General features: G+C 37.3%; 1 protein-coding gene across 1 annotated transcript; it reads right to left on the bottom strand.

Moving 5' to 3' along the window:
- Positions 1 to 11,519: 11,519 nt before the first annotated feature.
- LOC122809227 (hyaluronan synthase 1-like) lies at positions 11,520 to 33,527 on the bottom strand. The gene is made up of 5 exons (XM_044080543.1): positions 33,423 to 33,527; positions 26,487 to 27,205; positions 24,492 to 24,717; positions 18,610 to 18,742; positions 11,520 to 15,832 (listed from the first exon to the last, which is right to left on the bottom strand). The coding sequence occupies exons 2-5, from the start codon at positions 27,201 to 27,203 to the stop codon at positions 15,148 to 15,150; spliced, it is 1,761 nt and encodes a 586-aa protein (XP_043936478.1). The 5' UTR covers positions 27,204 to 27,205; positions 33,423 to 33,527; the 3' UTR covers positions 11,520 to 15,147.
- Between the last annotated feature and the right edge of the window lie 38,562 nt (positions 33,528 to 72,089).

Raw genomic sequence — 72,089 nt, 5'->3', positions numbered from 1 at the left:
TAATTGTAGGCTATATACATATATATAAATACATTCCTTATTATGAACATTTAATAACATCAATCATATGGCTAAGTATATTCATCTCAAATAAGTTAAACCCGACATCCAATTGCTCTAATGTCATCTTCTTTTCCCCTTCTCTCTCTCCCTTATGTATATGAACAATTTGCAAAGACACAAACATGTATTTTATATACTATTTTCATTGCACCATTCACAGTGACTGATATCAACTATAGAATAATTTCTGAATCTGATGTGATTATAGATTTTCTATATATGTACATGACAGAACTATTAACATAGTAATATATGCATCAAATGTTGAAGTTAATCATCTAATAGTAGATTATAGATAAAATCTTTTCCAAATACATATTGATTATAATGAAATCTATTATACATAAATACATTAAGATTTAAAAATAAAATTCATTGAATGGTATATGCTTGTAAATTTCTCATGAATCAAGAAATTGTATTACATACACAGTTGTGATATTGGTTTACTAAAAAAAAAAGTATATAATTTTTGTTAGTGCAAACATATGGTAAGCTCTGCAAACTAGTTATTGTTCAAGATAATGTAATACTCATAGATTACTTATTATATCCAATGTTTCTTTGACTATTTGGTTATATACTTGAAGCCCTAGTTTATAATGCATATTAGAGTCTTACAATGTTTAGTATTCTTTTGCCTCTTCATATAATCCATAAGTTTAATACATATATTTTACTACAGGTTAAAGAAATATTTTATAAACTTTTTATATATACGACCCATCTCGCTTATTCATTCAAATATAACAGTTTTAACTTTCTGTCAACAAAAACTATTGAACCAACTATATTTTTATTTAGGATAAGCTTACTGATTAAAAAATATCAGACTCAGAATGCCCAATGAAGTACCTTGTATTATTACCTTTGTTGTGCAGCTTAGCTATGGTGCAGTAAATGAGTTTCTATGCATGACAAAAAGTAAATTAAGTTTCTAAATAAAAGATACAATCATAACTAGAATCAGTTAAAAATGATATGTCTGTATTTGCACATGTGCACATTGTCAAATCTAGCCATGTAGATGATAAACATATTTGTGTATTGTCACTGTTTTGTGCTCATTTCTGTGCTTATATACATGTTTGTAGATTAACACATACAGGCTCATATTTTCATGTTTGAGATTTGTAGAATAAATCACTTACTATGTTTCTCTAATTCTTACAGAGTTATTATACAGTGTTTTCCTGAACTGAGTAGACTTATTTCTTCCTATTGTTTAGCCTTGTCTTATCATTACTTTTATTATAAACTACTTCAGATTTATTCCAACTAAATATTCTCAATCTATCCAAGAGCTTTACAATATACAAGTCAATTCTCCTTTTGAAATACAATCTATTAAAGAGTTAAACATCAATCTAAGAGAGATTTTCAGCATGTTTATGATTGGCAGCAGACTGCTGTTATGCCTGTCACTAACTGTACATAATGTAGCCTACTTTTCTATGTCAGTGCTGTGGACAATTAAAATTGTATCTGTTGTCAGTTGTAAAATATCATGTCACTGCATTTTACAGATTAACTGTCCATCAGTATTTTAAAATTTCTGGAATTTGATGTTTAAATACACTCAACTGATTAACCATATATCCTTTGAATGTGCTATGCTAGGTGTACTGAAAGTCATAATGAGACAATAAAGTGGTATAACAGCCCAATACACACTATAGAGCTTTGATGTATATATTTTAAATACTTGTGCCAAAAATGAATATGCATTACAGGAACAAATTGGCTAGCAGGCATTAACTGGTATGTATGACACACTGCTGTCTATTACATTACAGGATATCCCTGTCCAGTAAACAACAGTTAGAACTGGATTGCATTTGGTCTTTAACATATAATTATACATTGTGCTAGTCAACCAACTATTTCATGTAAGCACATGCTAGAAGGGTGACATCTTACAGAATTATCATTTATTTTGGAATTAGCAAATACCTCATACACTAAAAAAAAAATCTGTTAATGGTCAGTCATCTGTCCTGTACTATTTTTTTAACAAAGACAAACATGTACCCACAAACCCACACACACACACACACACACACACACACACACACACACACACACACACACACACATGCACACACACACACACACACGCACACACACACAGACACACACACACACACACACACACACACACACACACACACACACACTACATACACACAGGCATGTAAATATTTTTAATTAAAACAATGTTAAAATCTGTCACAGGGGGGGTTATAAGCAGTACAACAGCTACAGTCAAGAAGGTGCAAATATAGCTTTGAAATCAGAAGCTTTTGGAAGATAAAATAAATTCTGTACATAAAATTCGAAACATTTTCCTGACCATTTCCTGAATGTTTTGGACATTAATCATCAGCATGTTATCAGGACTATATTAGAGGGTGCTTGTCACTTTAAGACTAACAGGAAGTGTACAGCTGTATTGACGTGAAAACTCTTGGTATCTTGACTAACAGTTTATACACTGAATCGCTGCCACTCACCACTCTGTAAAAGTAACTGTTCTTATTTATATTTCTATTTTAGTGATTTAGTTTGTGTACTAGTATAGTGGGCTTTTTTCACATTGAATTTTATAATTGTTGCAGTCCGATAAAGCTGAATGTGTTCATACTATTTTTTTCCTTTTTCTTACTCTCTCTCTAGTAAGACTATACTGTATTCTGTCCTCTTTCTCTCTCTTTTACATCATCGTATCCTTGTAGAGTGTGAGTGCAAGCTATTAGTGTTACTGTGGTGTTGAATGATTACAAGGACGCTATTCATGTGTTCACGAGTGTGTTTGACTGTGAAATGAGCTTGCGGCTTCTTGTAAACAGCCGTTATTTATTCATATCCTCGTCAGACAGTTTGTGTAAAGAAAAAAAAAGACAGATGATGCTTTTAAACTGTAACAATGGAGTGTTCAACACCGATCAGTTATATAACTACTATATTTATATTTTTTTACCGATACCTACTGCTTTTTGCTTAATATCTTGTAGCCACATGAAACCCGATGGTTACAAACCATCTATATGAGCTGCATGTCAGTATTTCTTAACGGAGACACCCAGATCATTCACTGCTCTTCTCCTTCCTCTCCCCACCTCATGTTCTCAATTCTATCCCATCAAGACATCCTATTTAGTTATTAAAATGAGCTTTTTGAAAGAAACAATCCCTACAATATTACACATTTAAATTTGATTTTTATTATTTACATTTGTTGACCGGGCTAGTCCAACTGGATACATGTCCATTTTCAGTAGAGGCCCGAGGAGTTAAGCTCCAAAGCTAGGACAAAGCAATTAACACAACATCTTAGGATACATGAGATAGATAAAAACTATTTACAGTATGTATAACAGGTTATCACCGTAAAATTTACAGCGCAGAATACAGGCATAATAAAGGATGCAAGTACAATCAAGGTATTCAAGAACTAATTAATAACATAGTTTAATAAGGAAGGAGTTGCTTTTAATGTGTTAATGGGTTTGGAAGATCAGAGTATATAAAAGACAGTTAGACTAATCAGGTTTAGAGCATGGGCACATTGATATGAGTGTCGTTGTGCTAACCACTTGACACAAGCAGCCTCATCCTGTAGCAAGTAGAGTTGAAGCATCACTGTATTAAAAAAGAAAAACAGAAGGATTATAAACAATATTATGCATATTGAGACAACTAAAAAAAGTAAATGTACATACGTTTTGATTTCAGTTTCCTTTAGTATATATTTCACTTTTTAGTAGAATCTTTGAGAGTATTTAAACTTGTTATGTTTTTTATTTCAGTTCTTTGTTTCTTCTTCTTTACATCAGTCCAGGAATTTTTTTTCTTGGGATCGTTTCAATGAGTTAGATGTTGACCAGTCCATTTCTTCTGGAATTGTAATTATATTATTGTTCTTGATAAAAGAGGCTGCCTCATCTATGTTGTCGAAGGTTCTCATTTCATTTGAGTAAAGAATCTTGATTTTTGCAGGGTATGCAAGTTGAGCTTTGATTTTGTTTTGTTTCAGGAATTTTACAAGTGGCCATGCTTTCTTCCTTAAACCTAGAACTCTAGTTGAATAGTCATTATCAAATCTTATTTGGTATTTATACTTTAAAGGACTTTTCCTCCATGCTGACCTTAGTATAAGTTCTTTATCAAGGTATGATAAAAACTTTATTACAATGGATCTAGGAGAAGTATTAGGAGATGATGATACAGGTTTTCCTATGGCTCGATGAGCCTTTTCTATGCCATTTGACAGTCCTTCTTTTAGGTCTAAGAATTCCGGCAACCAGGAATTTAAAAATAAAATAATGTCCTCACCCTCAGCTTTCTCCGGAAGACCAAATATTCTAATATTTGTGCGCCTTTCTCTGTTTTCTAAATCATCTGTCTTGTTGATTAACCAGTTATTTTGTTGTAAGAGAAATTCACTTTGGTTCTCTTCTTCCGTCAACCTTCCATCTATATCAGAGAGAGATGTTTCAATGTCCATTATTTTTGTTTGTTGCTGCTGTAATAATTATTTAAAGACATCTGTTTGTTTTTGGCAGTTCTCTTTTAGATTTTCAAGGTTGTCCTTAAAATTATCCATTTTCAATGACAGCTCCTGCAGTACAGAGGACGTCAATTGGATTTCCTTTTTCAAGGCTGTTTCAGAGTGTGAGTTCTTTGAGTTACTCATTTCCAAGTGGCTATAGTAATCTCCAGATTAATTTGACAGGAAAATATTGACAAAAAGCTTTCAAAGTTAGTACACTATTAGTTCATAAGTTTATCAATAATAGTTGGATATTTTTGTTCGATGAAATTAATTATTTTCCTGTTATTTGAACTAGTTTTGTGGAGCTCTAAAAAAATGCTAATACCAGTTAGCCATTCAGGCTCCACCCCATGTTTTGGGTTTTGATGTCTAAATCCTCAGTATAAAGCCTTATAAAGGGCACATCAATGTGTGCTGATGGCATGACCTGGTTTATTAATTTTCATATGGTAATTTGTTACATAGTAGTTATTTTTTTATGAAAAAGGTTGTAACTGCGTTTATTTTTCTGTGATGTTTTATCGTCTCCATTGATGCCTTGTTGCTGCACTCAGTATGATGCACTGATGCAGCATTTATTAAAGCGTAGCTACCTTTGACAGTATGTCATGATAAATGGTTATATTCAGCACTTTGTGTGTTTTGTTCATATTTCATCCCCTGCTTTGTTTTCACACTTCCTGACTTTCAAGGCAGTAATGATCTTTCTTTAGAGTAAATGAATTTTGATCAGTCTACCACTCATCATTTGTTTTCTTAAATACTGAACCATTTTATTCACTACTGCCATTCTCTCTTGGCCAAATTATATGCTTCTTACTATATTTGACTTCTGCATGGGTTGGCTGTAGGAATTAGCCAGCTTTTGTTATTCAGAAAGTTTTTTTCTGCATTTTAATGTGAAAGAGCAACAGAAGAAAGCTGCAGTAGATATTTGGTTGATGACCCCGTCTTTTGTTGGGATGGATTAAGCTATACTAACCATGATGAAGCTAAGGCAGTAGTTTCTCTCTTGGTGTAGGTGTGATCAAAGTACAACTGGACTAGAAAAATCTGATGTGGAAGTAGTTGGAACTAACTGTTCTCCAGGTTTTCCATTCCTCTTCTTCTTTGGTGCAAGAAGGTTTTCCTACATTTCATTTCATCTTCAAAAAAAAATAAAAAAAAAAAAAAAGAAAGAAAGAAAATCTGTCCCTGAATTTCCTGCACCAGAAGTCCCATTGCCCTATCTAAAAACATATATTTATAAGTAAGTTTATTGGTTAAGAGATATTTAGGCAGACATATTCTTGATTATTACTTCATGATCAATTTGGTCCACTTTATTATGGTTTTATATCTTGGCCTAATGCTGAAATAGTCACCATTTAGGCTCTCAGGAATCTATGATGACTTAAAATCAAAAAGCATTGTCCTCCTTGACCTCACAGCCAGATTTGTCACTGTAGGTCACATGACCCCGACTGTATTTATTTCCTGGAGTTGTATTTGATTGGTTTCCTTCTTACCTCTTGCGCTAATCCCACAAGGGTTTGTCATGATTAAATTCCTTAGGAATATGGGTTCCTCTCCCTGTGTCTTGAGACTATTATTTTTCAAAATGTATTTGCTCCTACTAAGAGGGATTTATAGAGTGAGAGGTATTTCCTATCAGGCTTATGCTGATGAAATTAATCTTTGCCTCTTCTTCCTTTGGGACTCTTTAATACATTTTATACCTTTAAAAGACTGTTTGCAGTCAGTTCCTGCTTGGTTGTCTAATAGTACTTTGAAACAAAGATTTATGCAATACCAACTCATACCATAACACTTCTGCCTCATTTTCCTCTCCTCCACATATTATTACAAGGGGAATTGGACATAATTTGTGTTGTTCTTGATGACAGAGTGATACTGAAAAGCCACATGTTGACTGTCATCAAGACATCATTTTTCCATCTGAAAAAATATATCATAGATCTTTTACTTTATTCCATTTATGGACCTTAGATTATTGCAGTTCTATCTACCTAGGGATCGTGGATGGTTACCTAGGGTGACTTTATAGGATGTGCGTCAGGGCTGGCAAATCGGCATGTAAAAATCTACTGCCAATCATTAGCGGACCGGAGTTCCGCTGTGGCAACCCCTAACCGGGAAAAGCCAAAAGACACAACAACAACAACAACAACAACAACATTTCTGCAGTAAATTTGCTGCCATATAACTCCTGCCCTGATAGATTTTTTTTGCTGCTGGAAGAGCAGTTTTTAAATGCTGCTATCACATAAAGCAGTTCATGTTCTCAGTGTTCTCATTCCTGCCTGTGTTAAGAATTTGTGGGTACTCTGTTTCTGCCTTGTTCCTGTAATCATCAGGGGAGTACCTGCTGTTTCTACCAATGGCTCTGCATGAATGCTCTGTACGTTTTGTCTTTTGCTTATTCAACATCAGTCCTTTCGAATTAGCTACCTTCTCTGTTTACAGCTCACAAATCAGAGACCTCTTTTAGAAGGTGCCTAGAATTGCACCTGTTCAGAAGAGTTTATCTGAAAGCATGTAGATGTGATATCTTGAATTATGACAGCCTTTTTAATAGTAGGCTTTTATTATATCTGGGCTTTGCATTTTTACATATCCATAAATGAGAAGGCCTTCCACTTATGATGTCTGGCCTCACAACATCTCTGGCTGGTATGTTATTTCCATGTAATGCAAACCCTGTTGGGCATTATTGCTTCTTATGGGATCAATTCAATTATTTAATAATGTATATTCTACTAAAATGACTTAATTTGTGCTGAGAAATCAGTAACTCTAGGAGAAGTAAAGTGAAATCTGAGATCACTAAACACGGTGGTATGTATGAATCACACCAGATGACAGTTATGGCTCCCAGCCCACAGTTGTCCTTCTATAAGCAGCTATCTGGTTGATTCTGTCTTGTATAAGCCCCTCCTGCCAATCATACCTGACCAGATTCATCAGTGCCTGTGCTAATTAAACTTAGGTCTTCTTGGGCATAGTCAAAGCTAAAATGTCCAAGCTCTAGAGTTAATGAGCTCTTCATTTAAATTCACATTCTGGCTTAGAGTGCCCTATATTTATAAACATAAACATGTTTTTTAATGTTTTAATGAATTCTGCATCAGCAGGCCCTACCATAAATTTATTTAATGACTGACGTATTCTATTTTTGCAAAAATATTTGCCTTTTGATGAATGTACTCCAGTAGTAAGTCACATACCAGGATGTAAACTTCCAGAGTCTTATTTTGTCTTGTAAATTGTATGTTTTTTTACCTGGCAGCCCTAACCTCTCTTTTTGATCCACAGCCCTTTATTAATTTCTATTCAGTTCATTTATTCCATTATAAGGTAATTTTTAGTTAGGGTGTTCTATGGTCAAACAGGTGATTATTCCTTATAGAATAGTAAAACAGCAAAATGAAATACATCAAAATAATGAGAGATACCAAACCTAAAAGAAAAAATGGAAAAGTATTTTACAATGCAGTCATATCCCTCCCATTTGTCAGACAACATGTAGCAAAACTGTAAAAACATAAAGAGCATTTTAGATTGGAGTCATGCCCACTGCAGGATGTACACCTCCAATACCACCTATTTTTTTTAACTGCAAGAATATGATACCTTGGACTATAGAAAAAGATTAAGATCCTACAGCTGTGAGGATGAACAACTTTGAAGTTAATATAAACAGGGAGAATCATACAACCACGTTCAGAGAAATCTGTATTCAGAAAAAATCTATTTTATAAGATCTTTGTCACTGAGCTACATTTCAACAAAGTCATTAAACATCTTTGTGCCCCATAAATACAACACCTAGGATGTACACGTGCTGGCTTATTCTGCAATCAATCAGATCTTGCTTGTGTGGGGACTGCACTTAATGGCACTGGAGCCTGGTCTCCCAGCTACACTGATGGTGTCCTTCTAACTTCCCTCTTCAGTTCTGCAATTCCTTTGGTTTCCACCAGTGCCATTAATGGAACACTACCTGGGCTTCTCATTCTTGTCTCTCTCCCACAAATGGAAGGTGCTGTTTCTGTACATTACAACTGTCTAATTATCATGCTGCTGCTAATCAAACCAAGGTCACCGCTGATGAAGACAGGTACCCTACTGCCCTTTATTGGGTCAAAGATGGGTCATTACTAATAAAGTCAGGGAGCTCCCTGGTCACTTGATATGGGTTCCTTTTCTCCCCTTATAATTTATTTTGAAGCAAAATGCTGTTTTCCCTGTCTTGGAATGCATTCATCTTGTGTGTGTTCCTAATGAAATTAAATCTTTAAACTTTGGAAGCTGTCTGCAACCGATATATAACATTACAGGAAACAAGACATGCTTCTGACATTCTAAACCTCTTCAAACAGCTTGGCATTATCTTAATCATCTCTGTCCAATAACTCCCAGTCTATATCATCAAAGTAGGGTACTGACATATGGAGAATAATGAAACACTTCAGACAAATTTCATAAAAATAAATTTATTTTGAAATTGTATAATGTTACATACAACTCACTGATGTACAGACCTGTGCAAGAGAAAGGAATATATAGATACTGTTTGTACAAAAGTATCCTTCATATACATTACCAATTCAAATTCATGTAATCAAAGAATAAATAAAATTATTGCACAACTTAATTTATAGCAATCATGCAGATTTCAGTACTCTGCTAATTAACCATGCACTTGTCAGTTATCAGTGCTAGTGCAAAATTTGTACAGTGCCATGTTTTTGTGGAGTTGTGATAATTTTGATATTTCATATACCCAAGTACACAGAGACAAATGCTGATGAAGCCAGTTAGGTGACACTTGATTTGACTGACCTTCTCCAATCTGTGGGTGTCTTCCTAATACTAGATGACCTGCACCATTTATGGGGGTCATTGTGACCCCAGGTAAAATGCTATGTTTTTTGGCAACTATTAATGTTCCATTACAGTCTATACATTGTAAAGCTCATCTGGATAATATGCTGCAGTTTATGCAGAATTCTTTCCTTTTCTCATAGTTTGCAGTTTTGGGCAGCTAATTGGAAAATGATTATTTTCAATAGTTTGGAGATGATACCTTAAATTGTACTGTGTGATTTGAAACACCAGAAGCCAGGAATTGAGATCTTGGCAATGAAAATTAAGATATACTGTTATGTTTTATTTCCTGAGTACAGAATAATATGTCGATAAGACACAATACATTACCTTTAGTGAAATGTCTCATGGTATGAGTTTGGCAGAATACTTCTAAAACAAATGGTTAAACAATACAAATATCAGAAAAGGTTTAACAACTACATTGTTAAACTAGATGGCCCATTTTCCAGTACTTGTGCATTTTATTACAGAATGTATTTATTGAAGCCAATTCTAATGAGGCTGGGCATGAATATGTTTTACATATGTATGTATGCAGATGAATAAAATACCTATTGTGACTTACTTGTGGTATTAGCAATTGTTCTGTAGCCTGGCTCAAATACAATTGTTCTTAAAGTACTAGGTTGTTGTCAAAAATATATATATAGGAATTTTTACCATCGTCTGAGGCAGATGAGTCCTTTCATTTAAAAACTACTCACTTGTTTCTGTTTGCAGAAGATATTGCATATAATCAGTCCTAATATTGAACAAGTCTAAAATCTGCATTTTTGTAAGGTATGCAGCACAGACTGTTTTCACTGTTAGGTAGAATACACCTGACCATGCATTAAATCTACATCCTCAAATTAAATTTAACTTTAACCTTTTTCTACTCAATTGGCATTATTTTACAAGGAAACTGCTAACAGCTTAGTCGAATACTTATTGCCAGTTTGTTCTCTTAACAGCACATCTCAGAAGTGGATCTACTATGTAACAACTGAACAGCAAAATCAAGAGGCTCAGAGACATTGACATCCATCTAATAATTTTTCAAAATACTGAAGGTTGCCAAAGTTAACTGCAGATTTTTTTTGCAGGAGAGTAAGCACCCTGAACCACACAAACACCCACATTTATATACAACAAGTGTACAGCCACACCAGCTCAAAGAAGGAAAGAAGAAGCTCCCCCCCAAAAAGTTAGTCATTGCCAACACACACTTAAAATCACACCACAATGATTTCCTATGGGAAACCAACAATCAGCATTGTGTTACATCATGTGATGTGCTTCAGCAATTCATGCCTGGGGAATCTCAACTTGGCCACCTGTAAATATCCCCTCAGTATGGGATTTAATGACATTGAATGCAGCTCTTGATTTCCTACAAGATCAATTAACTACTCTTGCAGAATATTTGACTCTTAATACTTAAACTCTATAGTATATTAAGATAATCTGCATTTTTCCTCAGATATGTTTGATGTGTTACACAGCTGCATGTATGCTAAGGTGAGCCTGTAGATAACTTTAGTTCAAGTGTAATTATTAAACCTGATGGCTTATTAAATTCCATGAGGGTTAGACTGTAGAACTCTTACCAGACCTTTCTATGCATGTCCCCTGTGGCATACTTCCCTAACATTAGTTGTTGAGGCAAATCATTACTTCAAGAGTATAAAAACATAACATAGCTTCCCTGTAGTTTCTATTTAGTCTTGTGAATGCTTGAATGTGCACAGAAAAAGCTGCAGTTATGTATTAGTAATATTTTTTTGTGGAAGTATATTTCTTTCTGTGTTACTTATGCAACTGTGCATTATAAAAGGTTCATAGACATAAAATAATATCACTCCAGTGTTAGGTCAAAATTTAAGAAATGCCAGATGTCCTGGCTGCTCCAGAACAATTAAACTGTTTTAATTGCTGTATACATTGTTTTCTCATGTATGTTGTTATGTATGTTGTTATACCTGCTGTTATATATATATATATATATATATATATATATATATATATATTTGCTCAGGTTGAAGTGAATTTATTTTTTGTGTTTTATCATCTCCATGACTGTGTCTCAGTTTCCATCAATTGCCATTGGGTCACATGAAAAGACTATAGTGTTGTGTATATATATATATATATATATATATATATATATATATATATATATATATATATATAAGGGTCCCTATCATAAGATCAAAGTTTTAAAATTTCGAATCATGAAAGGTCATGCCCTAATGATCAAAGTTTTAAAACCTTGAATCTTAGAACGGAGATCGCCATATAGCACGGAAAGGGAAGATTTCCTTTTTCTGCAATGTAGTGCGATCTCGGAGTTGGTATAGTTAAGTAGCTGGGGGTGTGGGGTGTGCTGGGTGGCCTGCCCTTCTTCTTAGAGCATTTTTTTGTTTGTTTGTTTAACTTTTTTTTATTTTATTTTTGAAGTTCCAAGACTTTGAACATTAAAGTTCAATCTTTAATGATTCGAAGTTCTGGAACTTCAATCTTATGATAGTGACCCATATATATATATATATATATATATATATATATATATATATATATATATATATATATATATATGTGTCAAAAATAACACTTACCCTAAACCAAAATGGTCATTTGCTCAGGTTATATTATTTTTCCTTCTCTGTTCCGTAATAGAAGCAAATGTAAAACACAAATTGTATGCAAATGTTATTTAAAGAATAGCATTTTCTCTGTCAGGTCAGTTGTACTTTATATGTAATGCTTTATCAAAGTATCGGTTCTTTACCAATCACAGTTGAACCATTGTGAACAATATTTGTATATGTGTACTTACAATTAACCTGTTTTTCATGTCTGTATTACCTCTGTCATAACTACTTTACTATATGTTAATTGTGGAGCTTTTCTCCCCGGGCATCCACTGAAAATGGACCTGGTCCAGCTGGATTTTCCCGGTTAACAAATGTAAAATAAAATAAAAAAAATAAATAAATATATATATACCATTTTCAGAAAGAACCTTTGAAACAAGAAAAAGGCAATGTGTGTGAACAGCTTAAAGTCGCCAGTCAACCATCATCTTTTAGTTTCATGGATTAAAATGAAAAAAGAAGAGTATAGCACTATCATTTTTTAGTTTGTAGCTAGAGATTTGGATTGTTGTACCTTTTTCTGTTGTGCAGTTATGCATTTCTTTCTTTTTTGGTATTATTGATTTAATTTTTAAAATTTGTTTTCTTGTCTTCCTGTATTGCTTTGTACTTTAATATTTTGAAATGGTGTTTATGTAAGCTATTGTATTTTTTCTGTCATGAATATACACTTACCTATATTTTGTATTCCTTCTGATATCATGTAACTGCATTTTTCTATATGTCAAAAGTGATGTTAAATACAAAGCTTTTCTCCCTGTGCCTATTCTGAAAAAGGGCTTTAACCCAGTTGGAATTTCCTGATAAACAAAGATAAATAAATAAATTAATAAATAATTTATATTTTGTGTGTAACAGCTGAAAATAGTCTTTAGCTAACAGATTAATAAAAGAAAGAGATTTATAGAGTGTAGAATAAAACAAGCTATGTATCTCTTAAGATTACCAGTTCCTAATAAAAAGTAAAATACAGCAATGCAGAAATATGTACGAACATAAAGTTATTGGCTTTGCTTAACACTAATACTGGAATTTTGGGCAAAGGAGTGAAAGTTCTGTCCAAGTCTTTGGCCAGCATTGCTTTTAACAGAAATTGAAATATTTAGTTGTAAACTACAAGCTCTGTGTACTCAGGACAATGATTGATTTCAACAGCATTTATAATCCACAGGTATTTAGAAGATATGATCCCATTCCAGTATTCATTGTAATATCAATATCAACCAGACACATTTGTTTAAAAATGGAAAGTCCTTCGAGCACTGTTAACAATATAAAATACAAGTGCAAACAACATGTACAATCAATGTGGAACAAATGAAGCATAGGAATTGTTATCATTTCATGAAAATATTTATCCATGAAGCACCACAGTTATTTAGTCTTGCTTTGCAAATATTTTGTTTTATAACGAAAAAAGTGCTAAAGTAACTGGCTTTCCAGAAATCTCCTGAATGTGCTGTTGTATTATCCAGCACGCTGTCAACATCCAAGCTATATCTACTTATATTGTATTTTTGCTCTTTGATTTTGCTATTTTTTTAAGTATGACAGGCATGCTCTTCATGCATGATTAAACAGAATAAATAAATACATTAATAAATAAACAATTTTTTCTTACAAATAAATTAAAAACAGTCATTAAAACTCAAACTGTACATATCTGAAAGGAAACATTCCAGAATGTATTACATACCCCCAACTTCAAATTAAGGAAAGGACAAAAATGCAGAATGGGAAATATTTAATTCCTGACCAGGTTATGCTGAACTTGTTTGTTACCTAATGGAAGTATGCAGGTATACTGCTGAGTAGTGGAAATAAGAAATCAAACAAGTCACTATTAGTCATTAATAGGAACTCTTGGATGTTGCATTTAAGGATGGAGGATTGCACTTGTTTCCAGCTTCTCTGTTTCTAAGTGTTCTGCTGAGGTTTGATGATATAACAGAGCAGGTAGTTCATGAATCATTCTCTATTGTTTCTGTAACAGAAGCACTTGACCTTTGATCTTGTGCTTTGTGGCATATATTGCCTGAGGACATCTAAACAGAGATTATGGCAGAACTGATTATCGTGTTTTCATTTTTATTTAGAGTTTTGCCTTTTCTTTCACTTGTTTTGAAGCAGGCTGACACACCATGGACAGCTGCTGATAGTGCAGCTTGCAGTAGAATGCCTAGCTCTCCCTACATGGTGACAGTGTCATCACATAGGCAATGTACAATGAGTCATCATTAGATGACATGCTCTGCCTCCATAGTGACAGGTTTCTCAGATGCCTGCCCCCAATTCCTGAGATGTTGGCCATCCCAGTCAGTCATTCAACCCAACCTTTACTTGGTATTGTTATGCCTCACATGAATGGCAGCATGCCCCCCACCCGAAGAAGGTGAGCAGGCTATGCATCTTCATTTCTATATCTTCTGTAGTCAGCTCTTCTGGCATCGGATCCACTAACTGAACCTGGAATGCTTGGGTTGTGTCCCTACAACAAACAACTTGCTTCTCTCCTGACGTTTTTCAAAACATGCCTATTTATGTATTCACTGATTTATTATGTTAGATAACAGATACAGTGAAGTGATCTTAAATGGGGCAATTTCAGTCAAAGTTTGTGGATTATATCTGACACAAAATGTATACTCGTGGTGACATTGCACTGTAAAATCCATAAAGGTCAAAAGTCTTTATACAGTGCAAAAATGCACACCACATTGTATTGCCCTACCAAGTGCAATGCCCTATAATCCAGTGAAACTGCTATAGTATAGTGCAGTGAGCTAGCCTGGATTCTTCCTCTGATGACTTATTTTACTGCTAAACTCTGACTGGTTGAGGTGAATACACCAGTCTACCTACGCATGATTCACTAACACAAAATTGTTGTGCTTTTTCTCTGGGCTCTGATGTAGCCCATGGAATATAGGAATCTCCCTGGTATGTATTCACTTAAAGGAAAATTTTCATATACGGGCCAGGTAATCTAATCACAATAATCTATACCTGGACATTATAAAATCCTGATCTTTTCCTGCAGCACCGTTTGATCCATACCCAGTACAAACCAACCATAAACAGCCAGTAGTAAACATATGCAACACAACCATATATCAGGTAAGTTACCTCTGCCTGCTTTACTATGTCATTCCACCCCAACAGTCCAATGTCAACTTCTTTGTAGATTGTGTAACATAAACCTGCAAGTAAGATGGCAGCCCACACTGAGAGAGGAAGTAGAGGGATGTAGTTGCCAACGATCTTCTTTCTTCCTGAAGTGCCCCAGCTACTCTTGTTCATCGTTAGGATGGCAAAGTACTTAGTGGGTAGAAGGCTAGTCATGTATAGCACCGAATAGAGTGACATGAACAGCATGACCAGGCTTCCCCTTAAATAACAAGCATATAGTGATTTACAGAGGCCTATTATCTGGATACAGAGCAGAACCCATAAAATGTCCCATAAGCTTCCACTGTAAAACAATTTAATGACTGTAGCTGTAACAAAAAAGGGGAAGACGCCAGCCACGATGGACTCATAGGTCATCCAAAGATGATGCTTGTGCCACCATAAAGCATTGTAGAGCCACTCTCGGAAGTAAGACTTGGTCCAGCGAGTCTGTTGATTCAGCCACCTCAGATATTGGCCTGGGGTCTCTGAGTAGCATCTTGACTTTGCAGTATACCTGAAGCATACAAATAAGGGGTTGAATAAATGGGTTTGAATAACAGAACATGCAACTGATTTATACCCCACACAATACCACACTGGCCAGCACAGTGAATTTTCATGCTGCTCAGTTTTTAAACAGAAACAGAAACAGTAAAAGCTGCAGCTTCAACTAAAGTTACTAATGAAATGTAAACATAGCTCTTCCTCAGTCTTAATGTCCTTCATTTTGCAAGGAGGTTTAGGACTCCTGTAAAGGGAAGTGGAGTGTTTTCTATGCCCTCCTCTCTCTATCTGTCTCTTGAGTTTTGAATCTTTTACACACTGTCGGGACTGACTAGTTAGTTCATCTAGTTGCATTGTTACAATTTTGACAAATCCCTACTCCACTGTGATGACATGCAGAAAGTAGTCGATCTCAATAGTATGCCTGCAGTGTTGTGCTGTAAAGCCACCTGTAGCTAAAGGAATAAATGGAGGCAGCATGGCTTATTAAGAAAGGTCCACCTGTGACCCCTTGAAGCACAGCAAGTCATCTGACAGCATGTGTTTTTGCTGTTGCAATATTTAAACCATCTGTATTTTGGATTGGCAAATTTTGTTCTTCTATTAAAAGAAAGACAGGCATCATTAAGTAGACAAGAATGTCTTATGAGTAATGATGAGGCATGGTGAACAACTGGTGCCAATAGTACTAGTGTTCTGGGGAGTGGCCACCCATATTATCTAACCACTCCAGCTTAATAAGTCCATTTAATGATAAAAAGTGCGACATGCCAACCTCTTGGAGCAAGAAATAGCATAACATTTCTGAAGAGTATGAAATCTGAAACTCAAATGGCTGTCATTATTTTCTAACTTCCACCCTCAATGATTCTGCAATGATTTACCAGAAAACCAAAAGTTTATGAGGAACAGACCAAAAATATAAGACAAAAATCTGGGCATTCTGCAAAAATCTGGACAATTGAGAGGTATGCATGCCAAAACCCTCTTAGAAATGCAATCATACTATAGAAGACCAAATGTACAGTATAGTCACACCTTATTAATAACGAGCGTCACATTTCAGATATGCAATTTAGCATGCATGATAAGTATGCTATGAATTTGCCAGATTTGAATCACATTGGTCCCTAGCATGTGACATGCTAGTTAATGCTGCAGATCATTCACTCTTCTTTGAGTGGCTGACCGTGTCAAAACATTCAACTTGTAGACATTGAAAATAGGAGTAAAGGCCCTTGGAAAGTAGAAACATCCATGTAAAAATCTTGCCATCTTGTCCAGCATAATATCTGAATATTGGATAGCACAAAACTCTTCCTACTTCCAGCAGGAATGTGTGATACTGCATAGAAGCACATGTTTAAAAATGTAGTGATCAAAATGATGGAATAATATAAGCACATTATAAAAGAGACAGTGTAAACTCTCTATACATGCATTGCAAAATTCTACCGTACAAGGTCATTTATGTTTGCTTTGGAAAAAAGGGAGATGTAAAATGTTTGTCCTTTTTATTTATATCATTGTTGATACTAGCATATTTATTATAAAGTGTAGTTTTCTGTATATTACACAACTTCAAAAATCACATGTAATGAAGAGTATTCAGAAATTTTTTGCGAAGGGGTATATCGAACCTGAAAATACAGACATACCTCCAGAAACTGGGACATCATGCTGAAGTGAATCAGGCCTGAAAATTTGAATGTTCTTATAAAATAAGTATAATTGAAAGGTCTAGTCCTTGTCCCTGGATGGTAAGATGTGGAGAGGAGCCTAGCAGATTTATATGAAAGAAACATATAGAAATATAAGGTTCAGCTGTGGCCTATAACAGAAATATAAGTTACAGCTATGGACTATGATTTCATGTCGGATGTGTACCTTACATTTAAGAAATTAGCTAAAGATAAGATAACAAATGTATGTATTATGGTGGGGGGTGGAAAAATGCAGCTATCTTACTAGCCCTGTACTTTGCAGAATGTGAATAAACAAAAATAGTATCAGGTGGATAAACATCACAGAAGAAACTTTTATAATAAAGTTAATTATTAAAACAAAGCAAGCAAACCAATTGAACAAACTATTTAGTTGTATCCAAATAAATATGTTAAGCAAAAGCAACTAAGGAAAACAAAAACACAAAATATTGTTTATTCCGCAGAACATAGGTGCTTTTGTCTCTAAGATTTCATCAGATAAAGATAAAACCCATTCAAACCATTCTTATGTGATTGGATAGCATGATTACAAGAACCAATCAAAAATCAATGGCTCAAATGTGTTGTTCTTAGATAAATTTTAAAATGTTCTTTATCATTTAGCTCCGAGTTGTTACATGCATTCAATCTAAGAGGCCAGCACAAATGTTTTTATTATGGGAGGATGAAAGAATGCAGCTGTCTGACTTGTCCTGAACTTTGCAGAATGCTAATAAATAAAAATAAGAACAGGTGGATAAACATCACAGAAGATGCTTTAATATTAAAGTAAATGCTTAAAACAACACAATAGTATTGACTGGCATTGTTTATTTATTCAATTTAATATTAAAGTGACATCTGTGATATGTATCCATCTGTTCTTTTTCTTTACTCAGTAGTTACTGGCTGTGGCTGCCTTATTACTTGCATTTTAGAGGAGTAATATATATTTGTCTTTATTTGTTATTTGTTTTGGTAAAGTTGTCCAGCCTTTCCAGTTGTCTACATCATTTCAGTATGTACTGTCATTGTAAAATTGGAACAATTACTTTAATTTAACAGTCAGAAATGGACTTACTTTGTACCATATCCTATGCTCAGCATCCGATTTGTGAGGTGCCTGTCATCCCCAAAGGTGCAGTGAGTCCCTAGAAATTTCTGATTGTACCAAGACTCAAGAAACTGCTGCAGAAGGTCATTTCTGTATAGACCTGAAAATAAAACCAAACGTTTACTAATGAATAGAGTTAACGTATGTATATTACTAATTAGTGCATTTTTTACTTCTACATATTCCTCATTTCATAAATACAATTATAATATAGAGCAGTGAATATAACATAAAATATTACTGGCTGATAAAAATAATTTTATTCTTTAGAAATACACTCTTTATTGTACTCTTAAGACAGTATCCATCCAGTGAAGGTTTACATGTTGCATAATACCTCTCAAATATCACTGTTTAAAAAAAAAAACTCCAATTCAGCCAGAAAAAAATATTGTTTTGTCCATCATGAATGGTTTTATTTTGGTAAATAATAGTAATGATTAAGTCACTAAATATACTGGTAGAATGTTATATACAAACATCAAATTTGGAAAATGTACATTAGTGTAAGTAAATTTTTTTTCTGTTTAATTTTTAAATAAGTTGTAAGGACATCAAAACAGTTCCCAAAGTTTTTTGGCCTTTTCCACTAATAGTCTTGACTTTTCCCTCATTCTTAAAAATGTTTGAATCTGTGTTTCATTCTTTGGACACGTTAAAGGGCCTGCAGGATTTATTATTTAAAGCATTGGTCTAATTCATGATTCCAGGAGAGCATGTTAGATAATTATTGGTTTATCTGTGAAATGCTTTGAGATACAGCCATTACTAAAATAATTCTGACTCCAAAAACGATCATATGCAAAATTTCTAGACATATTTTTATACTTTTAGCAGTAATGAAACTGATTAATCTTCATAAGTGTCACTTTATCCCTCATTGTGAGTTACTTTTGTTGCTTTACATAAGTAAGCGGTGGGGGAAGGTATGAGTACTTCATCCTTGACCATCCAAGGCACAACATTCTGCTGAGATTTGACCAAATAGAGTACTGAATTCATGTTATGAAAGTATGTATAGTAGTTCCATGTACATACATGAGTGTTTCTCAAGCTCTATCTCTTTTTATCTGTCCTGCTAGCCATACATGTGTGTGTGTGTGTTTGTGTGTTTGTGTGCGTGTGTGCATGTGTGTGCGTGTGTGTATAGAGACAGAGAGAGTGAGAGGCATGTTACACACATATGCATATATCTATTTACATATATCTATATCTATACAGATATATGATATATATATATATATATATATATATATATATATATATATATATATATATATATATATATATATATATATAAAACATATATATCTTAAACTAAGTGTGTTTGACTTAGTGTGTATGTTAAACTAAGTGTGTATCATCATGGAACTCATGAACAAAGACATTGGTAACCTACAAACTCTGTATCCCACTCAGTTCGGGTTTGTGAAAGGCAGATCATGCCTTCTGAACCTGATTGACTTCTTTGAGGCAGTCACCAAAGCTGTAGATGAGGGTAAGGTGTTTCACACAGCCTATCTTGACCTTGCCAAGGCTTTCGACACCATACCCCATTCTGGAATTATAGCTAAACTCACTAAACTAGGTATAAATCCCTATGTCAGAAGATTGGTTGCCAAATGGCTCACTGACAGAACTCACACTGTAAAAGTTGCAGACTCCAAATCTGACCTCAAAGCAGTGACAAGTGGAGTATCACAGGGTTCCGTCCTGGGACCTCTACTGTTTGGTATCTACTTCTCTGATGTACAGGCTAACACAGAAGGCCTCTAGCTAACAAAGTTCGCAGATGACTGCAAACTAGGAGTCATAGTCAAGTCCCCAAATGATGTGGACATCCTACAGAAGGGCCTCGTTGAGACAGATGCCTGGTGTCAGAGCCATGGCCTCAAGCTCAATGCCAAAAAGTGCAGTGTCATTCCCTTTGGTCAAAACTCTGTACCCATGAGCTACCACATGCAGCAATCTACTTAACACCGAATGCTTGATAAGAGATCTTGGTACCCAGGTGGACAGTCGTCTCTCCTTTCATATTCACATCGCCACAGTAGTCAGGAAGTGTTTCTACATGGCACACCTCATCATAAAAGGGTTCACATCCAGGAAAAAAGAGGTCATTGTTCCCCTCTACTCGACACTCATTAGACCTATTATAGAGTACAATGCCCCTTTTGGAATGTACCTCACAAGACATCTGCAGCAGCTGGAAAGGCCACAGAAGTACCTCACAAAGAGGATTACTGGCCTCAAACAAATGCCCTACACTGACCACCTCAAAAAGCTCCAGCTTTACTCTATAGCATATCGTCTACTCCGAGGTGATCTCTGCCTAACATATAAAGCTATATGAAACCCAGAGCTGTTGGGCATGCTACACCTAAAGAAATCCGAATCCCTCCGAGCTACACACTCTAGGGACCTAAACCTTGTCACCACAATAAACAGGGCATGCTGGAGGGATAGATTCCTGTCCCAGAGACTTTCCATACTCTGGAATAGGCCACCCATCTATGTCAAGCAAAGTTCGTCATTAGCACTCTTCAAGAAAAATCTTGATGATGGGATGGGAAATAGGAAATACACCCTGGGGATCACTTCTGTGTCTCTGCATGACAGTGGCACAGGAGAATAACTTTCATGGGTGGAGTAAGCCAGGGAACCTTGTTGGCTAGGCTAACGTGGGCCCTTGGGCTGATAGCCTAGTACCTACCTATGAACCTATGAGAACCTATGAATGTGTTTGGGTAAGGTAAATATGGGTTTGGAATTTTAATGACAAAACTGTCAGATATTCTGAAGGTTTTACATTATGGGCAGGTGTGAGGTTTGCGGGTTAGGGTTGGAGGAAGGGCTAGCTAAAGGAACAGACTTAGTGTTGTGCCTGTGTGAGATGTATGTGATATGTATGTAGGTGTGCTGTACAGTGATAGTGTTATGGAAAGGGTTTTCCTCAGGTAAAAGGGCAGACTTAGGGTGGGGTTAGCACAAATTAGTTAGGTCGTGCAGGGGGACAAAGCATCATTCTAGAAGAAGGAAGGATTCCACTAAGGGTTAGAGTCTTATCTGCATTGCATAAGCTTCATGGTGTTATTTATCCAAAGTGTCTTTCTTTCCATGGGCCACCTAAGGTTGAGTGCCTCAAGTCATTCCCACCTACACTGGTACCATTAGGTCATATTCATATTTGTCCAGTGTGAGAGACTGAATTCCCCTGATAATAATGCTGATCCTGACACAGGAGAGAAAAGTAACTGTCACCCTATCCTTGTCCAAACCTGTAGGCACGGAGTCTGTGAACCTGATAATGGAATCTACATTTGCTAGAACATCAAACATGTCAGTTAACAGAACCTTCCATCTAGTGCTAGACTCCAGAAATCTATTAGTGTGAGTCTTCAGACAATATGAAAGAAAGCAATGATTCTTTCAAAATACCATTAGTAGCAAAATATTTGTCTGTTAATAATAATCTCAGCAGACACTTTTATCCAGTATTTAAGCTGTCTGTTTTCTCATTAACAAGTTACAAGTTTTATGTATTCTGTTCATTTATTTGTGTTTACCAGAGTAAAGCACAGATCTCCGAGCAGCTTTGTCACAGTCAGTCTTTGAGTGCTTTCTCCTTAAGCAGCTTGCTCCATCACTCACATAGCGGAGGTTGTGGGAATCAAACCAAAATGATATGCTTTCATTCAGTCTGATATCTTTGTGAAATGTGCTAAGTGATTTGTCTCTAGGTACATGTTACCCCTGTATACATTCTCAGAATAAAAACATGCCCACCATAGAGAGTACTCTGGGTGAGAGAGTAAATAAAGGGGTGTGAACTGCCTAGTATTTACTAAAGTGGCTATTCTCTTTCTCAATCAAGGCGAGATCCTTGCTTTTAATATGAAATGCTGATTTGTTATTTTTCATGCTATTTTATGCAGATAGCCAAGTTCATTTGAATCCATTTACCAAAGAGACCTAAGCCAAACTTAAAACTGAAGAATACATATCAACTTCTGTGTGTCCCATATATACTCCACTCCTTTCCCCTGACCTGTCTTCAAGCAGGCCCTTGCTCTAACAAGTCTTTGTAGCCTCAGAACTGAAATACAGGAACTGGAGCTATGCTGGTTATGTACACACCTGGAGCTATGCTGGTTATGTACACACCTGAGTTACATCAACTAGCTGATCCATGGCTGAAGCATAATAACGTCAGTCTGATCAAAATCCTACAGGCTGTGAACACTTCGGAAATGAAAGAACTGGCTAAAATGGTGGCATGCTATAACCAAACTAAAAACTACTTTAAGAATATTTTCCTGAATTCTGTTGTCAAAGCATGGTTGCTCTTATACTTACAGCATAATAGTTAAGTGGCGTCAGTTCTAGTGAATTATTGACTTTTAATTGATAGGGCATTTGCAGCTTCATTTAACAAGTTGTGCATCAGCAAGCTTGGCACTGTAATAACTATTGTGTGCTTGTTGCTGAATGGAGAGTGTCTTTCTTTTTAACCACATCCTGCCAAGGCCAACAGTGCTGTCTGCGTATTGTTTGTATCAGTTTTCATTCCAGTAATCACTAATAGTGCTCCTTGCATCTCGCTTATTGCTGCCTTCCTGGATAAAAGGGAGGTGAGGGGTAGGCAAGGGTGGGGTGGGAGTTGTCATCATGGTTATAGTGTTTGCGTGACAGACACAAGGTACAGGATTTGATCCACACACTCACACCATAGCCTAAATTGGCTAGGCTTAAAATGGATCAAAGGGGCAGCTGGACTAGTACTTAGCTATGAACCTATGAAAAGTGCTCAGATTCAGAGACGTTACTGTGAGATTGAGTACTCATTGACAAATGAAAGGGTGTAGTAATAAGAAGGAGAGCACAAGTATACTAGTTGAAAGGAGTAAGGGATAGTGCAAACAAGTGCACAGCAAATAAATTCATCCTAGTGAAAATACAAAATAAATACACTTAAATACTTGAGGTAGTGTTACATCAGAGTTTATTTTTCAAATGCTCAGTCTGTATGTCTAGGTTCCTTACCTACCAAGGACAGTATTCATCATATCTTAACTTGCTGCTACCAGTTCTATCAGCAGCTAAATCACAGTCATGACATGCACACTGCAGTCTTCACCCAAAATTTGGTAGTATGTGGTTGGGTTAATATGCAAACGATACCACAAGTTGTGTGTTATGATTTCAGTACATGATGTGTGGTGGTGTGCATGTTGCTGTGTATTGTTGGGTGCTTTACTTCTCTGAGGGTTAGTTCCTCTTTCCTGAGATATGGCCACCTTAGAATTAACTATATCAGGTGGTCAGTTAGTACAAGGTCACACATCTCATATGGAATCATAGGGGGAAGTAGACCTAACAAGAAATTAATTTTTATTTTTTTTGTTTTGGTTTTGTTTTGTCTTAGTGAATGTTGCAGTTTTGTTTTTTGTTTTGTTTGAGACATCACATAGCTACTTTGGGTGCCTGTTGGATTGTCAAAAAGAATAATTATGATTCTTGCATCTGCCAAAAATAGGGAAATATGTATTAACTCTGAGTGCTATACCTTGAAATATTTTGTCTAGTCTGACAGACAACAACCTCATAGTCAAGAGGCAGGTGCAGGAGGGCAAAGTCTGCTGCTGGCAAAAAACTATTGAATCATATAACAGTTTCAGAATTTGCTATTATTTTGGTTAATTTATAATATGCTTTTTGAAGTTTTGGGAGTTGTAGTTATGACTTGCATCTCCTTTTGCTGTAGACTGCTAAAGTGCTATATAAGACACACCTGTTCTTACTTATGAATGTCATATTTGAAACTTAATAAAACATTTAAATATACTTACCAAGTGGACCACTGATGCAAGAAACACAGTCAAAATAGGACTGACAAGCTCTCTCGATGTTGAAGGCCATCCAGTACCTGAGGCTACTCATGAAACTGATGTAGGAATCGGAGAGATTCCAAATTCTCACATCTCCACCAACAGCACCATACTTTTCATTGGACTCCAGCACTTTTACTAACTCTATGGTAGCCAGTGGGTCTAACTTAGTGTCAGAATCACAGACCTAAAATTATAAAAAAAGAAACATCTGAATATTAGCATGGCTCTTCAACACATACCTTTCCTTATGTTCATTTCAGTTTGCTAATCATGTAGAACGTGGACTCCCTCTGATACCTGCAGTATTATCCAAATCAGATAAGTTACAGAGACTATTAACTGAGTTGTCCTTTTTGCATGATGCCCCCCCCCCACACACACACACACAAAAATCATTCATCTATCTTGGAGATGAGAAATTGCTGGATCCCTCTTAAGGAGCCAACCTCTGCATGCTGCCTTATTACATAGATAGCTAGCCTTCAATTATTACTCTCTGATAACTAAAAGTTCATATCAATGATGAGAGGTGTAAACTGCACTTCTCACAACAAAGAACAGTTAGCTATTCCATCCCATAACAGTTAGCTATTCCATCCCCTAAATCAGCTTAAAATATAACATAGTGAATTATGTGCTTTGACATCCTTCCCCTTGAGTCCACCTTCCCTATCTTACTTACACAGATACTGGCCATGTATTATTTTATTGCTGAAAGATCCCCCTGAAAATTTTGAAACATGAATTCAGTGTCAATTAATTGCTAATTAATGTACTAGTGACCAATTTAGGCTTATGTCTTGGCTTCCTTCTCTCTTCTTTGTTTCCTTCCTGTTTTAGTATACAGTTGTGGTTTGCCTACTGTACTAATCCAGGGCTTCTCATTTGATTTATTTAATTCTGCCTGCTTGTAGGTTGCTACTGAAAACACACCATGATCAGGCACCTTCTCACTTATCCGGCTGTACATAATGTTCTCTTCTACAAAGTTACAGCGATGGAAGTAAGTTATGCTGGAAAGTGAAAATATATTTAGGTATCTTCCAGAACCTTTCCAGCGTATAACATGGTAGACTATATAATAGTGAAAACATATTTTCTAAGCAGTTTTACCCAATTGTTGAGCAACTTTCATTTGTCAGCATAATTTTACCTCAGCAATGGCTTCACATGTATAGTGTTTACAATATAAATAGAAAACTCCTTAGTTACTTAGAGGAAATTTATTTTATTTATTTGTAAATCAGACCCCAATAAAACACAACTTCCTCTTTCCACTGATGACTCAGGAACACTAGATGAGTTAGATTATTTGCTGTGGCATGTAGTGAATGAATAAAAGCTGAATAAACCAAATCCAAGACCAAAACATGAAGTTTTCTAGCAGCTCACATGCCTTATCCCTGATGAGTATTGTTTACTTTTTGATGTGAAATTGTCCTCTCACTTCCAGGAAGTGAGCTCCCTGGATGCCCAGGCTGCTTCTCATTACAGGCCTGTGCTAAATTTTGTTCTCAAACTCATTTCTTTTCAGGAGGCTGAGCCTGCATTCATGAGCATAATGATAAATAAATGACTATCTAAGCAATTGAAATTATTTTTTGTATTTAAGAGTTATACCTAGCTGTATGCAAATTTCATTTGATGGGTGTTGTGGATATTTAACTCAACATCTCCTACTTTATTTTTAAATTAGATTAATGTGCAGTCTGCAAGGACATCATAGCTGAAACATTCTCTATATTAAATGCCAGTGCTACAACAAATATTTCTCCATCTGTTTACTCGTGTAATAGTGTTATTACTATGATGATGATGATTAATATTCACATCAGTAATAATAATAATAATAATAATAATAATAATACATAGAACTAGTAGAAACAAGCATTAGCTTCATGAACTAAAGAGCAGGTGTAAGAAATTAACACCACAAACTGTCATTTGCATTACCTGGACAAAGTCGACTGAGTCTCCTAGAGCTTTAAAGGCAGTGTACATAACTTCCCGCTTTCCTCCCCACTTCTGCATGATGCACACACAACGCTTCGTTTTAATAATTTCTTCTACTGTTAACTTCCCAAGGTCTTCAGTTTGGAGTTCATGATACACAAGATTATCAAGCTGATCAATGCTTTCATAGACATTCTCTTGTTGTGCTGCATTAGGTATACATTCTGATTCTGGGTTCCATGAGTGATAATTATGTTCCCAGACATAAGTGCCAATATCTTCCCCTTCAAAAACCTCCTTGAACATGTCCATCATGTACTGGTCATCCTCTTTGTTTCCATCAACCACCATTATGATCCTGAGTTTGTCAGATGGGTACTGTGTGTTCTTAACAGATAGCAGACACTCTCTGAGGTAGTTAGGGTCCTCCTGATAGGCTGCGATTGTTAGTGCAACTGTCTTGGTATAGCTGCAAGTGAGGCAATCTTCTCTCATTTTTCTGTGTTCTAACCAAGCAAAAAAACTTTGTACTATCATATGGAGGCTTAAGAAAGCACCATATATGCCAAAAGATATAATATGATATGGATCACTAACAATTTGAAATCCAGTGGCATAGGCTGCTGTGAGCCCACCAAGTACAAGCAGAGCAAAGCAAATAGTGACAATCCTAGGGATCATGGATCGCATGATCTTTTTTACCTTAGAAATTTCCATTTCTGCAAATAAGAAAGAAAGAAACTGATAAAAGTAATATTAACTGTCTTATGGATACAATTATCTTACATGGACTGAAAAAAGTCACTGATGTTGTTTACCTTTGTTTTTTACACTAATCACATAGAACAGTCCACCTAAAATAAGAAGTAAATTAATTGTGGTTTAGGAGCTTTTTCTAGAACACACTGTAGCAGTTCAGCTCATATTGCATCTTGTGTTTTGTCAATATAAGTATATTGTCTCATTCCAGTATTTACGGTTAAATAATCTTATACTTAATAACCTGTCTTATTTTTAAATGGGTTGCAAATTATCTGTTCTGCTGCTGCTTCCAAATAAAATCATATGGTATTAAATATTTCCATGGTTTGCCATGTGTTTCAGAAATAAAAGCAGTAAGTACTTAACCTCCTAAAAAGCAAAGAGACAGGAAGGTATTTGACATAAAATGAGATAGGAAGTAAATGCACTGTTTCCAGATGCATACATTACACTGACGGTATGGAATTAGATAAGTTATAAGAGTCCAAAAGAAATGCAAGGGTGGGGTAATGATGCACTAATAAGCATTTCAATTTAGCTAAGAAAAAAAAGCAGATTTCACAGAAAACAATAAAAACATTTAATTCTCATTTAAGATATGTGGTGGAATACTGTTCCTCAGATATAACTTTATGAGCAGAGGATCTGCTAAAATACCCTTTGAAAGAAAAGCATTTTATTGATTACCTTAAGCCTTAAGATCTATTTTTGTAGAGTTTCTGGAATTGAAAATGGCATTGAAATTGTAGAAGGATTTCTCTAGCAGTACATAGAATTCTGTGATGGTATGCAAGAGAGGAGAAGGGAGAAGTTTCTTTATACTTATATGTCTGTCTCTCTGTGTCTGTGTGTATAAAAATATGTACATATGCATGTGTACATGTGTGTATATATGCAAGAAGTATGAGTGGTTGAATGCTTCTTTCATCACAGAGTGAATGAGGCTGCTTTTTAGTTGATTCACCTTTGAGAAACATGGTTGGATTGCCTCGATAGCCATATGAAAGTCAGAAGCTCTAAGTAAGGGGAATTTGCAGATATGGCATCATGTGCCTTAATGTTGGAGATCACAGTTTTATGGGTTTCATGAATGACAAATGATAGGTCATTCAACAATTTCTTTTTTTTTTTCTTTTTTTACAACTTTCAGAACAAATGTTATCAATGGACAGTGGAATGCAGAAAGACAGAAGGTTATCACATCTCTCTTAACTACCACCCCCTCTATAGTGTGTGCTATTTGTCCATGTGCATATTTAGTCACTCAGTACAGACTATATCTTTTTTTAATAAACTGATAGCTGGTTTCCTGGCATGAAACAAGGATGTAGATTAGCCATTGTATCACCCTTAATGCTGATGACTGCTTGAACATTCTTCTTCTTCCACACATGTTAGTAAAATGTTCCACTACACTACTAACGCATTTAGGTGCCAATAATATCAGTAGCTGCATTGAGAATTGTGGAAGGTTTCTGTCACAACTCTCAATCAATCAGGAACAAATCTCAATAAAATCACAGACAAATCCAAAAATAATCAAGAACACTTTTAAAATGAATGCTATTAACTTCAGACATTGACGGAATTAGAGAATATGAATTAATATACATTTTCTGAACTAGAAGAAGTATATAACTCTATTAACTATCATTATTTATTAAGTGCAATTCACCACCTTTTCTTTAACAGTCACAAGCTTTAAGTGGGATTAAGAGGGGCGACCTAAATTTTGAGTCAAATTCAAAATTGGGGACATCCCTGAAAATCAGGGACAGTTGAGAGATATGGTTTATGTGATTTCAGAAATCACAACAGAAAAGGGTCCTTTGGGCCCAGCTTGATTAAGTTCTTAATTAAGTTAGTTTATCAGTAGATTAAGACTGTGAGCTTTTAATAACTGATTTCTGTTTTCTGTTGGTCTGATTCTCTCCCTGTCTCCATTTCTTACTATGTGACTCTGAGCAAGCCATTTAATCAGATGTTGCCCCTGAAAAGGGGCACTTGTGTCCAGTAGGCTTACATGATTAACAAATAAATAAATAAAGTTACAAAGAATTCAAGAATGGTTTACTGGAAATATGGAGACACGCAAACATTTGTATGTTGCTTGACATTACTCTTTTGGCAATGCTTTGTGAATTCATTCAGTTTTTGGGGAGGAACAAGGTAAAAAAAAAAAAAAAAAAAAAGCAGGGGGTTGAGAAACGTATAGGCTTACTCTGGAAATGCACTGATTTTGACATTATAACATTCACCACCACAATATACAATGTGACTTGAGTTTTTAAGAGCTAAGTACAGGATCATTAGTCTAGGAAATAATTTGATCTGCTGTGGTATTATCCACAGTACATAATGAAACCAATTTTATGAAATGACTAGAAGGACTGTTGACCAAGGTCAGTGGCCCCATATACTCTAAATCACTGACTGCGTAAACTCTTCTTTCCATGAAAATTCAATAGCCTACAAGATCCTTTGCTGAGACTTGGGGCTGTTTCAATCTGATAAATGATATAATATATCACTACTTGATCTGTGTTTCCTTTGAGGAATTTGTTTCATGGAATCAAGGCATGGCATACAATTCATTTACTGGATTCATTCTTAGTCTGCAAGCCACAGAATCAAGACATTCACATCTCTGATACTAAGTTACAAACAGGAAGAAAAGGAAGATGCAGGCAAATGGCGAATAAAAGGTAATGCATAATATACAAGGAAATACTGAACATTGCATTCTGATCAGTCTATTCAATTTTGCTATTTCCGAATACATAACACATCTTCACAAAGTTCTCATAAATTTCCTTTTAAATTACGATACTAGTAGCAAAAGTCTTACTTGGTTTCAACTGTCACATTTAAAAATAATTAATTAATGAATCCAAAGGATTGCATACTGTACATACCATTCTTTTTTTACCGTATCTTCTGAACTCTTATCCTTTATCCGCTCCTGACTCTCCCTATACACTTATTCTAATTGTTCTCCTGCCCCGTTTTGTTTCTTTTCCCTTTAGCAACTCAAGTTCAATATGCTATTATTCATATATTAAGTGCTTTACTTGTTCAATCACTTCTTTACCATTACAAATTTGTGACATTATCATTTTCTGTTACGTTTTTCTTTGTGTTTTTTTTTTCCGGGGCTGTGCCTGAAAATAGTCTGCTTTAATTAGTGTTCTAACTTAGTTAACACACTAAAATAAATAAATACATTAATCATTAGAAAGGTTATAGTAAATAATTAGGAGAAAGAAATGAAATCATAAGAAGTTGGAAGGTGTAAAACATGCAGACAATGAGTCTAGGTGGGCAAATTAGAATTTCAGCAACAATTTGAGAAAGTGTGTTTTGTAGGACTTATTATTAACACTGAGCATGTATACCAATGACAAAACATACCATTCTGTTACACTCAACACAATCTGTAATTTTTTGAAAAGTCTTTTCCTTTTATCCATTCTTATTATCCCTCTCCAGTCTGCTGGCTCATTTTATAATCATGGTTAGACACTCCAAACTATGCTTTTTTATAGCCTATATTGTTAAAGTAAAAGCAATTTTTATGTTTTTTTTTTCACAACCGAAAAGATTTTATAGTTAGAGACTATATTTTTATAGCAAAACTAGTTCTGGAATTCAGAAGCAGATGTAGCGCATTACAATACATGGCAAAGTATTTTTACTGTGCAATCAACAAGGGTAATTATTAAGTTTCATACAGCTCGAATACTATTTATTACAACCTCAGTTAATATCTTTAAGAACTGGTCTTGAGAGAAGTTGAATGAGTGGAGCAGAGCTGTACTAATTCTAGAATGACAACATTATCTATAAATTCTTATTACTATGACTGCAAGACTGATCCTACTTAGTGGTCTCATTCTCATAATATTAGAAAAAAAGAAAGAAAGAAAGATGTACTATCTAAACTGCATTGCCTGAAGATTACTTAAAATGTCATAACTTCACGAATTAACCAGGTAAATGGAAGATGGCTTGGCAGTAATTTTATGTTTAGGAATCTGCATGTATAATATTGCTCTTTTAGCCAAAATTCCAAAAGAAAGAGATAGCCTGTTAAATGTAGTTCACCAAAATGATACAGCATCTTGACTGTGCAATTATTATACAGAAAAATCAAGTGAAATGTGAAGGAAAGTCAATGGTGTTACCCTCAAATGTCAGCTAATAGGGCTCACATTCCAAGATGACCTCTTTCATGCTCATCAGAACAGCTGGGTACATGTTTTTATGTTTTAGTTAGACATATATGTTCATGGTGCTTCTCTTCTCTAAGGCTTTTGTTTGCATACCATCTAATTTCATATCATATGTCTTTGGCCCAGGAAGGCTGGTTGAAAATTTTACTTTACCCAAGATACTTCCAGTTTAGTCCCATGATTTAGGTAATTCTCCTGTAATAAAACCAATTTTTTGTTATATATATCAGTACATCTTTGCAATTTAATATAGGCTAGTACAGCATCATTTTTTAAATGTACTTATTTCTTAAATGTATAAGACAACTGCTTTATGATGGGCCATTTTCAGCAATAATATATGCCATAAGGGCAAGGGTAAATTAAGTGTGTCTGGACAGTTTAGAGTATACAGTCAACCTGCATGGTTTTGCTAGAAAAGATGACAAGAAATACCTGGAGAAAATCTACACAGGCACTGGGAGCCCATGTAAATGCCACACTGACAGCAACTGTAGGTCAAGGTTGAATCCTAGAGCCTGAAGCTGTGAGGTAAAAATCTTAGCCAATGCAATTTCACCTTACAGTATAAGTTATAATATAAAGTGTTCCACCGTACAGAGTTATGAGGTATGAAATGTATATTATAACTGCGATTATATTCTATAGTACATCACAGCAGACAGGATAATGTTTTTTTTACAAAGCTTAGAGAGTAAATGGTTAAACAAAATTGACTTGGAAAGTATTAAGTAGTGCTTTAATTCAAATGGTCAGTCTCAAAAGTGCATTGTCATTATTTGTCAGAGATGGCAGGGATTTGAACTTGTCTGATGTCATTCTGAAATACTCACTGATGCCATAATGACAACTAATATCTGAACTTGGTACTAATTGTATCATGATAGCTTAGTAGATATCTGTTTGTATAAATGAAATGCAGCCCTAATTACTTATCTTAAGTGATGGTCTGTGAACCAACAGCAGATGTAACAAAACTGTTTTCCACATTTTTCTTCCTATAAGTCAGTTGTGTCATATTTGGAAAGCACTGGCTAAGTTCTCCTTATTTTTTACAGTGAGAGTACTGCAAGGTAAAAACAAAATTAGAACTTTCACCAATCCATATTGACATGTAATATTTGAAGTAATCACTCAGTGATGCCTGCTGTAATTTGTTATGTAAGGGGCTTAGTGGCAAGCTTTACTTCACTTTTGGGGCATCACACCACAGACATTCTGGTCCAGCAATAAAAAAGACATTGATTTACTAAGGATGCATTTCTATTATATGTAAATGCTTTCAGAAAATCATCCAAGAAGGTATTCAAATTTATTAATGAATGGACCAGATTTAATGTGAAAGTGTCATATTTTAACAAGCAATGCTGCCTAATATTAACATTGATGCATACAAATACTGGAATATGTAGACATGCATTTCTTTGTCAACATGTCAGTTATTTGTAAGAAAACTACATTTTATAGAATTCACTAGCTATAACATTTTATATTCAAGTTATATAATGCCCACTCACCAATTTAATAAGTCCTAAAGCTATTTTGCTGCATCTCATTTGGTCTTAAGTAAAACTTAAATTATTCCAATCTTCTAAAAATACTTAATATTAAAATGTAGAGACAGCGTTCTGGTTTACAAAATGTTGTTTGAAGTAGGGAAATGGGAAACTTTCTTGTATATTTTTCTGATGTTGCAGGTCGATAAATACTTACAAAAATGCATTGCTTTGCTCCCCAGTTAAGGCAAAGAATAACCCGTTTATAAGTATATAGCTTCGAAAGAAATCATACAATGATGCTCAGTATGAGGAATACTAGTTTTGCCTCATTTCATATTAAATGATGATTAAAGACTATAATATTTATAGAAACTGCTACTACAAAATACATTTTATACAAATGTTATTACTTTACTTTAGCTGATGAAAGTATACACACTTACCTAGACGTACTATAAGTTGCTCTACTTTATAATAAATTTGCTTGTTTTGGGATGCTGGGCTTGGCAGGCTTGTTCCCTCTTGTTCTTTGAAGACTGTATAACTGATCTCTGCCAAAGCACATTTTATTCTCCTGAACTTATCCAGGCTGCACATTTTCTTCAGTCCCTCCCAATAACTGATGTCACCAGAAAAAATAAATAGTTGTAGGGTGGAGTCAGGAACTGAGAAATACGGTCTTTCCATGTCTGGCTTACTACTAGAAAAAAAAATGAAAAAAAGAAATAACTCACTCAAGGTACTGGTATACCCTCAGTTGCTTTCAACATTCCTCCAGTCTTCTGGAATACTCTCAAATGCTTAGACTTTGATTCAGGCATTTCATAAGTGGAAGTTAGGAAACAAATACAATTTTGTTTTAGCAAAACCTTGAACACTTGCAAAGAACAATGACATGCATTGTTAGGGCAAGGTTTATAAATAGTCTTTACTGACAATTATATGCAAGGGGAGCGCAGTGAAGTTGATAAGAAAACTGGTGTCTGTACCACCTATGTGATGTATCCATCAGTAAATAACTGTGTTTTTATATTGTTATCCTTGTATAACACAGGTAATCTGTAAGAAAAACAGAAGTCATGTGGGTTATAAATAGAAAACAATCTATTACATTAACCAACTTTTATTAGCTTTGTAATTTCACACTGCTCTTCTGAAAATAATGTTCCATATTCTCCTGTTTTATGCCAGTTAGTGTTATTTGAAAAAGAAGTACAGTTCTCCTTTTATACATCTGCAACATTCAGCTTCCGTTTTCTGCTAGCCGTTAAGGCAAATATATTTAGTTGTCTTCCATTCCCTTGCAGATATAATACTTCTGTCACTTACTAAATCATGATAAATTAATTCTTTACAGTTAAACATTCCACATTTCAAAACTGTTATGTAATTGTAAGATGCAAAGGAGCTCATTTAGCTTTGTAGCACTTCATTATGTAAGGTTTTCTAGTTCTGCTTTATAAAAGATAATACTGCTAAGATAACTTTGAAATAGTTTCACATTTCAAACGTTGTTGGTTAGAGATCCTGGATTTAATTCAAAAATATTGCTACATGGGCTGTTAAAGTTTCTCAGCTATCTTCTGTAAAGCAAATATTATATATATATATATATATATATATATATATATATATATATATATATATATATATATATATATATACGTGTGTGTGTGTGTGTGTGTGTGTGTGTGTGTGTGTGTGTGTGTAGTAAAAGTAAAGGGCAATTGCACTTAATTTACAAATTAGTTAAAAACGTAATTTTGGAATTGTTAAGGGAAATACTGTATTTTTTTTCAAATACAGATTATGGATGTGATATTTCCATTAGACAGTCCAACATAATTATTAGTGGCTGAATATTTCAATGCTGAACATGGCTCTGAGAAGCATTGAGAAAGAGCATACTTTTATTTAAAAAAGACATTGGTAATATGCAATAGTCTTGAATATTTGTGAAAGCAGATTGTGTCACAGCAGTATTTTGAAATGGGAGATCCCTTTCCCTGAAGGCTGTTGCCTGTGGGGTAGATTATGGTAATTAGATGAGTATGGACATTTTGTACCCCACATAAAAAATGGATTTTAAATTCCTATTCAAATTATTCAGATCTGAGTGATGACTGAAATGCTATGATTTACACATCCCTGTAAGATCCAAAGCAAGGAACTATAACTGAACTGGCAACATTTCTTACTATCTACCATTCCATTAAGCACATCAACTAGTATGTATCATGCATCTTGAACCAGCTATGTCCTGCACATCATGATTTATTTTGCTACAGCCGCACATATGGTACTGCAGCACTGTGCTTATGATACTTCTGTTGTCATGCTTACCCAGACGGTACTGCTCCTCATCACTGGTAATAATATAGTTACTGCTGTCTCTGCTTTGCTCATAATCTTTACTAGGCATGTGGTACAGGAGATCATTGGGTAGCCTAACCCAGTTTCACAGAATTACTATCTGGTTAAGTAATTTGTGGAGAGTAATGTAACAGGGAAATGGAGGCTGAAAGAATCAAACTCTGCTCTGACTACCAGACTCATCCTCTGTGCTAAGAGTCACACCTTGGCTTACATATACTTTAGGGGTATGCTGGTGTTGAGAATACATTTGTTATTTTTGGTACTAATGTTATGACATTTATTTATTTATTTATTTATTTATTTATTTATTTATTTATTTATTTGCATTTGTTTACCAGGACGTTCTGACTGGACACAGCTCCTTTTTCAGCAGAGGTCTGGGGAGAATAGCTCCACAGAACAATAAATGAGCACCAGAGTACAAGAGCAATTGAATATACATACAATAGCAAAAAAAAAAATACATACAGTAGACAAATATGAGATATACATACAATAAGAGATATAATAATGCACAGATATAGAAATATCTAGCTTGAGGCTAGGAATCAAGGTAGGCTGTATGTATTGATAGTACCAATCTCAACCAGATGCTGTTCTAAACTAATACACCTCAGTCTTATTTACAAATGTGGTACTCCTTGCATGACTGTGGGTAGCCAGAGTGAATGCAACGTCTTAGGGCCAGCATTCTGATGCATAACTATCTATGGGGTTTTAGTGAAACATGTGCTGTATTTCTCTTAGTGGGATTTCCAGTATTTATAAATAATAAGACTGATGTGTTTAGAGTGGTGAAGTGCAGTTGCACCTGATATTCCTCCTACCTTCTTTAAATCACAATATGATTTGCAGGAAAACCTCAATACCTTCAGGACTTTCTTATAAGTTTGTTTCTCAACTTCTGTATAAGTTATTTGGAAACTTTATAATTGGAAGCATTTAATGAACTACATAATGGCATCCCTTCACAACATACAACAATAATAAGAAAACAATAACATTTTAATTTCTTTGATAAGAGAAGTCAGGTGTAATAAAGTCCACTACTAAAATAAATAAACTGGAGAAACAGAAACAAGCTATGGGCGTGATGAATTTCTGTATATTATTAGGAACCTTGCAGCAATATTGTGCACCACCACGCACAAAGAAAAAGGATCAATGATCGGAAATGGATCATGACAAGCAGGGGATCCTAGAACAGCAGTGCAATATTTATACAGACAGAACTGGGGTCCAAATGGAGAGATGATAAGTCAGCAAGCAAAGGAGAGTAGCATTGCTGAAACTGAAGTCATCCTCAAGTCCTGGTGAGTACCTTCATGAGGTAGACCCTGTTTTTTCACAAAATCTCTCCAAGATGGCACTGATATATAGACTGTATTTATACAGTATATATCATGACAGAAGTAGGTCAAAAATTTAAAAAGATAGCTGCGTGCACAAGACCCAGGAAAAAAAAAGTGCCCAATCATGGTAGATGGACTAGGGCAAAGACTGGAAAAAATGACATTGTAGAATCGTCAAAATATAGAAACATTCATACAAAGGGGCTTGGACAGGCCCAGAGAGAGGATGCCCCCCCCCCCCATTGTAGAAGGAGTAGCAGTCCACAAAAATCACAAAGACTGGTAGGGCAAAGAAGAGCCATAAAGATGATAGAGTGGACTATTGAGGATAAGAAAGAAATTATGTATTGTTACTATTAAGCAAAAAGCCCAGAATTTCCAGACACAAGATATACAAAAAGCGTAAGAGAGAAATTAGTGGAAAGAAAAATGCTTCCACAAGAAGAACTGTCAGAAGCCTCAAATATAAAATTGTGTTCATTAATACAACAGATTTGTGAAAAAACAGTATATAGACTGAGAAACTTTGATCTGCTTGGCAAAAAGAAGCATCTGAAGAAGTGCAAAAATGTAAACAACAAAACCTAGACATGTTTGAAAAGCATGAAAAAGAAATATGGACAGGGAAAAAAAAAAGATTTGATATGGTGTAATATTTTTGCAAAGGCAAAATCCAAATTAATCAATATAAAGAAGGCAGCCCCAAAGATATTCGAAGAGAAAAACAGGCAAAGGCATCCGGATATGAAAAATTTCACAATAAAAAATAATTTTACCAAGAGGGAATGTAGAAAAGAAGATTAGTAAAGTAGAAGTTAAAAAATAGAAGTTGAAGTTATCGAGTGCCTGCGAATGAAGGATTTGATGTAGAAGGTCTAACACAGGTTACATCATAGCATGTTGGAACGAGTCCCCAAAGTAAGGAGAAACGAGAAGATCAGGAGACATCTGAAGAAGAGATATAGACATGGGAAAGAAAAAGAGATGTAATATGGTGTGATATCAATGCAAAGGAGAAAGCAAAACTAATCAATACAAAAACAGCAGCTCCAAAGATATTTGAAGAGAAACACAGGCAAAGGAACCTGGATATGGATAACTTTGCAGTACAAAAAATAAGAAGACAAAGAGGAAAAGTAGAAAAGGAGATTAGTAATGGAGAAGTTAAAGAAATAGAAACTGAGGTTATGGAGTACCTGTGAAGGGAAGGATTCAGTGTAGAAAATCTAATTCAGAAAGCACCACAATAGGATAGAGCAATGGACATCTAAATTAAGGGCAAACCAGTGGAACAGGTAACAATGCTGGGATGAAATAACAGTGCCATATGAAGATAATTTGGAGCCTTCCACAGGAAACCAGTAAAAACATTCACTTGAAGCTGGACAGCAAGGAAATGAACAGGAAACTGTGGAAACTCTTGACACAGTCAGTGTTGAGAAGTGATAGGCCAGTGAGTTCCCATATGACAGAGGAATATGGGATATTGCTCTGTCATATATACAGGATATAATTGAAGATAATGTGCCACAGGAAGATACTATAGAACTTTGTATAGAATGCCCACAGGAAATTGAAAACAAAAAATGTGCCCTCAGTTTAGAAGAAATGATCTAAGAGAAGAGTTACTTGATTTAATAGAGATAGACATACTAACTCAATGAAAGAAATAGACTGCAGAAGATCGGTAAAACCCGAAAAGAACAACATTTGATAAAACAAATGAACACAGTAATTAAGAGTGTCCATAGAAATTCCGTGATATAACAGAAGTAAACAGGATATATTATTGTGCAGTTAAATTAATAACTGATAAAGTTCTACCACAGGAACACAGGGTACTGAGGGAAAGGAAGGGGAGAAATCGAATACCATCATGGAACAGAGAAAACTATAAAGCAATTAAAACAAGAAGTGTCACTGTTAGAAGAGTATAGAAGAGGAATCAGATCAACAAAATTACTTAGAAAGATAAACATGATAAAAGCAATGTGCAGTATTAGAACAGATCAGGATCTATCATGCACTATTGCAAATAATCTAAAAACGTCAGCACAGGCGGAAAAACTTAGAAAGCCATGCAGACAAATGGAAAGGTAAAGTACATTTATTGATGACCTAAAAAAAGTTTTATAGAGAACTGAAAAGCAAGGTAAAAGGAATTGAAAGACCATCAAAAAAAGAAGAAATAGATATATTTTAGAGAAGTATTTATGAAGATCCTGTGAAACATAACAAATATGCTAAATGGAGAGAAGAAGTAAAAGAAAGAATAAGAATTTTAAAGGTACAAGATATGAAATGGGATGAAATAACAGCCAGAGAGATTGAAACCAAGTTATGAAAAGCCTGTAACTGGAAAACTCCAGGACCAGATGCAGTACCTAACTTCTGGTTAAAAGTATTAACATCTTTGCATTAAGATTTAGCCATGAGTAAGAACTATTTATATGCGCACCCTGAACAGACAGCAACCTGGTTAACAACTAGAAAAATAATGCTCCTACTTAAGATTAAGCGTGCAAGCTACCCTAAAATTATTGACCAATAACTTGACTTCCGACAACGTATAACTATACACTAGAATTATTGCCGACAGAGTTTATATTCATTTAGAAGATAACTCAATTATGGCAATAGAACAAAAGGGCAATAAAAGAAAGTCATATGGAATAAAGGAGCATTTGTTGTTAAATAAACTCATAGTGGAGAACTGTAAAAAGTGTAAGAATCTAAGTATGGCATGGATTGACTACAAAAAAGCATTTGATAGTATCCCTCCTTCATGGATAAAAGAGGGCTTAAAAATGTAGAAGATACATCCTACACTGATCGACTACATTACAGTGACCATGAAACAGTGGCAGACCACTTTGCAATTAAGTCATGATAAAGGACTAATTATTATCCCAGGGATAAAAATTCAAAGGTGGATATTCCAGGGTCACACTTTGTCACCACTGCTATTCTATCTGGCCCTTAACACATTAAGCAGTCTACTTAACAACTTAGGCCATGGCTATAATTTGGCTCCTAGAAAACAACAAAGTGTAAAGCCTTTTCATCTTCTCTTTGTCAATGTTTTAAAAGTGTATAGCTCATCAGACGAGGAACTGAAAGCACAACTGCAAGATGTCAAAACTTTTTCAGATGATATAAGAATGTCATTTGGTCATTGATAAATATGCAAAAGCAGCCTTTAAAGCAGGAAAACTGCATTATGAAGAAAAGAATGTGATATAAAATAACTTGAGGAAGACGGAGTGTATAAATGTTTGGGAATTGATGAAGGATGAAGGATTAACAATAAAATATGAGCACATGCGAATAAAACTTAGTAAGTTATACTTTAAAAGACTTAAATTAATCCTGAAAAATGCATGACATCGAGGAACAAAATTCAAGCTATAAACCAATTTGCTCTTCCTGTCCTAACTTACAGTTTTGGAATGATTGACTAGCCCCAACATGTTAGATAGATTAGACAGGAAAACAAGAAGGATGCTTCATGCTCACCAAATGCAGTTTGGGACAAACTAAGTTGTCTCGGTCCCTCGAGTAAGGGAGCAAAGGGGTGTGGGGAGGGTATAGTGGTAGAAAGGAAGGTAAGGATTGCACTTGGTTAGGATAGTGGGTTTGTGGTGGTGAAAGGGTTAAGGAGAGAGGGAGACACAAAAGGAAGTGAAGTAGGAGTAGGTGGGACTTCTGACAGTACTAAGGGTTTGTGATTAGAGGAAGTAGGCACATTTGGCGTGAGTTGGTGGAGTGGTAACTAGCTTATGTCCAGACGACCTGTAGGTATTGTGGATGAAGGTAGGCCTTGGATGGTGGGGAGAGAAGGGGTTAGGTGATCTGGGTCAGTTCCCCCTTTGGTGTTCCTAGGGATTAGGTAAAGGGGGCTGGAGTCTGGGAAGATAGTTTGAGCTTACTGATAGGAAAGGGTGACAGAGTACTGTGTGTGTGGATGTGTGTGTGTGTGTGTGTTTGTGTGTGTGTGTGTGTGTGTGTGTGTGTGTGTGTGTGTGTGTGTGTGTGTGTGTGTGTGGGTGAGTGGTCGGGGGGTGCAGAACAAAAAAAAAAAAAAAAAAAAATTATATAGAATAATGTAGCTATAGAAGTGGATGGGAATAGTGCTAGGCTTACCTGGGTGGGTGAAGTTTTCCTTCCTCCTGTTGTCCGTCAGTCTCCTGGGGATTTGTTGGGCCTTGTTGGTGGGGCCATGTGGTCGAGGGACATCAATGGGGGGAGGCTGGGCCTGTCCTTAGCTCAGTTGGGGAGCAGGCCATCGGTGCCATGCGGTCGGGGTACAGTTAAAAAAAAAAAAAACAGTAAGACGTTCCCTCAGTGGTCATGGTAGGCAAAGGGGGGTCCATCGGTGTAATCCAGTCCTGGTTAGGTTTGGGGGTAGCAGTAGATCATCCCCTCATGCTCCCTGGTGGGTTTGTGGGCCGGTTGTGTTCGTTCCTGGGGTAGATGTTCTTCTCCCGGTGGTTGTGGGTGGTGGTTTTCATTGGGGTATAGTGGTGGATCAGCTCCCCGGTGGTCCAGTGTGTTCCTGGCTCCATTTCATTGGTGGTAGTGGCGGCTTTTGCGGTTCACACTCCCTGGGGGGTTTGTGGGTCTGTCTGCTCTCCGGTTCCCCTTCAGGATGGCGTTGCGGTTGTCTGGGTGTCCCTCGGTGTATGAGTAGCTTATCCCTGGTGGGTTCATGGGTCCAGTGTGTTCCCGGCTCCATTTTCATTAGTGGTAGTGGCGGTGTTTGTGATTCGCACTCTCTGCGGGGGTTCATGGCTGTCCATATGCCTGTCCGGTTCCCCTTCAGAATGGTGTCGCGGTTGTCCTGTGCACCTTATCCCTGGTGAGTTCGTGGGCCGATGTGTCCGTGTTGCTTCCCCGGTGTTTGCGGCTTGAGTTCCGGGGGTCCTTTGTCTTTTCGTCAATGATAATGGTGGCGGTCCGTGCTCCCTGGTGGGTTCGTGGGTGCCGGTCAGTCTGCTGGTCCTTCTGGATGGCGTCGTGGCTGGTGGGGTATCCCTCTGTCCAAGTTTTCGGTGGTGGTGGTGGTGATATGGCTTCTCTGTCCTCCCTAGTGGTGTAGTGGGTTGCTACTGCTGATCTTTTGGCCGTTAGGTCCTAGTGCCAGTTCGCACATGTGCACTGTGTGGAAGAACCGTTATTTAGATAGAGGATCGTGCTGGGAGGGAAGGTAAGTGTGTTTAGCCTTGTTTGTGTGACTGGTGATGGGATTGGGTGGCTGAGTGATAGGGAGATAGTTAGAGGGATTTATTTATTTATTTATTTACATATTTTTTCTCTCATAGATACATAGGGGGAGGGATATTGATAGGGGATATGCTAGGGTAGGATGGGGTACTAATGGTAGGAGGTGGCTGACAGGAGGGGTGAAAGGTGATGGTGGGCAGGCAGGGATAAGTTAAGGTGCGGGGCAAAGCAATACAAGGGGTTTGGTGGGATTAGGGTAGTCGGGCTTATAGAATAGTGCTAATATTTTGTTTATTTTTTTCAGATGGCCAAATTACCAGAGCTGAGGCAGAAGTGGCAGGCAATCATGGCCCAGGCGGAGCAGCTGTTCAAGGAGACGACAACATCGGAGGTGGTACAGGAACCTGAGCAGACCTCAGGTTGGAAGAGGTGATGCACGGCGGTGAGAACCCCAGCCAGGGGTAAAAAGCAGCAGGCATCGCAGCAGGGGATGGCAGTGGAGACTCTGGTTCCCAGCACATCGCAAGACGAAGGTGCAGGTAATGGTTTTGTTACAACAGCATTGTCGGGGGAGCTAGGGGTTGAGGATGGTGGGGAAGGATGACAACTTGGCAGTTGGGGATCTCAGGGGCGGTGTGCAAGGGATAGAGGAGGTGCAGAGGAAGCTAGCACAGGGTGCCAGGTACCTGGTTAGAGATGCGATGGGGGGGTTGGGGGGTTCTGGGGGCAGTTTATGCTTGGGCTCGGAGGTAGGCTCTGATATTGGGCTGTGGCCTGGGGATTGGTTGGCTACCCAGTCTTTGGGGCAGGGGACAGGAGCAGTTATTCTGATTTCTCATATTTCGGGTCCGGTTAAAGAAAAACATTGGAAAGGGGGGTATGTGGATTTGTTTGAGCTCATTGATGTGGAAGGGGTCCAACAGCTAGTTGAAACAGAGTCCTCTAACAGTAAGGACTTGTTAGCAGCCTTAGCAGCATTGGGAAGGCAGAGGGTAGGTAAGCTTCACCCTAGGACATGGGATAATTGGGTGGTTGGCTTTATTTATTTTATGGCAGTGCAGCTGGAGAAGGACAGGTCCTTGGCTCTGCCACTGCTAGGCTATTTCCTAACCATTTGTGAGGTGCAGCGGTTAAGGCCGGGTAATGCGTGGCTCTGGTATGATCATTTCTGCAAACGGAAGGCTGTGGACCAGTCACTTCATTGGGAGGTGCGTCACCCAGATCTATGGTTGGCTACGATGATGGATAGTTACGTGGGCTCTAACAGAAGGTTGAGTGGACTGGAAACAGCGGATGTGTGTTGGTCATTTAATAATGGCTCCTGTTCATGGGTGGGGTGCAAATTTGCCCATGTTTGTTCGAAATGTGGAGGGGATCATTCGGCCACTAGCTGTGGTCAGCAGGATTTGTCCTGGAACTCCAGTGTGATGGGTCGTGAAGGTGGTTTTGGTGGGCAAGGCTTTCAGCCAGCCCGGGGGAGGAGTAATGTTCGTGGGTCCCGGGGATTTGGACTTGGGTTCTTTAGAGGCAATAGAGGGAGGGGCGTTGTTCCCTATTAAGGTGGAGATTCTCCGGGATAAGCTTCATCGGTTTCCTGGCTTGGCCATCAAAGAGGAGATAATACAGGGTTTTCAAAATGGGTTTCCTATTAAGTCCACAGTGGGAAGAGGTGTGGGGATTGCAAGAATTTACAATCTGTTCAAGGTAAAAAGGACATCTTGGAGGCTTTATTGGAGAAAGAGAGTAGGCGGGGCAGTTATTGGGTCCTTTTGATAGTCCGCCTTTTAGTACTTACAGGGTGTCACCTTTGGGGTTGGTGCCGAAGAAGTGAGAAGGGGAATTCAGAGTGATACATCACTTGTCTTATCTGGAAGGGAATTCAGTAAATGATTTTATTGCAGAAGAGGAGGTTAGGGTGCATTGCGCTTCCTTAGATGATGTAGTAAAAGTGATTAGGGAATTTAGGGAGCCATGGTTGGTTAAGGTCGACATTGAGTCGGCTTTTCGATTGTTGCCTATTAGGAGGGAGGATTGGCCACTATTGGGGATGTGGGTAGGAGATAAGTACTACTTTGATAAAGCTATGCCCATGGGTTGTTCAGTGGCATGTGCGACTTTGAGAAGTTCAGTACAGTATTGCATTGGATTTGGCAGCAAAAAGCAGGGACTCAAAAGGCAGTGCATTATTTAGATGATTTTCTGTTGGTGTGCAAAGGAAAGGTAGGAGCACAGGAGGGTTTGTGGGAGTTTACGGTCATGTGTGAGGAGTTAGGAGTACCACTGGCTCAGCATAAGATGGAGGGTCCGGCAAAGGCATTCAAATTTCTTGGATTAACAGTTGATGTGGAGTGGGGATTGTTTTGTTTACCAGAGAATAAAATAGAGAGGCTTAGGTCGGTGATACGTTCAGTATTGGGTAAGGATAAGATTCAGATTCATTCAGTTATGGAGTTGCTGGGGCTTTTGAATTTTTCTGCCGAGCGGTACACCCAGGGCATGCTTTTTGTAGGTCACTGGCATACTTGCTGAAAGTGGGTAAGAGCAAACACTATTGGGTTAGGGTAACACAATTGGTGCGGGAGGACTTGGGGTTGTGGAACGGGTTTTTACAACAATTTAATGGGATATCTTTTTGGCAGTCAGACTGGGTGGGGCAGGAGGAACTTCAGTTGTTTACAGATGCAGCTGGTGGTGCTGGCATGGGGGCCTATTTTAGGGGTCGGTGGTTTGCGGCTGAATGACCTCGGGATTGGGAGGAGGTATGGAAGCGGGACGTGGCCTTTATGGAATTGATGCCAATATGGGCAGCTTTGGTGGTGTAGAAGGAGCAATTGAGGGGCAAATGAGTAGTTTTTCACTCAGACAAAATGGCTGTAGTGAGGGTATTGCAAATGAAGATAGCTACATCGGGCTTGTTATTGTTGGTATTACATAAATTGGTTTTGCAGAGCCTTCTAATAAATTTTTCTTTTACAGGAGTGCATGTGCCTGGTGTAAGGAATGAGGTTGCTGATAGCTTGTCCCAATTTCAGTTTCGCAGGTTTCGAGGGTTGGTTCCGTGGGGGGAGGAGATGCCAGAAATCCTGCCAGAGGAGGTGTGGAATCTTGGGTCGATGTAGCCAGGCAGTTGGTACGGCATTCCTTGGCCCCTTCTAAAAGGAAGGCATATGGTAGGGCTCTTTCTGATTTTAAGCAGTTTTTTTTGCAGCTTCCAGAGGAGGAAGGGGTATGGTCAGAGGAATTACTACTGTAATATGTAGCTTGTGCTTGGGGGTTAGGCAAGGCTTGGCAGACGGTTAAGGTGGATTTGGCGGCAATTAGTATTTTTGCTAAGGTAGCGAAGTTGCAGGATTTCACTAAGTCTTTGATATTAGGGAATATGTTAAGGGGATGGGGTAGAATGGTGTTGGAATGTAAGGATACTAGATGGCCAATTACAAGGGTTATATTGAAAGTTTTGTTGAAAGGGTTAGGTTTGTTGCAAAAGGGATCTATGGATTATTTTATGTAGGGTATGTTATGTATATGGTCATATTTTGGTGCTTTTCATATTTCGGAGTTGTTAGGCTCATTATATTGGAAGGATGTCATTATAGGTGAGGGTGAGGTTACTATTGCATTTAGGAGGAGTAAGACAGATCAGTTGGGTAGGGGATGTGTGGTGGTGCTTAAATCGGACAGGAATCATTGCATTTGTCCAGTAATGTGGGCAAAAGAATTTGTGAGCAGGCGAAAGGGGAGTGTGGATCAGTTAATTTTTTGTTCAGTGGATGGGTAGGTTGTGTCGGGTAGTAGATTCATACTTTTGGTGAGGAAGGTTTTACGTTGCATGGGATTTCCAGTGGAGAGGTTTGCAGCTCATTCGTTCAGGATATTTAGGGCTTCAGATTTAGCTAGAGAGGGTAGTTCTATTGAATTGATTAAAAGGGTGGGGAGGTGGTCTTCAAATGCATTTTTGTCTTATATTAGATAAATTGTGGTCTGATGATTAATTTTTCTTCTTTTCTTTTAGGGAAGCACATTATCAGCTTGGGGCATTCGTTCATCCACTGGGCATAGAAGCGTGCCTTAGTTAGGGATGATGGGGTAAATTTGGGTTTAGCACTTTTAGGGTGGTCAGTGTCCTAGCATGGTGTTAGGGGGCTTAGGTGGGATGGGTTGTTACATGAATTTGAAAACGCTAAACTGAAGGTGGGTTGTCCATGTATATTGGTCATTCATTTAGGGGGTAATGACTTGGGCATTGTCCCTAAAAAACAATTGGCGGACATTATGTTGCAAGATTTGATGAGATTACAGGCATTGTACCCGGGTATGGAAATTGTGTGGTCAGAGTTGGTTCCGCATTTGTGTTGGAGAGCTGCATATAGTCATAAGGCAATTGAAAGGGTTAGAAGGTGTGTGAATCAAAGGTTGGCTAGTCAATTAAGGATTTTGGGGATGCATACTATTGACCATAGAGATTTTAGGGATGGAGAGGAGTCTTGGTATCGGACGGATGGAGTACACCTTAATGATGTGGGTCTGGATCTTTTTAATTTGCATCTGAAACTCTTTTTAGAGGATATGATTGTGGCTAAGGTTTAGGAGGGGGAACAGCCTGGGATCAGGTTGGTGGCAAAGAGGGACAGGATTGTTCTCTTCTGTTCCCCCTCTAAAGAAGGTGTATTGGTTTATGGTTTTGGTATGGTGTGAAGTGAGGAGGTACGCTGCCTCTTTATGTGGTTGAGTAGGTATGCTGCCCCAGTGGAGAAGGTATCAAGGTGAGTTGGTATGCTGCCTTGAGGTAAAGTTCATCCAGGGTGAGTGCTGACACTGCCAGGAGATCATCGTTGTTGAAGAAGTTAATCAATGTTGTTTTTTGTGTACATAGTTAATTGTATAATACATTTTAATAAAGGTCATCAAATGTCTTTTTGTGTGTAGTGTAGTTATTTAAGGAAGGATGGGACAAATGCAGTTTGAGACAAACTAAGCTGTCCCGGTCCCTCGAGTAAGGGAGTAAAAGGGTGTGGGGAGGGTATAGTGGTAGAAAGGAAGGTAAGGATTGCAGTTGGTTAGGATAGTGGGTTTGTGGTGGGGAAAGGGTTAAGGAGAGAGAGGGAGATGTAAAAGGAAGTGAGGTAGGAGTAGTTTGGACTTCTGACAGTACTAAGAGTTTGGGATTAGAGGAAGTAGGCACATTTGGCGTGAGTTGGTGGCCCTCCCACCCTCTTCTTTTATATATGGATGGTGGAGGTGGGCAATTTGAGGTGGAGAAGAAGGACAGGATTGTCCTCTTCTGTTCCCCCTCTAAAGAAGGTGTATTGGTTTATGGTTTTGATATGGTGTGAGGTGATTAGGTACGCTGCCTCTTTATGTGGGTGTGTAGGTACGCTGCCGCGGTGGAGAAGGAATCAAGGTGAGTTTTTACGCTGCCTTGAGTAAAGTTCATCCAGGGTGAGTGGTGACACTGCCCGCAGATCATCGTTGTTGAAGAAGTTAATTAATGTTGGTTTTTGTGTACATAGTTCATTGAATAATACATTTTAATAAAGGTCGTCAAATGTCTTTTTGTGTGTAGTGTAGTTATTTAAGGGGGGACGGGACTAATGATTTATAAAAATCAGTGCATACCAAGATTATATATTCCCCATTCCGAAGGTGGGGTGGGCCTCCTTGAAATTGATTACATGTACAGTAATGTCTCAGTTAACTGGGACCCATGGGGATTGGTAGATGCTGGATAACTGTAGTTTCTGGTTATTTAGGGTTACTATTGAAAATAGGCCTGACTAATACTGTGCCCTATATTATTTGTTTGTTTGAATTGTTCTCATTTTGGAGAGAGAGGGAATTTATTCCTATCTTCTTTTCTAAAACTGTAAAACTCTAAAAATGTAAGGTATGTTTCTGTAGGGCAAAAAGAGAAAGTGCAACACATGAAAATTGTACCATATTTCTTTGATTTTTTTTTTTTGCCGGTTGCTTGAGAGTGCTGGTTGTTGAGTTCCGGTTAACTCAGAGTTTACATTATAGTTCTGCAATTGTGGGACTGCACACATATCTGCTGACCACACAAGACCAAAATATAGTGAAAGTTTTAAAACATGAGGAGAAGAAATCTAACATGACTTCTATGCTCAATCTAGCAGAAGCATATTGGCATCAAGCAGGAATGGAAATCAAACCAGAGGTAGATAAAAATCAAGCAGCAACTGAATGTGCCAAAAAACAAAAAAAAGAATATAAGGTCAAGGATCATATGCGGAGGCAGGAAATGTGGAAAATGCATAAATATATTTGCAAGTATAGAAAACTTTTGGAAGAACTTCATGTTGATCATGATCAAATGCAGGAATGGTTAAGGAGAGGTGAATTCAAACCAAGAGATGAAAGGTTAATATTGATTGCCCATGATAGTGGACTACTTACATGTTGGTTTACAAAGTACGTTGAACATGTGGGAGAAACAGCCAAATGTAGGTTTTGTAAAACAGAATTGGAAACAGTTGCATACCTCATTGCTGGTTTTGGCATACTAATGGCAGAAGGACTGTATACTGAAAGGCATAATAATGTGGCAAAGCTGTTGCACTGGGAATTGCACAAACATTAGGTTATTGAAGTGGCTGAAAAACACTGGAAACATGAGCCACAAAGCATCATAGAAAATGATGAAGTCTATATCACCCATTACCAACAGTTCAAAACTAGATGTTAGAAAAATGGATATACTTGTCCATGAAAAGAAAACAAAAGTAGCATTGATCATTGAAGTCTTCACACCCAGTGACTACGGGTCTATATTAGATAAATGAAAGTTTATCTTACCGAACGCTGACATTATTGAAAATCCCAGAACAAGAAACTGCAATTGTGGGGGCTGTGCCCCCCACCCCCTCACCCCCCGCTAAATATATATTCCAACTCCAAGATTGTACTACAGTGAGGAAAGGGCACATATTACCATCTTCACTGTACTGCAATCTCACAATTTCGGTTTTGGGTTCCGTGATTTTTGCTCATGTTAGCGTTCGAAAAGATAAACTTTCTTTTAACTAATATAGACCCGTGACGACAGTGTCTTGCATACAGAAAGACATAAAGTCATAAAATATCAGGATTTGCAGGCAGAAATGAGAGCAAGGGGGAAGAAAGATACCCAGACAGTTCCAATAGTAGTAGGAGCAATGGGTTTTATAAAAAATAATCTACAATTGTATTTAAATATGTTACCAATACATGTAAACCGCACTGCGGTGGTGGTGCTGCGGTAGTGTTGTCGCCTCACAGTAAGACGTCTTGTTCGATTCTCAGCTAGAGCATCTTCTGTGTGGAGACATGCATGAATGGGTGTACCTTCTTTGAAGGTTGTGCGTCAGAGCTGGCAACTCGGTATGTAAAAATCTGTTGCCAATCATTAGAGGACCGGAGTTCCGCTGTGGCAACCCCTAACCGAGAAAAGCCGAAAGACAAAATAACAACAACCAATACATGTAAACCCATACAAATTGCAGAAGGAGTCATTACTCTGCAAATCGCGGGTGCTGTGAAGAGCACTTCTGGCTGACATCAAAGATTGAAACAATACTAATTTCATTAACTTTAATCGTACTTTGACTTATTTTTGTCATGGTTTTAGAAACCCAAAAGACATGGAGAATTTAAAAAAAAAACACAGAACATGCAGTGGATACTATAGGGGATTAGTAAAGCACTCCTCACAGCAGATCTGAAGAACATAGTAGACTATTGATGTTTCTCAACTATGCCGCTACATAATTCTTTGTAAATCTGGTACTGGTTAGGTGTCTGATTTAACCAGAATTGTATAATGTAAGGTGGTCGGGATAGTGCCTCCAGTTGTAAGAAACATTGCAATGTAAGTGTAACTCAGGCATGAATGTGCACATGTATGAAATAGTACAACTAGCTCAGAACAGTGTCCTTCTCATTACAGGCACACGCACACGCACACACACACACACACACACACACACACACACACACACACACACACACACACACACATATATGCACATACTTGCATACATGCACACAGATACACGCATGGAAACACACACAAACACACACACACACACACACACACACACACACACACACACACACACACACACACACACACACACATGGACACACACCCTCAGATTGTAGAAGAAGCATTGACATCCATAGTAATTCAGTGAATGTAAGTGAATATATATACTGCAAAATAAAGAAAACAAGATATTTGATGCAGCACAACCATGACTTGCACACAATAATAAACATTAAACATCTTGCAGTAAGGACAAACCACCCCATGTGCGCCCCTGTTTTGCTAAATATACTATCTCTAAGACGATACAATTTTGAGGCTGGGAAATGCTATCTTTCTTCCCCATATCTATGCCAACACTGTTAACATTCTAAATGCTTTAATGCAAACTGGGACTGATTAAACCTCATTAAATAATCCCTTTTCAAGTCAACAGTGTGCAGTTAATGTCATGTATTCTCACAACAAATTCTCATAGTTTTATTAGTGGGTCAGAAGTTAAGTAAACTGATTTTTGAGCAAATCAAGAGTAGCAGATTGTGAAAAACATTCTTTATAAAATGACACTACTGCAGTAGAACAGCTTCCCTTGCAGGTAATATTAAATGTACAACATCTACATCTCAGCAGTGACTTTTTTTCTGTATTTTAACAGCTTCGTAAGTATGTACTATGGTAGCTGCTCTTGTGGGACATTTTAAGCCTGTCCACTTTCCCTTTTTGTCAACAAAATAACCTATCCCATTTGGTTATAGATTGGCCTAACCCATCCCAAGACTGAAAATTATGTATTACCCCTAATAAGAATAACTGGGACCATACTACAGATAATTTGAGGGGAGCCATGCATGGGATAAAGCATTTAGGAACTTCCTCTAAGCATTAGTGGCACAGGGGGCAGCCCTGGCATACATTGTCTATTTCCCATCTGTAGGCCTGAGTTGTGCTTGAAAATGGATAGGGTTGAACATTGTTTTGCGTGGATGGAGAGTCTGTTCCACAGCAGTGGTATCCTCTGTGAAATATACCCGTCTCTCCAAATTGTTTAGATCCCTAGACTGAGTATTTCTGATGCCATTTTACTTGCTAATGTGTAGTAAATCCATCAGTAATTGGTCAAAGGATGCCTTGTATGCTAGACACAGGTCACCTCTTAGCAGTCTGTAGGATACTGAGTATAGTGATAGGGATTTGAGTCAGTTCATGTTGGACATGTTTAGGTCTTGCGTCCTTTTAGTAAGGTACCACTGTGGACATTCCAGTTTTTGCATGTGTCTGGACATATACATGCTAAAGGGGGCATTTTACTAAATGACTGGTTTAATAAGGGCTGAGTAAATGGGGAGGGTGACATCCCTAGAGCTGGACACAATTCCTTTGTTATAAGCTGTGTAATATAAAAGGACATTCTTACAACACCAGACATATGTTGGTCAAAAGTTGGGTTACTGTCCACATAAGCTCTCAAATCCTGAACAACTTTTCAACTCTCAGGTAGTGTATTGTTAATGTGGTAGTTCCTTAGGGTAGATGACATCCCAAAGGACACAATAATGCATTTAATGGCATTTATTTTCAGACCATGATTTTGATACCAATTAATTATTTATTTGAGACAAACCTTCCTGCAGGATGGCTTAGGGATCTGGAGATTCAATGACTGCTCTTATCTTGCAGCCATCAGCAAACGTAGTCAGCCAGAGTCCTTTGGTATTGGCTTTTACTTTAGAAAAGTAGATGCCAAATAGGAGCAGTCCCAGAGCAGAACCTTGGGGGACTCCACTGGTGACTGGTCACTTTCTGGAGGCAACTTCCCGTATTTTGATCATCTGCATCCTGTCAGTGAGCCAGTTGGCAATTCAGAGGTTGACATATTGGTTTATTCCCAGTTTATTCAACTATTTTACTATGCCTGAGGAGGAACTGTGTCAAAAGCATTGACCAGGTTGAGGTATGCATTGTGTATCATTTACCATCATCCACTGCTTTGGTGACCTTTTCAAAAAAAAAAAATCCACCACTTTGTTTAAGCATGACTTGCCCTTCACAAATCCAAATTGAGATGGGTCCAGTGTTTAGAGGTTCCCTGTCTCCTGATTAATTAATTCCATGATATGTCTTGCCATGGCTTTGCATATGAGGCCAGTCAGACTTATGGGCTTGTAATTACCTAGGTCTGTTGAAGGACCTCCCTTATTCAGGGGGCTGACTGCAGCTGTTCTCCATTCACTTGGTACAAAACCTGCATGGAGGCTGATATTAAGCAGTGTTGTTAGGGGTGTGGCTTAATTGTGCGTCTTGTTATTTAAGATAAACCCAGGGATATTCTCAGGACCCATTGATGCAGTATTTTCAGCTTTTTATAGTACTTTTAGGACTTGGTCTTGTATGATAGCTAGAGGTGAGCCAGTTTTATGCATATCTTGAGGGACAGATGGAAGGGAAATAGGAGTAAAGTTAGAGTTAAATGTATTGAGTTTGTGGTTGTCTTTGGCTTGGGTAGTTATTTTAGCCTCATATTTGGCTTTGGTGGATTCTATTAAGCTCAAAGGGTGTTTGTTTATTTCAGTGTCAAGAGGACTACATTCTGGGGATTACTCTTCTTACTTTTGGTCAACATTATATTCCTTTTATTATAGAGCTTGTTGATGCTATGGTTCCATCATTGGGTTTGTTTCTAGAGTGTGCCTGCACTTGTTCCTATGGTATACAGCTGCATCTGTGTGGCTATTTGTATGCTGATATATTTTGGTGGTGTACATTTCTATGCATTCAGTGGAGTGTACTGGGTTTGGTTGATATTTGAGGCTTGCCAATGTATCACTTAGGCGTAGGTAGTTTGATTTAAAGAAATTTCTAAACATTTCTTGAGTGGTAGGGATCTCTGGTTTCACTTTTATTTTGAGGGAGACTGCTTTATGATCAGACCTAACAAGAGATGAAGATATGCAAGGGATGGGGCAAGATGATCCCATACTAGTAAAGTCAAGATCCAAGATGTCATTCCCCCTACTGGATTTTTTGTTGTGTCTTTCGGCCACAGCGAAACTCCGGTCCGCTAATGTTTGGTAGTGGATTTTTATGTGCCAACTTACCAGCCCTGACACACAACCTTCAACAAAGGCACGCCCATTCACATATGCCTCCACACAGAAGACGCTCTAGCTGAGAATCGAACAGGACAAAGTCTTGCTGTGAGGCGACAATGCTACCGCAGCACCACCACCACAGTAGATTCCCTCTACTGGATACTCTGACTAATTGTTCCAGGGCATTTGTATTGACAAAGTCCAGGAATCTCTATGCTTGTGCACTAGTGGTGGTGTGGGTTTCCTAATCTATAGCTGGATAGTTTAGATCACCTAGGAAACTGGTAGTTGGTTTCATACTGAGTGATTCTAGTTCCTGTAGATTGATGCTGTGGCTTTCTTTTCTCATAGAGGGAGTTCTACAGTAACTGATATATAGTATGTGACCTTTCTGATGGTTATTTGGACACAAAGAAGCTTTCATGCATCATGCCGCTTTAGTAGCCTTGATGTGAGTCTCTTTTGGATGTAGATTGATACATCTCCACCTTTTTTGCCTTTCTGAGCAGTAGCTGATTTAAACACGTGGAAGGTGTTATAGCTCAGCACAGCTAGGTGCTTTTCACTATTTTAAACCATGTTTCAGTCACTACACAGACATGTATGTCCTCCTTGGTGAGGATTGCTTGTTGCTTGTTTCATTATGTTAGTAGGTTTATCAGGTTGGCATTGCCTAAAAATGCATTATGGAAGTGATCACTGTCTTTGCCAATAATCAAAACCCTGGAGAGGACAGATGCAGGCCATCCCTGATGAAGCAGCTTGGTCTGTTGATCATATCCTCCCAGGCTAACAAATATTAGACTCCCTTGAGTGACACCAAAAACTAAGCCAATCATTGAAATCAATTATGTTTTGCTCATATCATGGCATCGTCCTTGGTGAAGGTAGAATGCTGATCAGAGCTAGGATCATATGTACCTTGGACACATAGTCTGAGAGCTCCATCATGTCAGTTTTCATATAATCCAGGGAGGTACACCTCAAGTCACTGATATTGACATGAACTATGGCAGAGTCATATCAGTACTTGGTGTTTAAGGACTTGAGTGCTTGCATGATCTGATGGATCCTGGCACCAGATAAGCAACTAACTGTCACTCTTTACTTGATCCATCTGCTAAGAGGCACACCTGTATGTCTTACAATGGAGTCACCTATTACAAAAATGTTTGGTTGTGTCAATGCCTGTTGTATGAGCTCAACATCTGTGACTCTGGGACTCCTTGTACTATGTGAGGAAACAGGCTTAATACTCTGAGCGTCCGTTGTGCATGTGTTCCACTTTGGAGGTCTTTGAGGTTTAGGCAAGTTAATCTTTAGAACCTTGTCATAAGATGGATTATGTCTACTGTGATGGCCTTAGAGAGATGTGATGTGTGGTTCACTACTGAAGATTTTGGTGCCTAAGTTTACTGTGTGTGAGATTTTTGACTCTGAGGATATTACATATGTACATCTCTCACTCACTGTGTTATACTGTTTGAGTAATAGATGATCATCAGACAGTAGGAGAAAATTCTTACACTCTCTCAAGATACCCATCTCAATCTAGTTGGCTAGTGAAGTTGTGGGGAAGGGTTGATCCATGATACCAAAAGGAAGGACTCTGAGAGAAGGGGTAGCTATAACATTTTAGAGTTCAGTTTTAGAATAATGTTTGGGTGAACTTGCTACTGAGTATTTCATTTCAGTACAAAGCAACTAACCTAAAAACCTTCTGGCACCAGCAAGAAACAGTAAACTAATTATAGTAAAAAAGAACTCAACAATGTGAGACTAAAATCAGTGAAGCAGTACTTGTACACTTGATATTAATCAATTTTATCAGGGGTGTTTTTGCCTGGTGGGTTGTTTAAGAGAAGAGACCTTACAAAATGATACTTACAGTAGACTCCCTCTTATCCAGTCTCACTGTGACTGGATCTACGGCTGGATAAATGAATGGCTGATTAATCAGTATACAAAATAGCATTTATTGATTATAAATCAAATAAAATAACAGGATTTCTGTTGAAGTCTAAAACTCAAATGTCTATCATTATTTAGCCCAGAGGAGGTGGAAGTGTTGTTCTTTTCTGTTGTTTTTTGCTAAGGCTATGGCAGAAATTTGATGGCCGGTTAAAGAGGAGGCCAGTTAAAGAGAGGCCGAGTAAGAGGGAGTCTACCATATGTGCTTATTGTCAACAACTAATAAACAAGGAGATGCAGGGAATTTTGTTGTCAGATTATCATAAGGGGTAAGCGACAACAGTAAGAACACAACTACAGGGTAGGTGGGAAGGTAAAGCAATTAGAAGCTTAGCTATGAGCTGACAGGCCTGCAACTGCTCCAATGCGAAGACAAGTCCTGAACTAGCCTGACATGCATTCAGTACAAAATAATGAAAACAGGGCTTAGTAACAGCAGTTAGACCATAGACCAAAAATGCAGTGCAGATATGTACTAGAACACTATTATAGACTTAAGGACCTTAGCTCAAGCACATACAGACTGTTAAAATACATTTGAAATTAGATGTATAAATGTACAGACTTCTTGCATCGGCTGGGAACTGAAACCTGGTCAACTGCTTGAAGGTCAGCTATGCCCACAACTATACCACCAACTTTACTGAAACATGAACACACTTATCTGTCTTTCTCTGCCTTGCAGAACTATTACAATGCAAAATGATAATACTGATAATACTACTACTAATGCTACTAATAATAATAATGTAAAATAATATTCTCCTGGCACGATACATACACATACTAGTATATATTTGCCATAGTGAGGGTCATAATGGCCACAAGCTTAAAGCTGAATAGGGTACACCAGACTTTTCTTTCCCTAGCAATATTTTCCAGCTCATTCTGTGAGATCTCACATACTTTCTTAGGAGACTTGATAGAAATAATCCTTCCAATCTTAGATCCGTTCTCAGATCTTACATTCACTGAACTGTGTGTGATACATGTCCTGTAGGAGAGGTGTCCCAGAGGTGTCATTTTAAAGTGTACAAACCACCTAAACTGATTAATTTCAGCAAGCAGTACCACTGTCAATACTCTGAAATCTTTCTAGGTTGGTGAGCTCCTCATGTTGTCATGGAGAATGAGCCTAGCAACCTTGTGAAGGAAATGCATTTCTGCCACTTGTATCCATAATCCCATTCTCTCTGGTAATTACCCAAAGCAAACAACAATAGCTGAGGCAGGAAGCATAAATCAAGGATAAACTGATTGCCTTGTCCTATGGCTAAACTCCCGCTTCATCCCCATGCTGTAGTCCAATTCCAACTGCTGCACCCATCCAAAGGTCAAGTTCTTACTTCATTCTACTTGCACTTATGAACCTTCATGAACTTGAGCACAAAATGCTTAAACTCCTCCTCTTGGTTTAACTGCTGCTCACTTAGTGGCTGAGGATGATCCACTCATTTCCGACAGATAGCCATGATAGCTAATTTGCAAGTGATGATTTTCATCCTAATTGTTTCACACTCAGCAGTGAGTCGTTCATGTACACAGTTGTTGATCAGATCCACTTGAGACAATGAGGACATCATCATCAGCAAACAACAAACACTCCACCCTCATGTCCCAAGAGTGGACATTTTCTACACCTTGGCTTTTTATTGGAATCCAGATCTATGAAATTATAAAAAGGAGGTGAGACAATGCATCATACTTCATAGAGTTCTACACCGATCTTGAACATATCCAGCTTAATAAAAAGAATGCAGGCATAACTCCTGCTCTCCATGTGGAGGGGCTAAACTACATCTAGTGATGACCCTGGGTCCTCATACTGTTCTAACACTTCTGACAAAATAGTCTGTGTTACATTGTCACAAGTCTTCTCCAAGTCTAAAGAACAGATGTAGACAATATTGATACACTTGCATGGCTCCTTAAATACATGAACAGCAGCAAAATGTTAATTCCCTGTTTCCTCCTAATTCAGAGGCTTCACTATGGAATGAAATATACCTTAACATTATGCAGACAAGTTGGATTCAACATTCTTTAGCCGGGGTATTTTAGTCCGTAGTTGTTCTACAGCATTCAGAATTTAGCAGTCAGCATTTAGTTTTAAGTTGTATTTTTGCCATTTAAATATCAGACATTAATTTTTATTCAGTGAAAAAGAGCAGCTGCAAAAGTGAAATTGTTTGCAATTGAACACGCACACACACACACACACACACACACACACACACACACACACACACACACACACACACACGTGAGACTCTTATTAGGAGGGCTTATTCAGCTGTTTCTTGTTAAATAATTGCATTGCCTTGTATATCTGCAAATTTCCATTAAAATCTTAAAATCTTGTTTGGATTTAAATTTTATCCTAGAGGAAATACATATCACCTCTTGATCTAATGCCAGAAAAGATGGGGGGTTTCACCAAAGACAGTTATGCTGATGTCATATTTTCTAGTGTTGATTCATTCCAGACACCCCTCAAGAATTTTTTCAAGTGAAGTAAATCCTTGTCTGGAGATTTTCTGATCTCAGCAGAAGTTAGTCAGTGAGCCAGCTACTACGTACCTCTGGGAGTGCCATGTCGTCTTTAGGAACCTTTTCATGAACTGAAAATGGGAAGAGTAAGACTATCCTTCCAGAAACGGTGAGGTCATATGCATGATCTTTCACTGTAACATTTTGTATGTTAAGAAGTCTTAAAAGTAAGAAATAGATATGTTATAGGCATATCCAGTTAGTCAAGTTAAAAACTAACTAGTAGTGTTGTAGTAACTGTTTTGACTTCTAAGACTCAGAAATACATGTCTTGAAACTGTGAGACTGAATGTGTGAAAATTAAACTTTTATACACAAAGTCAGAGATTGCTCTGTGAAAGGGTATGGAAAATTGCAGACTATGCCCAAGGTTGCAGGGAAGTCTTATCCCCTTGCAAAAAGCAGCTCTAATGGAGAACAGTGATCTTTGATACTCTCTGTTGTCCTGCAGTTTTTCTCTTTCCTTTTCATAATTCCAGACGCAAAGCTGAAGGTTTCAGCGTTACAATAGGAACCCTACTGTTTGTTCTCAAGCTATTGTCATCTGTCTGTCTGTTCAAAACCTTACAAGTTACAATTCTATGAATAATACTTCACCTGTCTATATGTTTAATTCTTGGTGCATTATTTAATATCTTCAGGTAAAGAATACTAAGATGTAGTTCTAAATGATATATACAAAACTGGTGAATTTTAACTGTTGGCTTCTGCCTTTCAAAGAGAAAGACTACATAACTATAAGTACCCTAAGATAACAGAACAATCGGTCCATTGGTAAGAGTGTACAGTAATTTGTAATCATGCCAGAATGGTCTGGTTGGGCAATTGGCTATCGTAAAAGCAGAAAATTATTACAGCACTGAAAGCTGGTTTAAGCTATTCCTGTAAATTACTTTGTATATATAAATGCAAGAATTTTAGTCAAGATACAGCAACTGCTGGCAGGATATCAGTGTATGGTATTGGGATGAGATTGAGGTAGGTAAATCTCTGAGAAGATAGTGATTTTAACCCTGATTTTAATAGCAGAGTGTCAAGCTATTTGGGTGTGGCTGGTGTTGATTATTAGATCAAGGTAGTAATGTTTGTTTGCTATACAGTCTTAAAGGCAAACACTGCATGCACAGTAAGTGCTATTTCTATGAGACAATTGTACAGATGAAGAGACTGTAGCTTGTGTCCCAGTTATATTAATTTGTGCAAGTAAGATTGTTTATAGGGCCATACCTCAAAAAGCCAAACAGTTGCAGAACAAAGCTTAGTTCATAAAACCAAGACTGGATGCAGTATGAAACAAATCAAGCGACGCTGACACTGAACAAGTGTTTAATAAAACAAAGTATGTGTTAGTATTTTATAAACTGATGAAGGGTTTGTTTCACCTGAAAGCTTTGTTTTATTAAACACTTGTTCAGTATCAGCGTTGCTTGGTTTGTTTCATACTGCATCCAGTCTTGGCTTTATGTAAAGTCATACCTCACAGTTTCAAAATGATGAAAAGAAGTACATTAAGCAAATCTGCAGGACAGCAAACCCTTCCTCGTTCTCAGCGTTGTGGATCTTGTCACCATTCCCCCTTATATATACAGTCACACACACTCACACACACACACACACACACACACACACACACACACACACACACACACACACACACACACACACACACACGCACACACACACACACACACACACACACACACACACACACACACACACACACACACACACACACACACGCACACACACATACACACACACACACACACACACACACACACACACATACTCTGGTTAGGTAGTGGGATGGATTTTGCATTGTGTGTGTGGGTGCGCACATGCACATGTTTGGGTGGGTGTATGTGTGTGTGGGCATGTGCATGGCTGAGCCTATCTTGTATAGCCATAGTGTTACAGAATTTTTTTTTTCAAGTGAGCTGTCAGGCTGGGGCAAGGGTAGGGTTAGGATTAGCACTTGGAGTGGCATGTTTTACTAAGGTGGTCACTACCACGTTTCACACAAACATGGATCTGAATGCTGTGGTAGGGTTGTTTTAAAGATTGCAAAAGGAAACTCTTTTCTTTTTCCAGTCTTTTGCAGGATCAATATTTTGCCTTTTTGATATTGTAAACGTGTGAACTTTTTTTACTCAGTCTTGTCTTCTATGGTCATTCCGTGATGAATATATATATATATATATATATATATATATATATATATATATATATATATATATATATATATTTGTAAATATATTTGTATTTTCCTCCAACCCTGCCATCATTTTTTTCAACAACTAGGCCCTTGTGTCCTATCTGCTCCAAGTCTAAGAACCACTCCATGTCTCCCTGCACTTATTCCAGTAATTGCTAGAGCCTGCCATGGATCGAAGGCAATGGGGCTTGGCACATCTGAGCTTGTATTGTCAGAGAGGGGGGTTTGGCCTACTCTGTTTCTCTCCCCTCTGTTTGTGGAAAAGTTGTATGGTTCCTGGGTGGAACTGCGATGTGGGCTTCTGGCATATCACCTCACTTCTATGGCAGCTCAGCCAGGCCTACTGCCATCCAATAACCACACCTCTTCAAGTGATGTCTCTGGCCTCCACCAGAGATCATCATCAAGAAATGCCCATGTATCATCTTCCCCTCGATGGGCAAGCCCATCCCTCCCTACCACTCCATCAGACACCTGAGATGCTAATCAAATCTGGAGCACCTTGGTCATAGTCATGGCTTTATCCCTCTATGCCGCATACTTTGAAGTCAATATTTTGACATTTTGATCACTTGCACAAAATGTTATTTTACTTATCCCCTTCCACACTGATACAGTAGCTTCATACCATTTTCAGGACATGTACACCATTCTAAATCTCTGCTGTTTCTGTCCTTCATATGCCAAGATCTTCTGGCTTTCAATTATTTTACAGTTGCCAGTCAGTGCCACCTCTAAAAATGTGGAAACCTGAGCATGAATTTTGACTTCTATGAAAAGTCTTGGAGCACCTTTTAAGTACTGTGATAGTATTTAAGACTTAATAAAATACTTTATTCTAGGTGGGAATGATGCAATGTGGATTTTTTATCATATTACAATACATTTGAGCATAGAGCCTGCCAAGTCATGTGTTAAAGAAGACAGAGTTACAGCATACAGGTAACTGAACAAAAGATGTAAACAGTAATTGAAAAACATAAAATTAACATGTCGGATAAAGTGCTGCTATCAACAAACTATACACCAAGAGAGCATAATGGCTGAAGGAAGAGGATTAACTTAGTATCTGTGCCAAGTGCAGCAGAAAAGGACTATCTGTTATAAAATACATCTACAATTACATATCGTACAACTGTTAAAAGTAAAGTGGAATTTCCAAAGATGCAATAAATCTGGAAATTTTTTGTAAAGCTCTGAAAAATGTTTAAGTATGAGGGCTGTACCTCACTTACACTTCTGCTACTTACACGTCTAAACTCAGAGGTTGATTTACATCAGAGTAGGGAGAATTCTGCAGAGTACTTCAAAGTTTGACTTAGTGTATAGTCCATATAGTTGCACTTTCTGTCACTGTCTTCCAAGGTTCACAGTTTTGATTCTAAGAATTTCAAAAGAAACCCAAATTAGACTGTATTAGAAGGATCCTGAATGACGCTATCTATTTTGAGATTTGTTGTATGTTTAGGTATATTCCTTTCCTTGGGATTATGTGATCTTGGAGTGTGTGTGTGTGTGTGTGTGTGTGTGTGTGTGTGTGTGTGTGTGTGTGTGTGTGTGTGTGTGTGTGTGTGTGTGTGTGTGTGTGTGTGTGTGTGTGTGTGTGTGTGTGTGTGTGTGTATATATATATAAATATATATATATGTATATGTGTATATATATATATATATATATATATATATATATATATATATATATACATATGGGTTACTTCATTTGTACGAAGTTTCAGTACTTCAAAACCCACTTGGTTGAGCCCAGTTGTTCGAAGTACCAAAACTTCGAAAACAAAGTACGGAGATCACAATACAGTGCGGAATGAGAATATTCCCTTTTCCTCACTGGAGTGCGATCTCAGAGTTGGTTTATTTAAGTAGGGGTGTGTGGAGGGCACAGCCCCCCACATGGGGTGTGCAGGGGGGCTTGACCCCTGCAAAACATGTTTTCTGTGTTTTTTTTTTTAAGTCAGCTGATCCATTGACTAGGCTTCAGCGAAAGTGCACTTTTGTTGAAATGCAGTTTCACTGAAGTGAGTCTCTACTTTTTTTGTTCGATGTAATGCATTTTCGAACAAAATAGATCCACACACACACATATATATATATATATATATATATATATATATATATATATATATATATATAAAATAGATAAAGCTATAGCTATAAAATTAGCAGTTGGTGTGCTTGGGAGACACAGCCATTGGTTTACACCACTCCAGGACAATCCCCAGAACATGTGCAGAACTTGTCGATGTTTGGTCTTTCAACGTAATAATGTTAATATTCTGGATGTCAGCAGAGACCAGCTACAAGGGATCTAAAGAGAAAATATCACATTTTTTTTGTCAAGAAAATTACAACTGCTCCAGGAAAACATTCAAACTATCTATATTCAAGAATACCACCCCGCTCCACCTTAGTAATGAGTGCTAACTCTAACCCTGCTCAGCTAAGCCCAGGAATGGAGTGAGATATACTGTCTTGTCTCTAAGACTGACATTTTATGAAATCAAAGAAAGATTTATGAACTTTGGGACAGGATGAAGATTTAATACATGTTCTGGTATATTGCTCGATGTATATTTTATGAAATCAATTTTTTTTTTTGAATAGTGGGACAGAATGAAGACTTAATGCATGTTTTGTCATATTGATCATTGCATGGGTATTTAAGTAAGAGCTTATTCATGAAAGTGCTTTGATATGAAAGGATTAATGTTGTGTTTAAGAAAACACAACATTTTGTATCAGCACTGCTTTTCATTCAAGAATCATTTGCTATAAAAACAGTTGAATTACTTATTTAAATTTTAACAGACCTGGAGGAAATTAAAAAAGCTAATTTTATTTTGATATATGTTACATTTCATTAGTGCTGCTTGTAAGACAGGGGAATAAACCTGAAACTTTATTTACTTATTCTATACTTCCAAGTATTACTATCCTGCATGTCAAGTTATGCTTCTAAGCAACCTGTTCTTTAGAATGTGCTGGCATTTAATAATATTTTCCTTGTATAACACCTCTGCATGCATTCTTAAAAATTTAAGGGTTAAATATCTCTTAAATGCATTTGTCTATATATATATTACATACTGTGCTTGTTAAGCAATGTATAGAATATTTGTTCAAATTAATACTTTTCCAAAATGATGACGTAGCGGTTCCAAATCGTATATTGGAATGGATTTCTGGTTATTCATTTCCTGACATGAATGCTATTATTTTTTTTTTTTGCTTAAACATCTTAATTTGATCCATATCATTATCATGGGATTCTCATTTAAGATCCTTAATTCACATCTTAATTAAAACTAAGGAAAGGCATTTAGAAGATGAAGAAGATGAACTAAACAGAACAGTCCTACAGAGTCTTTGCACCAGCATACATCCACACCACAAGCGATAATAGGACATATTTTTCTCAAATGCATTCCAGCACCATTCCAGCACAGAAGTGATAGCTGAACATTATACATTTCTACCTAAAGATAAAAAAACATGTCAAATGTTTTGTATTTTTAATTTCAAATAGTTTATGGGATGTGACCATATTCTAGTATCAAAAATAAATAAATAAATACAACGCACCAAAATTGGTTTGTGTGCTAACAGCTGCCACGTCCTACTTTACAATTTCTTTTCTAACTTTTTTATTCTTTACATCAATGACTTTGACATACTGTTTTTGTCTTTTTTCTTTAATGTTTCCTAAGATGTGGCTATTAGTTCTAAAATGTCAGCAAATCCCCAAACTAGTCATCCTATTTTAACAACTCATAGAAATCTCTACTTATCTAATTTATGATGGAAGAACTGATAATATATATTATTATGCAGCATTAACTAATTCTACAGGATATATCTTTCCTCTGAGATGTACATGTTTAGAGATTTGAACTGAGTCCCGGTGTTTTGAATATAATGCAGTTATAATGTCCACCAAGCATCCTGGAAAAAAAATCATTTTTATCATTATCTCCCACAATTTAACCCTATTAATGCTGGCAAGACTGATGCAAGATTGATAAATAATGTACTTAATACTTGAGCTTGTGTATTTATCAGTTATGTGCTGCAGTATGAAGTAAGTACCTATTTGTATTCAATTAGATGAATAAGCAAACTGAATCTTATGTAAAGGATTTCTGTTTAACTTTGAAACTGTTCAGAATTAAAAGTACAACGATCTTAAAATTATTGTCAGTTAAAGATGTAGTATGCTACAGAGGTGTAGCTAGGGCAGGGAGAAGGAGGTGGCTGCCCCGAGCACAGGATGGTAGGGGTGGAGACCAGCACATGCTGATGGTGCAGTGGTGCAGTGCTGGCCTTCAGGGAGCAATGCCAATACTCTATTTGTGGTCAACACTGAAGTAAAGACCAGACCAAAGCAGCACTCAGCAGAGATGTCTGAGGAGTATTTGATGATTACAGAGGCAACTTGAAGGGCTCTTCTTGGTGTGTCAAGGGGTGTGAGACAGATCATCAGTGGGAAGTAAGGAGTAATCATTACTCTGGTAAGTGAGAGGTGTTGTATGAGGATTATCCAAAGATGCCAGATATGCTCCTCTTAGTACAAGGATTCAGATTCCATTTTTCCTTATGTGAAGATCTGCAAATTTCAGGTGTAAAATGCAACAACCAAAAGTCAGTTGAAAATAAAAAAGAGAGAGCATTACACTTGTTAAAGAAGGAAGTTTGGTCCAGTAAGGTGGCACGTCCATTAAGGTCCCCATCTTTAATTATTTCAATGCCTCATGTGTACTTCAAAGCTAGAAAGCAAGAAAGTGGTATTTCCATTACATAACTAGGAAGTTGTTACACACTAAACAAAAGAACAAGTAAATTACTGAATGTGCCAGAAAATGCAGAGGGTGTAACATCTTATCCATCATTTGTTTGTTTCATCCAACTAAGAGATACAATAAATGACAGAACCTACAATGAGGTCAGTGCATTATGCTTCTCTTGAGGGTGCTATAAACTTAATGTCAGCAGTGCAGTATCCATGGCTAGCTAAATAAGGCATCAAGAGAGCTTTATGGCTATTTCCTATAGCCAGGCAGGGCTGGCAGTTGTTGAGCAAGAAATAAGAAGGACAGTGTTTTTATGACATGCCTGTGGGATGTGTAGTTACCTGTGGGATATTGAAAAGGTTTATTATTGCCCCGCACTGGATTTGGGAAGCATGGAATGGCGTAGGGGACATATCAGTGATGTATTATTTAGATGATTTTCTGATCAATGAGGTGGATGATAAGATACAAGACAGGGAATTATAGTCTTTCAGAAGCTGTGCTAGAACATAAATGTGCCATAGGCATTAGACAAGTTAGAGGGCCTCTTACATACTTTAATTTTAGGTTTCCATAATCATGCCAACTGCCAGAAGACAATCTGAATGATTTGAAAAGAAAAGTGAAAGATATAAAAAACAGAAAGACCAGGATAGAGAGGGCCATGTCATTGTTAGGCTTACTTAACACTGCAAATGGAGTTATATTGCTTGATTGGGCCTTTACCAATTCATTAACAAATTTGTTGAAGGGGGGAAAGCAAAAGCATCATAAGGTAAAGATCACTCAGCAGAAAACACAAGATTTAGATATGCGAGAGGAATTCTTACAACAATATAACAGAGTTTGTTTTAGCAGGAGGACTTCATAGCCAGTGTGGATTTAGATGTTTTTGTGTCAGTAGGCATGAAAGGTGGTCTTAAGAAGCAGCAGTCAGCTAGTCCATTAGTTACAACATGGAAAGGTAGAGAATTTTGAAAAGATATTCCTTTTTGGAGTTCATGCCTCTTTGGGGAGAGACAGAAATGTAGGCTTCAAAGCTAATGGTACTTCCATTAGATAAATGGAAAGTCATTACGCACTAAACAAATGAACAAGGAAATCACTGAATGTGCCAGTTGCTAAAAATGCTGGGTTTGCAGAACTTGAAAACTAACATATTTTTCTGTAAGCTGTGATTCAGTGAGAAGGAATGAGAAGGATAACATTTTATTTCTCTTTCAATTGCACAAGGTTGAGGCCTTGTTGCTAGATTCAGAGTGATTGTCATCTGTCTCTCAGGAATTCTGGGATACTGGAAAAGGGATGTGGGTTTGTGATTTAGGCAGTCTTGGACTCCACACACTAGGGAAGCTTATGATGTGGCATGTAAGCTGTTTGGGGATTTTGTTGTTTGTCTGCCAGAAGAGGAAAGGAAACTGTGGATTTTGTCCTGGTATACTTGTCAAACAATTTATACACATTTGGCAGTCATGAGTTTTGCCTTTCAAGCCAATTGGCTTGTAGATATTTTGAAGTATTGGGCAGATGGGTCAATGTCAAAGGGATGGGTGAGTTTTCTGGGTCAAAATTTAAACTACAGATAACCAGTGGCAAGCATATATTTTGCCTCTGCTGCTGTGTGGTTTGTTTACTGTTTCCCACAAGCCTGCATTTTCTACAGCAGTGGTCCTGATGGAATAGTTTTACTTCAGAAGTTCAAGCTGAGTGCTTGCTACTCATTTCCGGGGTATTATTTGTCTGAGCAGAACGGATAATTCTAGGCTGCATACACAGTTGGACTTTCACATCATGTTGAGTCACTACATCTATTGCATCACCTACACAGGGAGATACATTACAAACAGCTGACACTGATGACTCCAGCATGATGTAGCAACAGTTTATCACAAGTTACAATTTTACTGAAGTAATTGCCTCACCAAGGTCCATGCTCTTTTAATAAACTATACAATGGTATTCCTTGGAGACATAAATATTTCTTGATAACTATCAACTCTAAAAATACCTCTAACTCTTGCACACTTGAATGTTCATGAATGGCATTTTCCTTCGGTGTGAAAAGTTAATCTGGAAGGAAACAAAGGTGTGGGTTTCTTTGCCAACTTATGTTGCCTAGATTTTTAAGAGATTTTGGGTGGCAGTCATAGTCCAGGACTTTGTAGCCATGTAGCAGTTATCCACTAATAAGCTAAGTGCAGGCTATTTGTGCTGAATAAAGAAAAGTAAAGGCATTTTGAAAAGCACACCTACTTACAGCTACAGCACAATGTACCTAAAGTTAAGTGTTAAGTACAGACAGAGCACTACATGAAAGCCGAAGGCTTCATATTAATTTGTATATATTCAGATATTGTGGATGGCAGAACCTATGCACAATCAGGCTTGGGGAAGTTAAGGCAAGAATCAGAATGCACTGCTTTTATTATTATTATTATAAAAAATAATAAAATGGTTTAAAATGTTTTATAGAGGGATATCTTTACAAAGATACCATGATGTTTGCTTTAAAGAATGGAAAGGTGGTGACAGGAAAGACTGAAAAAAGTGGGACATAGCAAAGAGGGAGACACGGAAGGAATATTTAAAGATGGTTGTACTGCAGGAGGTGGGAGAAGGTAGGCAATATATTTTTGGTGGAGGATAGCTTCCTATTTTTTCAGGATTTATTATATATAAGAATGCAATCTGGGTGGGAAATAGGTAAGAGAGTGCAAGAGAAAGGATACAGGAAGAAGGGGTGACAATGAGTGGTGCCAGCAGGAGTCCCCAGTCCTCAGGGCCTCAAACATTTCCACTGCCAGATGGCGTTGCAGCGGATGACCATTATGTTGAGGGGGTAGGAGCCTGTTGAGCCCCAGTGGTCAGCACCAAGTAGGTCTGTGAGTCTTCCACCTGCTGAAGAGATTCTTTATAAAAAATGCATGCACTTTAAATACTACCCAAGGAAATGCAATACTAAATGAAATTATGTGGCAATGCAAATTTTTTTTTGTTTTGTGTATAAATACATACATTTAGGTAGATGAACTAATTGTAAGTGTACTCAAGCAGATGCATATCTATAATTTACAGACATAACTGTGCAGACCTAGGTATATTATTTTACTCGTGCATATATTACATTTGTAATTATACAAACAATGTTATCACATAAACATTCCATATATTTCTATACAGATGCAGTTTTATGCACAGATATATTTATGTTTTATTTTGCATTCTTATAACATTAAAAATGCTTATTTAGAGTTACACATATGACCTTCAGTTTTGCAAACTTCTTATAGCTTATCTTTTAAACCTATGTTTAATATGACCAAAAATGAGAAAAAAAAACTTAACTATTAAACTCTGTCCTTCTCATTTCTACCTGGCCAACTTACTCAGCCAGTAGGTCGGATCTATGCTTCTGTAGGTCATTGTATCTGTGATGGCACTGTTGGCCAGAGTCGGTAATCTCTGTCAGGGATAGCTGATGCTCTCCCAAACTCCTAACAGATATCAGTCATCTTCGATATCAGTCTTCTTCCACTCACTCTCCCTTACGAGTGCCTGGATCTTATCCAGGTACAACTTACTAAGAAGGTAGACCATAATTTTGATCTCCTTATCTGACCAGTGCACAGCACAGCCTTGAACCTTTACAGGTGCTACCGTAATTTGAAGTGCCAGAACCAGAATCAAAAAAGTATGGGCAGAGCTGTGGTTCACTGGTTTAGATGTACTCCCTCAATGGTGTGACCTCACTTTAACCAAACTCTGTTAACCAGCAAGGGCATTAGACCAGGTAGTTATCATTGGCAAGTTTGACTTAATCAAAATGTTTTGTCATAGCCATGTTTTTTAAAGGAATACATTCACATTTCATTTATATGGTGGATAAAAACAGTATACAATCATCATATGTCTTCATATTACCTACAATTACTACTGCTGCTGTGCATTACCTTAGACATCTTTCTGGGAGAATTACAGCTGAATGTAATTTTCAAGTGCTTCATGTAGTAAAGCAATAGCATTTTGTTTTTTTGGGGGGGGGTTCTTTTTGCATAAATAAATATTTCAGTGCATGTGAGTATAAACTTATACTAAATGTTGGCTGCTTTGAGGTGATGAGGTGTGCCAGATGATGCAAGATGGACAGGAATTATATTTCATGGTTGAGGAAACTCACATACATATGACTCCTGTTTGCATGCTGGGAATTGCTACAGACTCCTCCTCTTTCTTCAACTCATTCATGTGAATCTAAGATTGCATTTATGTGTAGCCGAGAGCTATTTACATGCATAAGTGGATGCACCCATTCATATATTACTGCAGTTCATAGAGATAAACATAAAAGGGCCTAATTTGCATACAGAATGCGTAAATGGACATGAATTAGATGATATAGTTTAACAGCACCATATTAATTTCCAGTTATTCCATTTCGGTGGTAAATGACTTAAGAAACGTCTCATTACGACTTCATTTGTTTAGGTTTATCCATGGCCATCACTTGCTAGCATAAGTGGCCTCTATGAATAGTGGCTTGCCTGAATTCATTCATGGACAGCATAGATAGCCTTAAACCTTTCATGTGATGACTATGAATACCATCTTTTGTTTTCTCTTTTAACCACTCACTGTTTTAGCTCTTTGTTTTATTTATTTCCTTCCGCTGGAAGTGACAACCTTTTACACCCTCAGGCTCTGGAACTGAATCTGAGTCTTAGAAGTGCTTTGTTATTGCTTTTCTTTATGCATTTTGTCAATAAATATTGCATGTTTTTCTGTGATTGGAGTATTCAAATTAAGGCAGTACTGAATGAGTTTAGAACTACTACTCTTTTGTTCAGAAAAGGAGTTTTCTCTGTCAAGATCTACTTTAAATAACTATGGTGGCAATGTTTTGCCTAAATTCATACATCATGGCATCTCAACATAATACTATGCCACACCCTCATTGGTTTTCTGGTTAAACAATTACTAAAACAACAATTTTCTGCATTTATCAATGGTTTAGGCTGACAGTATCCCTTTAATATTTCCATGATGTATTTACAGTTTTTAAATGTTTATACCTCTGCTGCCTGACAATTATCATGCAACTTTGGTATCTTAGACCATGCCTACTGACTGGTTACTATTGGTTGAGTTTTCTTCAGGCAAGTCTATGAAATCAGAGATGAGATGAAGCCATAAAGCCTACTGTATTCGTATGATTTTGCAACTTGCCCTTTTGGATTTGTAAAATTCATCTGTGCCCCCACCTCCCATTTTCTAGATCACACTACATTTTGACAGCTTTGCTAGAGTTGTTATCCTCTAGTTAAAGTTCCATTTCTTCATTCCATGTTCTGTAAAGAAGATATTTTTATCATTTATATTTTAAATACGGCCCCCTCAGTCTTGCAGTCATATCTTTAACTCCCCATCTTGATGTTTTCAGTAGTGCTCACAGTACTTTCCATTTTAATATAGTTTAGGTTCAATTTATATAAAACACATTCTTTTTGTCCCCTAGACTTAACTACAAGTGCTAGGATACTACTGGCTCACAACACATTTCCTTTCTGCCACTGCCTCGTGTTGGCAAGTGCCTTAACTCAGACTAACTGATCCTTGTGAAGTAATCAAAGGCTAACTACACCTTCCAGAACCCTGACCCTACCTTTAAAAACTCACACCCAGTCCCTAAACTTAAACTCCTAATTTTTCCCCATACCTAAAATCCCCTGCCCATCCATAACCCTAATATTCTGATCACTCCATAAACTTAAAATCCCCCCTAACTCTAGCCTTTTAATACTTCCCAATCAATCCCTGAACCTGAAATTTCCTTCCCCCTAACCTTCTAATACTTTTTTATTACTCCCTAACCTTAAATTCCTCTCTCTTCCCTAACCCTAATCTCTTCACCACTCCACAAATCTAAAATCCACTAACTGTAACCTTCCGATATCTTCTGATCACTCCATAAACCTAAAATCTACCTGCCTTTACTAACCTTAATCTCCCAATCACTCCCAAAACCTAAAATCTCCCTCCTCTTCCTAACTCTAGCCTCCTGATCACTTCCTAAACCTAAAATCTCCCTCTCATCTCTAACCCTAACCTTCTGATACCTTCTGAGCACTCCCTAAACATAAAATCGTCCTCCCTTCCCTAACCCTAATCCAGCAATCTCTCCCAAACCCTAAATCCCCTTTGTCTCCCTACTCCTAACCTTCTAATAACCTCTAACCACTCTGTTACTCTAAAATCCCCCTCTACTCTTTTCCCTAAACTTAAATTCTCCCTTCCCCACTTACCTGATCCACAGCAATCAATTATTTGCATCTATCTGCTGCTGCAGCTGTGTCACTGAACTTATATTTGAGTTTGAGCACCTAGCCGGGCAGCTGTGTGGAGAGGGTTACTGCTGTTTGAGTCCCTGGCTGTGAATTAGTGGAATTAGATCAGCAACTGGCTGTAGAAACCTGACTGAAATTATATCCTTATAGTCCAGGTCAAAGTTTTCTGATAAGTACTGATGCTCTTCTCTGAAACCTTTTCATTACTTTTATGTATGTATGTATATATGTATGTATGTATGTACGTATATATATGCATGTATGTATGTATGTACCTATGTATGCATGTACATATATATGTATGTACGTATGTATGTATGTATTCATGTATGTATGTATGTATGTATTTACTTTTTGCTATTCTGGCCGGACATTGCTAAGAACCACTTAAATACAAACAGTATGAAGGCTATCAAAATTACTAGCTGAAGTCTGAATGTAAAATTATGTATTTTACATGCTGTATATTTCAAAAACACTGCCTAAAGACCTGATTTAAATTGTGCATGACTGCACTGGGAGAAGATGTCCCCATTTGTTTTCTGCTGAATTTTTAAGACACTCGTTGAGCACACTCTTCTGTATTTTAAATTTATTCCAGAGGTCACCCACATGGAGTCATCTAAGAATAATTGCAATGTGACAATATCTCTCATTTTTACTTAACCAGTAGTGATTCGTCACACTGTTTGCTTATTTAACAGCAATAATATGGGAGTAAAAAGGAATGTGAAGGGATATAACTATTGTTCTTGTTTATTGACAGAAATGGAATTTCTGTACTTCTTACCTCTAATAGTTAAAATTAACTTTTGTATCAGCAGGTTAATAACATTTCTGAAGTTGCATCTTTAAAACAGAAGCTTTATTACAAAACATATTTTAGATTTACGTTGTCTTCCAACAAATACTTCTCTATATTGATGCAGAAGATATGACTTGATTTAATAAATCTTCACTCAGAGTAAAGTTATTCATTAGCAATTCTTCATATTTGCTCATGTCAGATTCTTGTCTACTGGCAGCATTGAAGATAACCTGTTCTGTTTTATATCTGATTTCATAATTACAGTGGTTAGAATGAGTGTATACAGAAGAACATATTTTAAGCTTAAGCAGTTTTTCCGCTACTTATCTATTGAAGCCTTAATCT

This window comes from Protopterus annectens, chromosome 8.part0, assembly GCF_019279795.1.
Source record: "Protopterus annectens isolate FY-2018-M chromosome 8.part0, PAN1.0, whole genome shotgun sequence".
NCBI classification, from domain to species: domain Eukaryota; kingdom Metazoa; phylum Chordata; order Ceratodontiformes; family Protopteridae; genus Protopterus; species Protopterus annectens.
The sequence above is the reverse complement of the archived record's forward strand: the minus strand, read 5'-3'. Positions and strand labels throughout refer to the sequence as shown.

Bases quoted from the DNA above. Each gene is read 5' to 3' on its own strand.
- LOC122809227 (XM_044080543.1), bottom strand. From the start codon at position 27,203: ATGGAAATTTCTAAGGTAAAAAAGATCATGCGATCCATGATCCCTAGG. The intron at 24,718-26,486 runs GTAATGCAAATG...TTATAATTTTAG, and splicing joins ACTCAGTCGACTTTGTCCAG to GTCTGTGATTCTGACACTAA. The intron at 15,833-18,609 runs GTAAGTCCATTT...TGTATGCTTCAG, and splicing joins AGCATAGGATATGGTACAAA to GTATACTGCAAAGTCAAGAT.